Source organism: Ambystoma mexicanum, chromosome 3q (genome assembly GCF_040938575.1).
Source record: "Ambystoma mexicanum isolate Mex_15411 chromosome 3q, UKY_AmexF1_1, whole genome shotgun sequence".
NCBI classification, from domain to species: domain Eukaryota; kingdom Metazoa; phylum Chordata; class Amphibia; order Caudata; family Ambystomatidae; genus Ambystoma; species Ambystoma mexicanum.
In genome coordinates, this window is record NC_090926.1 from 953980396 (window position 1) to 954052484 (window position 72089).

The following is a 72089-nucleotide window of genomic DNA, read 5'->3' on the forward strand; positions in this document are numbered from 1 at the left end:
TTTTGGGCTCAAGTGAGGAGCTGGTGGTTCGAGTCTGTGACAAATCAAATTCCATGGTATCAGTGGTCCAGGGGTGAATCAAACAGCCCCACACCCCAATACACCACAATGGATCCAAAAAAATGGGATTAAACAAGCATATAATTAAAATAAATGATAACCTCGTCGTCCAATTTTGGTAACGTGGACAGAACGGCAGGCGTATCTCCTCTAAAGGTTGTGGATCATTTTATTTGCAACACAGTGACAATACAATTATCACCCAATGATAAAAGGAGTGTCCAGGCAAGGTTGTATACAAATATCTACTTTATTATTATCACAACAGACAATCTAATAACACTACTAAATACAACACACCCTGTAAAGGAATGCATAGATCAGACAGCTTCTACGAAGCAAAAAGGGATGCACTCTGGATACTGACAGAAGGATGGTTGGTATGTTTAATAACCACAATGGTTTGTTAAAGCTACTTGGCTTCAGAAGAACGCACAACAAGGGGTCTTCAAATGTCTCTAGGTGCCTTCAGGGAAGGACAAGTGGGACAGAACCACCATAGATGTTTTGTTGTAGTTTTTCTTGCTGCTCGACAAGGTCGAGTAGGCTCCAGTGTGCTTTACAGGCTTCTGTGAAAGAGTTTGAGATGGGAGTCAGCTGCAAATATCATGTGGGAAGACAGCTCAGCGAGCAAAGCTTGACGAACGGTTGCAGACTGGCCTACACAGCATCTCTGGTTCAGGAATCATTAAGCCTCATTACGAGTCCGGTGGTAACCCTTCCGGTGCTTCTGGCAGGTTGTCACCGGACTTGTAACATTTTACCGCACCTAGCTTCCCACTGCCACCGGGACATTTCAAGTCCCGGCAGACCGAGAAGGTAGGTGCCGGAAAATGTTAGTCCCCACGGGAATGGGTTCCCAGTGCGGGTGCTTCAGTGATGAGTCTGCCTACCGGGGCTGCTGCGCCGAGCAAGGTCAGACCTGTCGGGCACAGCAGCCCAGGCAGGCAGGCCAGCACCCTTGTTTCTAGACTGCCACACCCATAATGAGGCCCAATGTTTCAGTGCTGATCAGCAGCTTTAAGCACTGTACAAGATGTCTCATGTTTCTTTCAGTGACTACAGCTTGTCAGTGGCAGCTCGAGGCTTGACAGCGGTCAGCATTGCAGTTGATTGCGGATTGAGGAACTCGACTGACTTGTAAATGTCCTTTAAGGTGGACACAGTAGATGTTTGTCATTGCACTTCTCCCAGCTTCTTCCCTGGGCTTGCATCATCTTTAAAGAGGATGACCCAAAGCTCGGGAGTGTGTCGCAGGCAGCTGCCTTGTTCTTTCTTTCAGGTTCAGAGACCATCTGGCACTCCCTATCCAGGAAGCTTGCAGCAGAGCATAGATGATCTCCTAAAAGAGGGGCTCGAGCCCACTTTTAATGCCAAGCAGGCCCCAGTGATTGGGGTACGCCAAGCCTACCTTAATTAACCAATCCTGGGGTCCCAGCAACAATTGTTTATGTGTGTGCGGTTATAACTAGAGTCATTAGCAACAGTAAAGGTAAATGGCTAAAACAAGAGCCAGAGGGTGTCCTAGAACCAAGATGGCATGCACCTCCTCTCAACAGAAAGAGCTATATATACGTATGCTGTGTTCAAAGTCTCCCTGCTAAATGGTTCTCCTTGTGGTTCCTAATTGAAGTGTCAGGTTTCCCTTGAAGATGTTGAGAGACCAGACTCTTTTGCTTCAACAAACCACATTCTGGTATCTGATGAATGGGGTCACTCTAGCGTGGGTGGCCTACTGCAACAAAATAGACAGACATGTCCATTCACTTGTCGTAGATACTGAGTGAGGGAGCTTGCTTCAGGTCGACACCGTTACATATGAAATGTTGTTGGGTTTCCTGTCACCTTTGTTATCCTCTGCAGCCAGGCCACCTGGGGGCCTGTTTGTAGTAGTACCCTCTGTTGGTATATGTTTAACTGCAGGGCATAACAATAGAGCTGGGCATTTCCATGGAGACTTTGCCAGTTAATCAGGCTGTGAATGCTAGGGGAAAGTTTTGCCCCCCACCCCCTCGGGATGATTTTGTGCCCTCCTCTGCCATCACATTCCAAATAAATATGACAGGGCGGACTGTGCCTGTAGGTGGTGCCCTTGCCAGAGTACATGGATCTATGTTTTTATTTTGGTGTGAGGATAGGAAAATTTTCCAGAGGTCGGTCGACCATAATTCCATTTATTGAATAATGGTAAAAAAGCCCAGGCGAGTGCACACCCACCACCATGTGGATGGTCAAATTCCTCACAGAAACAAACAGGTGATGTGCTTGGCTTTTTATGATACAGCATCAAAAGTATTCAAAGGGTCAAACAGCAGCAGTTTGAAGGTTGGAAGAGTGACAAAAGCAACACGAGAGGGTCCTGTTGGGTTGAAAATGTCTCAAAACAGGGATCCTGGCTGATCTGGATCTCACGATTCTGAAAATGTCAATCCCATGGTCACAGGTTAGTATATAAGCGAAGCACAGAACAGGCTTCGAATGTCAACCCTGTGGTTGTAGGATGCTAAATTCAAAGCACAGCACAGGGGCTGAGAATTTGAGCCCATGGTCGCAGGTAATTAAATAGCGAAGCACAGCAAAGGCTTTGAATGTCAAACCAGTGCTTGAAGCTCAGTAAATGCAAAGCACAACACAACGGCTGAGAAATGACAAACCAGCGGTAACAGGTAGGTAAAAACAGCATGGGGCTCAGGCAGTGGAAGCCATGGCTGAACCCGGAAGCAGTGAAGTCAGTGAAGTCAGAAGAGAGGTAGGAAAAAGGGAGAGAGAAACCAGAGAGGGACGAGGGGCAATGAAGAAATAAGAGAGGTAGGGAAAAGGTAGAGAAAGCAGCAATGGGCGAGGGGGCACCCAGAGGCAATGAGGAAGAAGAGAGGAAGCGATAAACCAGAGAGGGGCAAAGAGGCACTCTGAGACAATACTGCAACAGGTTGAAGCAGCCAGTTGGTCAAGGGGCACGTCTGAAGGGCGAAAAAGAGGAGATAGAGGATACTGAATAAGGTGGACATGCAGGCATCATGCTAAGTGCAGCAGGGAGAGAGGAAGTAGGAACACAGGTTGGGGTAACGAAGGATGTGCAGACAGGAAAAGATGGATGGTCTAAACGTAGGGGACAGTAGCGACACAGGAGCATGTGAAGGAGACAAGGCAGTGGGTTTGTGGCACCGTCCGGACCCAGACAGGCCCAGATAGTGTTTGCATCGACCCTTAGAGGTGGCCCTTGGAGGCCATGGGAGTCAAACCAATCTGGAAACACAAAATAAACCTCTCCTTCTAAGAAGCAATCCGGGGTCAGCTTAGCGATTCAGCCCCCATGCCCTTACTATAAAAGTTGTTGGAAAATGCCAGTGAGTAGCAAGCCTGGGAGGAAGCAGATATGCTTTCATAAACTCCCTTGATACATGGGCAGGCTGCTTTTTGGAAGGGGGCATCTCACCTACTGTCTGTTGTGCAGCGGCTGCTCTGGCAAAGGTCTACGAAAGATACAAACTCCAGAGTTGGTGATGCATTGTGGAGAAAATCTTATGGCAGGCCATACAGCAAGCCAGATAGCAGAAAGAAGGATGAGCACTCCCTTGAAAAAACCTAGCAAGAATTACTCTGGGAAGGAGGGTGAACATATTGCCTGACTGCAAAGAAACCTGAATGAGTGGGAGAGAAATAGCCAGTGCTGCATTGGGAGGACAAAAGAAGTTTGAGAGAAACAACGATTGTGAATTGACCCTAACGAAATGTAAGAGAACCAAGCATTTTGGTGATACCAGAAAGCGTTTTGATAGAATCAAACCACATGGACTGACCTGAGAGAAACCTGAGAGAACCAAAACTCACGGGGAAACCTGAAGATGTCTGAGAGAACCAGAAGTTATGGTAACACAATGAGAAGCTTGAGAGATCAGAGTTTGTGGAGAGACTTCACAAGATTGATAAAACAAGAAGTCATGGAGAGGCCTAAAGAACCTGTGTGGATAAGAAGTCTATGAAGGGCGCTTTAAATCAGACATATGAAGAATCAAGGAGCACCTTAGGTGGTGGAGAGAGCAATGAGTAACTATAGTTAATGAACAGACTTAAAAGTCTGATGCTGAGAAAGAGAAACCATTGAGAAGACTTGATTGAGTACGATTAAGATCAGAATTTAGAGCTCAGTACCTTGTGGTGTGGAAGCAGTAGCGGAATATGTCTGCTTCATGAGCAGTGTGTTTTAAACAAAGGAAATAAGTTTACATGATGAGTCAGAGATCATAAAGAAGCGTGTGACATCTGTGGTCTGGGAGAGGCTCTGACATGCTATGGGGAGGGCGAATAGTAGTGAACAGAACACAGTAGTAAACAAATCTGAGATCAATACCTGAAATAACTGGACTTATGTGTTTTTATATAATAGGGCAGGATGTTGAAAGAATAGGTTCATTCATATTGTTGTTGGCCAATCACGGAGGGTGTTTGTGTGGTACCTAGGATTAGCCTGGAGGCTTAAGGATTCATAAATAAAAGGTTTGAATGTTCTATTGCCCAACACCTTTGGACTATGACTACAAGGGGAGGTTTGGGACACACTTTGAGTTAGCCAATCCTTGACACAAGTGTATTCATTGTTTTGTTATTTATGTTTTAATACTTCCCTGTTTACTCATAATCCTTTCCGCAGCACACACCATTATATTGTGCACCTTAGTAAAGACTTCTTAAAGTAGCTGCCAACTCTTATTTTTGTTAATGTCTCTGCACTGCTGCAAGAGTAATTACAGAAGCCCCCTGGTGGGCACTAATTGTGACAGCTGATGTAGTAGCTCGATTGCCCACTGCAGATTATCCAAAGTTGGTCCCACTTGTTCAGGCTATGGCACTTTGTATGTGCTGTGGAGAGTGTCCCGATGTAAATTATTCACGGGTTCGTGTGAATCCTTGTACTGAGATAGCTAAGAGTACAACACACTCATAGGGGGAAGCAGGAATAAGTAGAGGCATGTATCCAGAATCACCCCCCACAGATATGCCTGCTGAGTCTACGCTTCCCAGGTAGGCTTGAGAGTTCCTATATCAATTGGTGGATAGCACTGCCATAGTTATCTTAGTGTGCTCAAGAAGTATGCGACTCTGTAACCAGCAAACTCTGAGGGAAACTGTTCGGGGGTTTAGATCATCAACTCCCAGAGAGTTAACAAGACAGTCTGCAATGAAGGCTCAGAAACCCACAAAATGGGGGCTGTGGAGTCAGTGAATTGTAGCAGTTACATGAAGGATGCGCAGACGCAGCAGGCATGGATCTTCCTTTTGCAACGGACACATCTCCATTGCACTCACAAAGGAAAGTAAGGGTGGTGTCTCCTACTGGAATTGGTTTCTACCTTCAGGTTCTCAGTAAGGGGGCATGCTGCGCTGCTTGCCTCCCCTCATACCCAGTGCACCAGGCTTATGCTGCATCCAAAGCCAAGCACTGCACGATGTATGCCCCATGTGCGGGGGAGGGTGGGAGAGGGCACCCTGCTTTCCTGCAACGTCAGTCCTCTAGGGTTGTTCTCCTGAGTGCCACAGTCACTCAGTAAATCACAATATTACCATACACATTGATTCTATATGGCGCATAGCGATTTTCCATCCGGATGTTGTTTTAGGCAGCAAATGTAGGTTTTTCGTGCACAGCACTTTCCCCTAGCCTATGCCAACGCTGAAATTTAGAGAACCACACGGCGTAAGATGCATGTGAAGTAAAAAATAAGTTAGACTCAGGTCCAGTGCTCAACAAAAGGGGTCCATCTTGGCTCAGTACTTGTGCGCCTCCAGTGTGTTTGTTAAAACGTATTTCCTTGTGATGCCGACTGGACTCATGATCCTACAGGACTTCTAGACGAAGCGGAGCCCTGTATTAAGGAACACTTAATTACATTTTTGTTGTGAGAGGTCAGCTGACTTGTTCACCCTTTTTCTTCTGTGTGATGAAGTCAATTTATCAGTGCTATATGTGACACCAGCATGCAATGGTATTTGTGCGTGCTTTTGTACCGTGAGTTAAGGTTTGTTTTCAGACATGGACAATCTTGGACAAACTAAACAAAAACGCTCGGAAAAAGAATCACACGTCCATCCAGGTGAACCAATCAGACATACAAAGTCACGAAGAAAAGGCAATCACTATCACCTGAAAATCTAGTAGCTATGAAGACACACACATTAACACCTGTAGGAGAAATTAACATTACTGATTCACTGAAGATCTAAGCTCAAGTTGAGAATGACAAGAGCCACACCATATGTATGGAAAGAAATCAGATGCTTCTCCACATCCCGCTTGAAGTGATGGCTTTTTCTTATTACCAACTGCAGAATTCACTTTGCTTCCTTAATTTCGAGGACTGCCCTTAACACCTTGATGAATTCTCCCCAGCAACTCAAAAAACATCTATAATCTTCCAGTGTCCTGAAAAGCGTTGTCCATCAAGAGCTAACCTAACCTTCAAATCAACACATTTCGAGTAGCAATGCAATAATACATTGCACTTCATGTGATCACCCTTAACATTGGGCAACCCATAAAAATATTCTCCTATGCAGCACAGTATGCAACTTCTAATATATCTATGGGCCTAGGGTTACAGAAAAGTATAATACACATCTGCTTTCCCTTAAATCCCAGCAGGAACCCACACTTCTGATTTCATGTCCATATTCAAAATGACATGCTTGACCGGTCAGGACCTGAGCTCATCTGACATCATCATGCACATCAATTGTTTAACCCACAGAGGAAACTGGTACATCATAGGAAGGCACTTCAGAAGCGGGTGCCTGCAGGTGGCAGGACATATAAAAGAGTTAGCTTTATTCTTACATATGTACATACTCTTTAGTTAGTTGTAAGATAAGGGAGTCACGTACACATCCATCCTTAGGCACACCAGCTCATGTACAGCTGAGAGTCTGGAATCCATACTCATATTACTTTCACTTAACATTCTCTTTGCCACCATTCACTAGCATGTGGCGAAGTCCTACTGCCATTCAGGGGGGACTATCAGGAGAACACAATACCAAAATACCAAAGCTCATCCCTACAAATCATTCATAGACCTTATCCTGTGCAAACATTCGGATATGATAACCACTCCAACCAGCCAAACACTGAACATCTGCTGAAAAAGAAAACCACAATTAAGAATAAAGGCCAAATAAGTCAAGTAATGCACGAGAGGAAATGCCCTGAGCTTGATGGCTGCCAACCAAATGTCTAAAACCTACAATTCATTTGGGATTTGTATTATTTTTATGAACAGGGATGTCAATTTGGTCCAGAAATGATTTACAATAACACTATTACAGGCCATTCCAACAGAGGGGGCCTGTGCAATAGCATAACAATGAGAACAAGTGATAAGCAAGTTTATAAGGGTGTACAAAAGTCAGACAAATACCAGGGACAAAACAAAAAGAAAGAAAGCCATACAGTAAATCAGGGGACCTACTAGGTAACATTAACCAAATGGGGCAAGTACTTCAAACTAAAGAGTACTATATAAATATAGAAAATTACATTAAGTGTTACTGGAGGGAGTCATGGGGTCTAGCCTGGAGTATGGGTGAGAGGGCAGGAAGTGCTCCTTCTTTGGCAAGTAAGTGAATTTTAAGCCTGCCCCTTTGAAGTGATTGACAGTTTAGTTGGCATTGATTATGACTGGATAGTGGGTTTCAGTGGATCAGGGTGAATAGGGTGATGGAAGTGAGAGGGGTCACAGGGAGGGGATGGTGAGGTTGAGTGCAGAGGACGATCAAGGGGAATAAAATGTTGAGAGATACAATAAGACAGGCACTGTGGAGCAAGACCATTGATAGCTTTGTAGACTAGGAAAAGAGACTGCCATCTGACAAGCAGAACCACTTTGCAGCATAAACCAAGCATCGTCAAAAACAAGCTACACACACAAAAAAGGCACTTGCTCAAACACTTACAGCAGCATATGCACACTAAAAGAATATAGCACATTAACAATTCAAAAGCATCACCAACAACCACTGCACACCTAGCATCGGGAATCCAAAACATACTAGTCAGAACCGTCAAAAACCAAAATACTTATGCAGCACATGATATCACAGATAAATTGGGACCAGCACGGAACAAGGTTGTAATCATGGAAGATCAAAAGTACACCTGTAAATTAAAATATCTCAATACCAGAGCACCCAGCTATGTAGGTGTGTTCAGCTTAATGGATTTATAAATATCACAGAGATGCAAAAATGAATATGTGATTCTAAATAAGGCCAATGCAAGAATGGCAAAATGGGGAACCCATGGTTAAATGCCCCTTTCTGCCTACAGACCAGGCTGCAACATGAAACACAGTTTGCAGAATTAGCAAGACAGCCATTGGGACTCCCATCAGTATGGCATTATCCTCCCTTCAACCACCAATGTGGGCAATTACCGGTTCCAACACAACTGGCTGGAAATCCTCTAGCTGGGGAAATATGTGATCTTCTTCAACAAATGTAGCTGAAAATAAGAATCTTTTGCCTTTTTCTCCACAAGCCACTTAAAGCTCGGTAGAGTATCTATATAGAAACCCAAGGTTCTAGCCACATCTGATAGTTTGGGATCAAAATAGCTTGATGGGAGCACACCCAGTGCATACTGTATAAGCTCCTATTTGTTGCAAGATGAAATGTTGAGCATTTCAGTGTTCTGAGTGTTCCGTTTCAGAGATACAGAGGCTAGCCAGACCTTGATACAGGCTAAACAGTGGCTAGACAGTTCCCCGGGTGGTGGACATCAGCAAGTAATTACACTTTCCAAGAAATATGTGCCATACACATTTTGAATTTGAAAGACGCCCATGGTGCCAGTAGACCTCGCAACAGCTCTTTGTAAATGATGAAAATAAAAAGAGGCAGTATTGACTCATGCGGTGCTCCTTATGTCACAAGAAGGGAGGAGGATCTCAAGGACTCAAGCTGAATGAATTGTCTACGTTCAGACAGAAGAGATGTAAATCACTCAAGAGCCTTACCCCTAAAACCCATGATTGTTGTCCTATTCTAAGTTTCTCTCTGCTGTCTTTTAACACTTATGAATAGCAAGGAGCTAAAAGGCTAATTTTCTCTGAAAGAATTGAATATAATGGGTCACAAGGTCTTTACGTGCAGAATAATAGGATCTATCAAGAGCTTCTACGGGTAACAGAAAGGACAGGTCACTCACAACTGAAATCAGATTTCCCTGAAGAATAGCTACAAGGCAATCTTTAAAAGATCTAAAACATGTCTTCTCTTGTTTCTCTTGCTCTTTATTCATTGAGGAATCTGTTAATACATTTTAAAAAAAGGACTAGCACTGTGGTTGGACAAACCCATCAACGCTGGATGCAAACACTGTTGTGTTTGCTTATAGCAGCTGCATCCAACATCTAGTTTCACTAATTACAAATACTGCTCAAGATCAAACTTTGCAAGTGACATATCTAAATAGTGCTTCCCAAAATAACTGTATTTCCTGGGATAGTAAAATTGCCAAGGAATACATTGGAGGAGAGCTGCAGAATGGATTCAGGCAATAACTCAGAGCACTATTGACAGTATAACATATCATGTCTTGGAGGACGTCATAGAATATGGAAAACATTGTTTGTAAATGGGATATAGCTACAGAGCAAGTCAACAACACAGCCGATTTCACCTGATTTTAAAGGACCAACAGCTATTTCCAATCAACCATATGAATCACTGCCATCCCCATCCCTTGATTCAAATCCTATCTGTATGCAGAAAACTATAACTCTCTAGAACTAATTCATCAAAAAGGGCGGCTGCAGTAGAATCAACTCTATTATCAGAGATCCGAGATGAATAAGCATCAAGATTATTTTCCCGAATTAACTAATCTCAACAGTGTGTGCGGTTGATGACCTTATGTTTATCAAAGCAATTTCAGTACAGAGATGACTCATCATTTGTCAGCTCTTCAGAAGACTTACATTAGTCAAATTTCCATTATTAGCAGCCTTATGTGCAACTTCGTAGACAATTGTCATGGCACTTTGGATACAGAAGATTAGCTATCTATGTTAAAACTGCACCTGAAAATATAATCTCTGGCATGGAGTGACAGTATCACATACCTGGTAGTCACATATTCACCTCACTCACAAGGCCAAATTTGGCAAAAAGCCATCACATCTAATCTAGGTGTAACTATAATTGGCTAGCTAAAAACAATACACAAAAGGAGTTAACAATTAGCTCGATTTCAATAGTTTGCTAAACAACAATGAAGAAAAATGGCAATTCTAAAAAGGCTACCAGCAGTGACAGATGAAATTGTTGGACATGCTTCCTCTCAATCCACAAAGAGACACAGTAAGTACCCAGATTAATTCTCTCACTTTGTGATATCATCTTTATTCTCCTGGATATTAGTGTTAGCGGTGCACTGTGCCGGTGTGAGTTATGGTTGCTTAGCTTATCATAACTGGCTAATTTCTGTGGGTTTACAGTTTTACTTGTAACCATAGTGTCCCTTTAACACCATTTTTTAGCTGAATTTCATAGAATTTAATTAGTGCAACTTAACCATAACGTCCATTTAACAAAGATTTGTTTCACTGAATTTCATGGGCTTTTACCAGTGCTCCCTAATTTGCTGCAACTTCCCAATATCATACTTACCCCAAATATAGCAGCATTTTCATCCGGTCCAGAAAGTTTCAACTTAAAACTGTGCCATTCCCCACCTCCCACCAACATTTTAAACACTTTTATGTACTTTTTGCAACTCATTGCACCGTTTGTTGTTCGCCCACGTTTGCGAATGTCTGACATCATTGCAAACTTTCCGATCAGTGTCACGTGATCACATGTGTGCAGTCTGATGATGTATTCCCAAATGGGTCTGCGCTTCACAAATTGGTCCGGTGCAAAACTGCATATTAAGCTGATCTAGCAAGCTGAAAATGTACCCCTGCACAGCTCCTAGACATATTCTTACTGTTTTTCCTTCTGAAATCCAGGAGAGAGCACATGCTTGGAAGAATATTAGCACAACTGTTATTTAACTTCAAAAATGCCATCAGCCATAGCCATATCTCCTCCCCATGAGCCACAACCCCCAACAACGGAAAAAGGCAATGATGCAGAAAAAAATCAAGAAGACCGGGAAGATGAGATAGAGGAAATGCCTACCTCCAACACACACAGAGAATCATGGGTGTGGCGGTTCTTTACCACTTTAGGGTTGTACCGAAGGTTAAAGCTACAGAGGTGAAATGCACTGAGTGCAACATTGTACTGAGTCACAGACAACGTGGCCAGCACTCCAATGGGACCACCACCATTCACTGCTACACTAAATCCAACCACTGGGATGCTCTGAGAAATGCGGTTCCTTTCAAAAGGAAGTGGTCGGCTTCCTCTTCCTCATCTTCCTCAACCAATACTACCAGACAATACTACCAGACAGGTTATTCCTGTGGGGCACAAAAACTCACCAGCTACCTTTCAAGCCATAAAAAAGGCTGTTGATCCATATCTTTCCAAGACAACCATACGTTGTATATAGTACAACATAGCACTCTGCAGGGTGAGCAGTTTCAAAGTGCTTTTGAGGCTGTAATCAAGGAGCATGAGAAACACTGCCACATTTAACGCATTGTCCACCTGCCCCTCAATATCTAAGAAAACACCACAAAAAGGTTTCTTTAGGAACCACCTTTCACATTAAAAAAATATAACTAAACAAAAATAAGGTGATAGACTCCATTTACCTTACATTTTTCAGTAAAGTTATTAGACTCAATAATATTCTCCAACATTTCCATTAGCATGTTTTACTATGCTAGTGGATATATTTGCCAATTGTATATTAGAGAAAGAGAAAAAAAAATAGAAACTATTTTCTGTCCCAAATACTTTTATCTAGCATACACTAAGGACCATAATCCTTGGACCTTCATGACTATCTGGGGTCTCTGCAGTCCCCTTTCCAGGCCATGCATCATTAAAAAACACGGATTGCACGTGCACACCATGGCACAAGACAGCCCTTCTAACCTTTTTACTGTTATGTTTGTAACACTACCGCATTGCCTGCTTTCAAAGAGTCACACATCTATCCATCAATCACTTCCAAAAACTCTACATAAAACTCTATCAGCATATTAAACTTCCACACACCAACTGCAAATTAGCAATGTTCTAGAAATCCTTTTCTTCTGCATTTCCCTTGCTTATCCAAAAAACATACACACTGCTGCAATAAACGCAAACATGCATTGTACAGTAAGAGAAATGCGTGAATGGAAAGGGGATTATGGATTGCCAAGCGCTGAAAGGAGCCCAGAAGGAAAGCGCCAAGAGATGCCAAGGTGGGAGTTTAATGGCTAACTGCTGGGGCAAAGGAATTCCAAGGGTGGGGTACAAAGCCACCAGGTGGTAGACCAGCAAGGGCAGTGCTGAAGTGGGGGTGTACTTGTGTCAACTAGATATTAGGCCTGGAACCTGTGAGTTTCATGAGGGACCAGGCTACCAGTCTCAGTGGTAGTGGTATAAGTTAGCAGGGAAGGGAAGTGAAACAGGAAGAGACAGAGTTTTCAGAAGTTTCTCGAACTTATGGAAGTCCAGCTCATGTAAAAGAGCAGCAGGGAGGCTGTTACAAAGAAATGCACCGGCCGAAGAGAGAGACATGCCTCACGCTCTCTGTTTCAAAAAGTATTTGACAAGCAGATAATTGAAGTTTGAGAAGCAGTGGGCTCTAGCAGGGGATTCATTATATAAACATTTCTCATAAACCGATATCACCATTTTTTATTTTAACAGAAATGATAAACACACTTCAGTGGCTAGAAGAAAACTTTCCAAAAGAAGAAATGAGTGAAGATAACATCTCTAATAGTAAACAAAACATCTTTCATTTTTTTTAAAAATATTATAATTTATGGAGAGCTCATTGAAATAATAATTTCTTCTTTTCCTATAGTACATAGTTTACATACAAAATCTACACCACATATTAACTATACAGAATCCCAACAATCAGAAATACAATCCCAAACCCCAAATTTGCAGACTGAAATAATGATCTTGTCTTTAAAATGTAATAAACTTATCAATAAATATTAAATCATGTTACAAATCATGCTATTACAAAATGTTGGTTATCACTCTTCCTTGCCCCTAGCCCTCACCCCAATCAAATTCACAAAACATGACTCAAACACGGTTTGATGAAACTTCTCTCTCTTCCTCCCCAGATGATAACTTTATTGAAATTCCAAAATCTCCCATTTATGTTTCCCCTTCTGATACCCCTTCCCTTTCAGAAATACATTTTTTTTATACTATAAATATCTGGTATATATTTGCATAATAAATTATTATTTCTTTTTAAAACCCCAATCAATAGTCTGCAAACATCTCGACCATTCAGAGGGTCTGTTTGCTTAATGGGGCGTCTGTGGACATCGCGCCCTGTCTGTGCATGTACAGTCTTGCATGACTCATTTTAAATTAGTCAACAGACAACACACCAGTTTGAGAACCTCCCACACATGCACCCAGTGTTTCCTCCTGCCTCACGATGTCCAATGTAACGCTCACCTGGTATCCACGGGGACGTCACTCAGCCTGTTCTGACCTCTTATGACCTCAAACCCTTCCCTGGAGTCTACTCGACTGGAGACTGGGCCTGAAACACAGGATTGGTAGAGTTTAACTCCCTATTGTCTCTGTGAGCTTGAACCCCTTCTTCCCCGGGGTCCAACCCTTCCCTTTGATCCACAGCTACCTTGTTTTCTTGGAAAGTGTGCTCTCCATCCTGCTTTCAGCGCAGGGGCGCTTGATTGATGCGGGCTCGTTGCTGCCTAGTTACTTAACTGGCAATAGTCCGACAGGTAAGTATAATGAGTCTTTTGAAAAGTTCTCTAACTTCGTTCCTTTCCTTCCTTAGATGATGGCCGGCGTCCGGGGATGGCGACGTGCTGCTGAGATGAGTAGCGCTGAAGGTGAGTGAGAGCGTGATGCGCGTTGCGACCCTTTGTATTTGTATTGGACTGAGTTCTTTTTCTGTGTCTTTTAGGTACCGCGACGTTTTCAGCGTGGATGCCGGTTATGAAGAAGAAATGCGGTGAGTAAGCGCTGTATGCGGCACCTCTAGATGTTTCCACGCTAACCTGGAGTGTCTTTTCCCTCTTGCAGATGGATGAGAAGTTCCGGAGACAGAGTTCCCCCAGAGCGGCTGGGATTCAGGTAAGCGTTTGAAGCTCGTACAGTCTTTAAAAATAAGCAAAGATTTGCTGAATGCTTACTAATGCCTTTTTTCTGTTCTTTTTCCTTTTACTTGGGAAGCGGCGTGCCAGGATGGGAATGACACTGCCCTAGATGCCTGCAGAACAGAAGGAGCGATGAATGATGGGCAGAAGCGCAGCAAGGTAAGGCTGTTCCTAACGGTGTTCTTGTTCGTGCAGGAGCAGAGCGCAGAAGAAAGATGCAGGCTTACTGGAGACCGATCCGAACACGGTGAGTGTCACGCTGCAGGTGCAGAAACACAAAGCATGTTTCTCAGCCTGGGCGTGGCTTAAATAGTCTCTTGGTATCCCAGGTGTCTCTGGGCTGAACCACACCCAAAAGACTAGACGGCACATGTAGTTCTGGGAACCGAAATATGTGGGGGCATCCATCTTGTCCCCATCAATGCACTACAAGTCCAATCCCCAATGTTATCCTAAGGGAGTGAGTGAGTCTGGTGCCACAAGTGCCAAGTCTGATTCCAAGTGGGTCTTTGGAGGGATGGAGAGGACCTTGAGGGCCATGTAGGTGATTGTGGCCTGGCTCCAGCCTGACATCTTGGAGGGCTGGGGACATGAGGGTCAGGAATCATGACATCCAAGTTTAATGTTTACCATACCATGCTCCCAGACCTATTCTTATTTGATCTGTCAACTTTTTTCAAGCTCTGTTTTCAACTCGGTAGTCCACGTACAGGACTGAGGTCCCCAACATTTCCTCTGTGTCCCACCCATTACTTTTAGTCATTCTCAATCTGGCAGACCAAGAGAGAGCATATTTTGAGAACTACTTCAAGGAGACTTCCAGGAGTTCTAGAATGGCACATGTCATGGCCATCCCACCTTCCCAGGGGCTACCCCCACCACCACCATCACCACATGGAGGAACTGGACATGGGAACAAGAATGACGATGCAGAGGAGGATGACAAGAAACAGAAATATTAGGTAGAGGAAGTTCCTAACTCCAGCACCCAGAGAGAATGGATCTATACGATTACTGAGATCCCCATCAATGCAACCCCAAGATTGCTGACTTTGTTTTTTATTTTGAGCCCCTTTACACCACATATAAATGTGGGGTGAGACATGCTGCAGCCCCCCCTACTTGCATTACATACTATTACCCCCCCCCCCACAAATATATGTGGTGTAAAGGGGTTTGAAATAAAAAAGTAAACATTTTCAGAGTTGCAGTGATGGGGGCACAGTAATGATTTAATTCTGGAAGAATCATGTGGCAGTTTCTTTAAAACCATTGGGGGTGAACCAAAAGTTTGGGCTGACACGGTTCAATGCATTGAGTGCACGGTCATAATCAGTCGCAGACAACCTGGCCAGCACTCTTTTGTGACAACCTCCATGCTACACCACAGTTGCTCTTAGAAAGGCTGTTCCTTTCTCAGGGGGAAGTAGGTTATCTTTCTCTACCCCTTCTTCCTTAACCGTTCCTACCACCACACAGGCTACTTCTGTGGCGCAGAGGATACCACCGGCTGCATCACATGCCATACAGAACACTGTTGACCCTTACCTTTCAAAAGTCACAATACTCTGTACTATGACACACCACTCAGCAGGGAGTAGCAGTTTCAAAGTGATCTCAAGGCCGTGCTCAGGGAGCACGAGAAACACTGCCTCCTACCTTAAATTTAAGACACACCTAACATTTTCCCCTGTACACCTGCCGTTCCGTATCTGTGGCTGGTGCCCCTTCCCTTCATTCCCCCCAACGTACCTCCTCACCGCTCCTACAAAAAGACAAAATTCAAAAAAAACCTACAGGCCAGAAAAACAAAAAATAAAGGTTACTTTATGACCCACTTTTCACAGTTAAAAAATCTAACTAAAAAAAATAAAATCACAGGACCTTTTCCAGTCTGCATAGTCCGTGGAGAGTATGGAAGTCTATGGACATCTTGAAATTTCCAGCCATGGAGTGTGGAAATTACAACCAAGTATCTTGTTTTTCATTGAGAAATGGTGGCTCTTAAAATAACTTTTTACATTTTATTTTATTTATTTGAGAGTTTTATGTACTATGCAAACACATGTTCGACTGAACTTAATATTTTTTTCTAATTTTCTGTCTTCTTATCTACAAATCCTAAAGATATCATTCACAACATATTTCAAGAGTTCACAAAAAGATTTTCTCTGCATTTTAGATAGTCAAAGAAAAATCTTATTTCCGACATCTGTGAAATGCACTCCATCACCTTGAAAAATATTTAGACCATCCAACTTGATATTTGTGTTGTCAAAAGTTGCCATCGCTAAACAAAATAAAAAAGCACATACACCTTTATTGACATGCTGTCTAGCTTCTTCCATTTCAGAACAAAACAAGTTTGGATGTCTCCATATTTGACTTTCATGGATTTCAACAAAAAATAATCTTCACAGCTGGAAACAGTTCCATTAGACCTTTCAACATGTACTTCATGGCAAACTGAAAACAACCTGCAGTCATATAGCCCCAACTGCTACCTCCACAATGGACAATGATAACATCTGAACGTTTAAAGCAAGACATACTCTCACAGAATGGTAATAATTGCCAACTTGAATCCACAATCTGCATACCACAACACTTCCACTTCGTCCAATCCAATAGTAGCAGAGATGCCATGAGATTCCGTATAAACCTTCAATGAATGAATCCACCATCCACACACTGCTTCTTCATAGCCATAGCCACACCCAACTTCACCAAACACAACTAATAAAAGACTTGCTATTCTGTACTCCTGTGCAGTTCAATTCCTTCTCCACAACCACAAACCCTGATTAGCTAGTCACCCAATGTCCTCTTTCCGTGCCAGGCATCCTTAAAAGAGCAGATGGTACCTGCGGGTTTGTGCACTACATCGGTGTCCGCGGACACCATCGCACAGGACAGCACATCTGCCTACACTGGTCACAACCACCACAATAGAATTAAACCATATGACAAGTACGTACAATGCACCTTCAAATAGCAAGACTCACACTGACCCTCCCCAAAGACATCCGTGGGCACCAAAATTGACTGCATACTCAGCCGCACCTAAACACTTTTATTCACCTATAAAAACAGCTCCATGTCAACTTTATTCCGCCCCCACCCTTTTCAGGCCCTCTTTCGGCCACCAAATAACCCAAATATGTTTTCCAGACCCTTTTTCTCACCGCGTTGTCTACTGAACGGATTTACACCAAAATCTACAAAAGCATGTTTTCGGAACCAAGCCACCGCTCATACCACAAATTTGTAGGTGCAAGCACATTTTTGTTTCCATTGCGTCTAAGTGGGTTACCCCACATTTTGGGACTCCCCTTTTACTTTATCCCCCCTCAATGAAACTGCACCAAACTTCTCAAAATCATTCTGAGGGGGCCATATACTTCTTTTTCAAAGTTTGGTGAGGATTCGTCTGGGGGGGATTAGAAGCCGCCCAAAATGTGCTATTTCTTTGAGTTGAGCAATTTACCATAACTACAGGGCCGCTATTGCAGGCTCTGTAACACAGATACACACATTAGGGTTAGGATGCTGGCACTAAAAGAAATCTGGACTTTTATATTGAAATCAAGAAAATCTACAATGGTCTTAAAACAACAACGTGGTGGCTGAAAAAGGGAAGTTTGAACAAACTTTACTCTTTATAGCTTCTCAACTCTGCATTTCTTCAACCAAACCTCAGGTTTTGCATCTACTACAACCTCTACCCCCCTAACGCACCACCTCTCCTATTTTCTATAGGACCATGCTCAAAAGGTCTGCCAAAATGGCCGATGTGTGCTTAACAGGAGTACTTGAATCTAATCACGTGGCATTACCCTTGGAATGTCCCTTCCAAAACATGTTCACATAACTCACCACTCCTTTCATCATTGTGTTCCTTTCTCATAATTTCAACTCTTCTTAGTCTTCAAAACCCTTACAAATCAACTGTGCATCCTCAATTTCTTTCCTAACCCTCCACTCAGCTTCACTTCTACCTGGAACACTCTTAACTCCACCCTATCTCCTCATTCATTTAATATCGGCATGCCTCAAAATCTCTCTTATATATGATCTCCCATGATCCTCTCTTATTTTCTTCTCTCCCACGTAACTATTTTCAATTTGCAACCGGCAAAGACAGAGTGACCTATCACAATCTGCTTTTCCCGCGATTGTGCTTTAACCACCCACTCTGCCTCCATTGATATAGAAAAGGGACAATGTCCCTTTTCGGATGACAGAGGCTATTTTGGAACATGTTTTTCATGGCTGCCGTCATCCGAAAAAGGTCCTAGTACAAAAGGTCCTCGGTCAAAAAAACAAATGTACACACCCCTGTAAATCCCAGAGTGGGAATAGTTTTCACGCCCCTGCGGGGGGACGGACATGGACTTTAACGGCCTGGAGCACAAGTTGAAGTCCTTGCTTTGCTCGGGCCTACCAAAGCTCAGGCTGGCGGGCTGTTAAAGCCCATGGCTGCCACGCCACCGGGGCATGAAAGGTATTAACTTATACTCTGCTTTCTCATGTAAACCCGATTTGCCTGGACCACATACCCAAAATTCCACATACCCATCTGCCATTTCTCAAGCAACAACACGTACACTGTATTTTTTCTTTCCAATATCAACACGTTTCTCCCTTGTTTTGACAACAAACAACCCTTTCCCTAATCCTAGTTGCTTCCTGCAGTCGCTTTGTCCTCAGGGACCTTGTGTCTACGCGGCGCGGAGCAAGACCCCGCAGAAGAGAATCGAGCCAGCTTCTCTATACATAGACAGTAAGCAGCTGTATGGCTTTGAGAATGAATGAAAGGAAAAGGGTTTTCTCCATTTATGATTAATTGCTCCCGTCATTCAGATCATTTTTCTTATTCTCCCCCCTCAGGTTATTACCAGCACTTTGTTTATCCAGAGCCAATTATTCAGGGAACAGGAACGATAGCCCAGGATCTACATATTCATAAATAAATGGTATTGACGCCCGCGCAGAAAGATGTTATGTCAGCCTGTTATATTCAGAGTCCCTTGCGGAGAAAGACAAGTGATATGGTCTTAATGTCAGGGACGAAGGTATACTTCTGCCACAGGGCAAACAGAGAGGAGTCGTTCATTTTTTAACACATTCTCCCTGAGGCCTTTCACAGATCCTTACTTTTTTTTGCAAGTGTTGGAAAGGGGCAAGCAAATGTTGTGAGAGGGAAGGAAAATATTTCTTAACAATCATCTGCGGTAGGCCAAGTGAAACTTGTTAGCGTCAATGAACATTGAAATGGATGGACTGCATATGGAAACATACAGGATTTCCTCTGTATGCAACTGAATGTACATTATGTAGTCGCCCAATTCTATAACTGAGTTAATAGCCACGTTTTAACATGCTCAGTTGTATAGAATAATGTCAGTGTATACGTGTTCTTAATTAGATTTGCCACATAGGAACATTGACACACAGGGGTTAAATGTTGTGATTTACATTAGAAGATTCTATGGAAATTGACCAAAAATGACAATACAATACAACTCTTCTTTCTTGGAGAAGATGCTTCTTTTGTTTAGTTCTAAATAATCTCTTCCTCTGGATATTTGGCTTGCAGACTGTACTTTTTGCTTGATAGTCCTTGAATGGCAGTAGTCTTCATGTGTAAGAGATGAGTCAGATTCTCTGATGTTTGCACCAGTGCTAAACAATGAACAAATGCACATGTTTTGCCTCTTGTGTAATATGGAAAGGATCAAAGAGGTGTTAACCTTATTCATGTTATTACAGAAACTTTGAACCGCTGAAAGTGACCCTTTTGGATGACAAAAGTTCTATAAGACATGCTATTGGCCCAAGGAAAGGTTTTGCCCTTTTGCAAACATGTGTTTGATGAATATAGTTATGAACTAGGGCAATGTTTTTCCTATTTTAAATATTTTGCACAGTCGTCTTTGTGCAATTTTGATGTGTGATCTATACTTGTTCTGTTCTGTAATATTAAAAAAGAAACAGGTTTTGCCTCAAAGTCCCAACTAAATCGTAAGAACATTTCCATTGCTCTACTACCTATTATGTTTTTAAAAACAATTGACAAAACACTTTTAATTGTAGTGTTGGCTGTTGAATTTTTTAATTGGAGGGGCGTAAATGTTTGCCATGAATGTCAGGGTGCGACCGAGAGTAGCAAGGGAGCCTGCACTAACCAAAGCCAAGATGGGGTTCTTCCTCAAGAAACATTTTTAAACAATGGGCCAAAATAGTACCTTTAACAAGACAATTTTGTAAGAAATTGGTAGAGTTTAACTCCCTATTGTCTCTGTGAGCTTGAACCCATTCTTCCCCAGGGTCCAACCCTTCTCTTTGTTCCACAGCTCACCTTGTTTTCTTGGAAAGTGTGCTCTCCAAAAGCTGCATAGTTTGCGATCTGATTCTGTATTCACGCACAATAAAAAAAAATCCAGTAGATTCAAGTCATATTTCCCAATGCATGTTCATGATGCTTTTGACAACAAACTTTGTCATATAGAGCATTGTCAAGCTGGTTGTACCCATACGTGTGAATGCCGGCTGTACAAAAAATGCCAGCATTACTATATAAGAACCTACTTCTTTTGGAATTGCCATTCAGTAATGGATGTCATGCCACAGCATCAACATCTTTCCAGAATAACTTTACCGATATACATCAGTCCAGTCATGTAATAACACCTATCATTTTGCTTTACCCTTGATGCTCAGTAAAAAATGCAATGACAAAATAGGAAAGTATATGCAGGCTAGTGCCTCCAATGTAGGCCAGTCAAGCCAGTACAACATGTAAGAAAGTATATTCAGACTGGCATCAAAAATGTAGGGCATTCAAGCCAAAAAAAAAAAACACTTATCTTGTTTGCTTTACCCTTGATGCAAGTAGATAATATCATATCACATTATGAAGGTATATGCAAACTGACACACTAAAGGAGTCATGCTGCAAGTAGCTCCCTCCCTAATTTAAAGGCTCACACCCCTTAACACATGCAGACACACATGTTCTCATTCACAAGCACACATACAATGTACGCTCTCTCATTCACCTCTGCATTAATGCTGCATTTAGACAACTTCTTGCATGCATCCATACATAAAAACAAATAAACATATATGCACACATAAAAAGAAAAAACATGACATACATCTAAATTGTACTTCACTTACTTGTTAGCACCGTCAGCACACCGCTGCAACACAGGACCACATGGCCCATCCCTCTTCTCTGCAGCGCATGTACGCTTACTGACAGGAGAGGACTCCTTTCCTATCAGAGAGAGAGAGAGAGAGAGAGAGAGAGAGAGAGAGAGAGAGAGAGAGAGAGAGAGAGAGAGAGAGAGAGAGAGAGAGAGAGAGAGAGATTTTTATTTATTTATATATTTATTTTTCAGGTTTTCGTTTTCGACCAAATTGCGTCGACCATTTGTCCTGTCGACCCTTTATTTTCGACCAAATGACCTGTAACCAGAGAGAGAGAGTTGTTAGAGAAATAATGTGAGGCTGCAGGCCTCTCATTAGTGTGACCTATATATTTTGTGGAGTTAAACATAACAGGGGGATGCACCCCTGCTCAGCGCCAGGCAGCACAGTCACCCAAATAATGCACCTAGGTGGAATGTGCTGCCTGCCACTCAAGCAAGGGGTGGCGCCACCCACTTATACCGAGGAGCCACCACTGCTTCTTTGCAAAAAAAACATTATGCAAAATTAATTAGGTCAACTCCGAATTACTTTTTTTTCTCCATTAATACTGTTGACAGAGCTGCCGGTGGTGTTGATATGAGTGACTGCAAAGCTGCACTATGACAATTTATCTTTTGCCGGTCTTGGAAAAGTTGTACAATAGCAAATTGTGGTGTCTCCTTGAGGAGTGTCAAAAGCCTGCTTCATGAACACACTTCCTGCATTTGACGATTGCATCTACTTGCCACTGCCTGCACCCTCGTATTCTGTGTTCTGTCTCTGCACATGTATCCTCAAAGAAATGGCTCTGAGCCTCACCCTTGTATTTCTCCTAATGATGTTAGCAATTCACACCAGAAGTGGCCACACAAGCGAGACGGGTCTGAAAAACGAAGGAGTGACCTCCTCCTACTCCAATAGGGTGATCCAAGTCAGGGGTATCACTCTTCTAGACCTAATATAGGGCCGGTGTTTTCCATGAAGGAAGATAAGGTTCAGCGGTCAAATCCTGGAAGTGGAGTATTTCGAGTATTCCTAACATCATTAGGAGAAAGGAAATAGATGTCCTATCTGGAGTTCGAGCAGCTCACATGTTGAAGACCCAGCGTTAAGGAGTCGTGTTAAGGTTAAGAATAGCATTTACATCTCAGGGTACTCTGAGTGAATCGTCCTATCTGCTAGACAAGTGAAGAGCAAGAATTGGTTTTGCTATCAAGGTTGGAGACATGTATTTCTTCTGACCACTGGTTCAGATATAGGATTCTGGTGTGTGAATGAGAGAGATCTACCTGAGGCACAGGACTACTTCTGCCCCTGAAGAATGTCCAGTTACCTGTAACGCATAGGACAGAAACTTACATAAGTTGGGCTTGTTGAACACAATGGGGAATAAGAAGAATTAAGTTGCCCTTGTTGTATTGTAATCAAGTATTTGGTGACTTTTTTTAATGTTTGTATCACTTGTGCTTGAAAGAGAACTATATATTAAAAATGAAATTTTTTGGTAACACTGTTTGTTATTGACTACATAGAACACATAATGCAGCCCATATTTGCTCAGTGGCTGTGTTGAGATCCCGCTATCCGAGGGTACAGCAATTGTTTGACATAGAAAGTTGTGTATATCTGTCTGGTTGGACTTCATCAGTAAGCTAGAGCTGTGCCTCTCTAAAAATAGTGAGCAAGGGGACCACGTCTGGATTCCACTAATAACTTAGGGTGAGACCCATAGTTACTTAAATCATCCAAAAAATAAGGGGGATCATGGGAGTCCCTCTGGCGGACATTAGTGCTGGATACGAGAGCCTTACCCAGATTCTTTAGCAACAAAATGCGAGTCTAGCCACATAATAACACAAATCATGTTTGCTTTATTACAGATGCCTAATATAAAATGTCATGACGCAGGAAGAAATGACTGCAAGTCTATCCATGTAATAACACGTATCATGCTTGTTTTTTCATGGATGTCCAGTATACAACATCTCTCCCGCTCCCTGCCCAAATCAATGGGCCTCATTCCGAGTACGGCGCTAACCAATGGCGCTATTAACGCCTTGGTTGACGCCGTACCCGGACCGGCAGCGCCTTGGTGGATGGCGGAATCACCGCCCCATTCCAAGGTTGGCGGGGCGGTAATTCCCCATTCACCAAGGCTCTTCCCCATTCCCAAATGAGCCCCCATAGGGCTCAATGGGAATGGGGAAGATGCAAATAACGGTGACCGTTCATTATGGTCACCGTTATTGGCTTGGAGGCCCCTTTGCGCCCTCGACTTTAACACCTGCTCAAAGCAGGCGTTAAGGGCGAGGGCGCAGAGGGAACTCGGAGTATGGCGGTAAGGGATTACCGCCACCGGTCTCGTTACCGGTGGCCGCTATCCCTTACCGCCATACTCGGAATGAGGCCCAATGTCTTGAACTGTCACAAACCCAACACAAGTATATTCACTCGCTTGATCAAATACACTTTCACACAGCATTCACTTGCTCATTCACACATCATTCAAAGAGAATTCACACAGCATTCAGTCACTCATTCACCACTGCACCACCATACAATACACTCACTCATTCACATGCACATCCAACCACCCATTAATCCTATACTTGCTCTTTCACACATGCCTCCATAAAAACATAACATACACATCATACCTTCTACATATACCTGCTGCCCTTCACTTCAATGCTGCCTACAGTGACTAGGGTCCTCCATTTCTGGCAGACAAGAACCGGAAGAATAAGCAAAAAAGGGCTTTCGGGATCCTGCACGTGTGAACAGGAGTTAGAGTGTCACATTGTGCACTCGCACATTCTGATGTGCAGTTTCCCGGCCTGATTTCCTAATGGGCCATGCAAGTCTGGAGAAGCAAAACACCCTAAGCCTTACATGTCCCACTGGACATGTGAGCTGGTGAGCTGGGGTACTTACACTTTAAAAGGGAAACATTTCCCTTTGACAGTTTAACACACCACTCCTCCATAATGGGCAAGGGCACTCGATGGTTGATGCCCCCACAACTAGTATGGGCAAGTCACCCCAGGTTAGCATAATAATATTCTATCTGGCTATATTGAGGAAGACAGGAGCAGCTGTGCCCTGCACTCTAAGAATCCCTTTCAGAAATGACCTTTGGTGGTCCAAGCTAGTTGGTATCACACAAGTCTAACCGGGTTGCGACTAATGCATTTAACACCACCGCCCTGTGAAGGGAAAGAAAGCTAAGGACTTGTCTCAATCATTTGAATGGGAAAAAGCTGAATTGTATTATCATTCGCCGCCAGGGGCCTCATGGAGGGACCCACATCCGACTGAACATCTAGATTCCCTGTATTGAGGATTGAAGGCCAACAAGCCAAACATTTTCTATCCAAAGATCTGTGCACATTGTCCAACGCCCAAAGAGGTTAACTCCACTTTGTTTAATCCCCTCGAATAAAACTTTGGAGAACACTAAATATTCCAGGGTCATCTTCCACAGGCAAAATCCTGTAGTCCGGTTGGAGACCACCAGGGCTGCATGAGCAGCCCAGTTCTCAGCGCTCACTTTCAGTAAGTTGTTCGACATCAGAATATTCTGCATCAGTGCCTTTCATAAACAGAATCCCACAAGTTCAGCGTCTTGACTCACGAGCCATCAAAGAAGTGCAGGATGGCTGGCAGCGTTTCCATATCAATAAGCGCGTATTGATACACTTGGGAAGCCACATAAAGAGCTCTTGGTGTAGCAGTCAAATGATGTTGTTTTAACTGAAGCAAATGGGATTGGGCGGGGCTACACATCCAGAAGAGTTATGGTGGAAAAAGGCATTTTTTTCACATTATTTCTAAGAACTGCAGCAACCCTTAGCAGAAATGTAATTAGCTCACACCTATCCTACTCCGGGAAGTGGCAACCCCTTGGTACAGCCAGTCCACGCTATGGTATGTTTGCTCTGTGCTCTGACACTTAATACAGACATTATTTTTCATGGCAGATGATTCACAGCATCAGTCTCTGGTGGAAAATGGTAATTGCCTCATCAGATAGTTTGGAAAAAAAATGCATCTACTTGTGTACCCATCCTGCACGTTAAATATGGTAATAGCATCAATGTGTATTCCCTCCCATTCGTTTGTATGCACTTTCATGAACATTAACATCTTATGTTATATTATGTGAAACGTTCTTATACCAAACACTCTTGCCACCTGTGTGGTCTCTTGGCTCTCTGGCAGATTTATAAATCAAGAAGGGAGGTTGGTAAGTTAGCAGGACTGAGTGGGAAAAAAGAGCAAGAGAGCTGTGATGTGCTCAGTGACACCGTTCCCTGAGTGTAGGTGTGTTATTCGGTTGGTAGCCATCATGTGGTGCTGTGCGAGAATATGTGTGGTTTGTTTCATTGTTGTGGTTTTGGTAAGTGTATGCGGTTTGTTGTGCTGTAGAGGTATGTTTGTGTTTGGTTCCGAGTTTTAGAAGGTGTATGTAGAAGGGTGAGTTTTTAGTAGGGTTTGTTAGTGGTAGTACCTTTCCTACCCCTGATGTTCTGACTAAATGCGGCCCATATCCCTTCCCCTGTTGTGCATTCTGGTGTGCAGCAATTACCATCCCCATGGGTTCCTCCGGGTGTGCTGCCTTCCCTGTGCCCCGCGGTCCGTCCGTGCGAGATTTGGCTCACTAACACATATGGGCTAAATGCAAGATATGCGTCACTAACACAGATGGGTTAAATGCCAGATATGGCTCACTATCACAGAGAGGCTAACTGTGAGATACAGCTCACTAACACAGATGGGGTAAATGCAAGATACGGCTCACTAACAAAGATGGGCTAAATGTGAGCTATGGCTCACTAACGCAGAGGGGCTAAATGTGAGATACGCTCACCAACACAGATGGGATAAATGTGAATTACAACTCACTAACAAAGATGGGCAAAAGCGAGATGTGGCTCACTAACTCAGATGGGTTAAATGCGAGATATGGCTCACAAACACAGATGGGATGAATGCCAGATACGGCTCACTGACAAAGATGGGCTAAATGTGAGATTTGGCTCACTACCACATATGGGGTAACTGCAAGATATGGCTCGTTAAAACAGAGGGGATGAATGCAAGATATGGCTCACTAACAGAGATGGGCAAAATACATGCCAATTCTGCTAGGATGGCTGGTCCTAGGCCAGAGCTCGACCTAGAGAACTGCTAAGTTAGTATACAGGTTGAAGTGGAAAGAATCCTAACCAGAAACAATCCAATAGATTTATTACATCTCCACGTTTTCATTGCATCCCTTAATACCTTTTTATGGTTATTCCTCTTTTCAACACTATATTGTTTGGCACTTATTGTCTTGTGAGCGGAGTAAGTGAAGGTTTTGGAGGACTCAGTTAAGTTAGCAGGAGCTGTCTCTGGGCATTCAGATGTTCATTGTCAGTGTTTGTACAGTGTTGGTTTTAGAAGGTTAATCCTATGTTTTTGTTTAAAATGTATAAAATGTACAACTGTACAAGCTAACCCCCACAGAGAGAATCAAATACAGTGTTAGTACAGTTCCATGAATCTCCCCCAAATCTCCTCAAATAAGGTTCTTTTCTTAAATCGTTGGAATATTATTCTCTCCATAGCAGCACGTGTTAACATTTCCTCCAACCAATCCTCTTCTTTCTGAGACACCTAAATTTCCAAACTCTCAAATTTTCTTATTCTTTTTTTTTTTTTGCGGCAAGGAAGCACCTGAACAGTTATTTATTTTGGGCAGAACAAAGGTTCTCTAGCGACTCATCATCCCCTAGGATAAGGGTGGCAAAATCAAAGTCCAGAGAGCTTCCCAAAATCTTGTAAAAAATAATGCAGACATTCGTCACTTTTGCACACTCCCAGAGCATATGTTCAAGGGTGCCTAAAATATGGACGCAAAACCAACAATGATCAGAATCAGACATACCGCGTTTGTGCAATCTCTCAGGCATCTAGTAAATTCTGTTCAGTATCTTAATTTGACGTGATCTCTCTCCCAAACTCACAGACGAAAGACAGACATTCCCACAAATCCTCCACCAACTCTCCTCTGGAACCTCACACCTCAATCTCTCCCTCCATTCTTCCAGCAAGACCTCATTTTTCCTTGCCCTTGACACAATCAGCTTGTAATATTTACTCGCAAGATGCCTCTCCACATCCGCTTGCATGTTTAAACCTGAAGATATAATTCATTGGTCGTCATTACAACACTGGCGGTAACCCATGGCGCTATTAGCACCATGGTTGCTGCCGGTGTTGTAACGAGTCTGCCTGCCAATGTTCAATGGGGAATCACCACCCTATTCCAAGGTTGGCGGGCCGTAATTCCCCATTGAACATTGGCCCTCCCCATTCCCATTTTTGCCCCATAGGGCTCAATGGGACTGGGGAAGGCAGTAATTACGGTACTGCAAATTGCGGTACCGTAATTACCTCGAAGTTCCCTTTGCGGGTCCCTACTTTAACGGCTGGTCCAGACCAGCCGTTCAGGTCGGGTCCCGCAAAGGGACCTCGTAATTAGGCGTTAATGGGTTAACGACGCCGCAGCCTTTTACGGCGCTGTTAACCCCTTAGCGCCAGGGTCGTAATGACCCCCATTCTCCTATGAAAACTATGTTTTGAGACTCGCTTTACCAGCATGTTACATGGTTTGACAAAAAAGCAGTTGCTCTCACATTCCGAGTGTGCACATTATTTGAAATTGTACTGTTCTTAGTCTTTCTTTATCAACATGCAGTTTTTTGGTTGTTTTTTTTTTATGAGAAAGGGCAATTCTTACACTTTCAAAATCTTTTTCCCGATGTGCACTATTTTTTGACATCCAAGTACAGAACTGTGACAACTCCCGGCTTTTAGAGCTGTCTTCACCAGCTGATAGTGGTCTAGCAAAATAACAGTTCCAAATTGTATTTCTTCTAAGACTGCTTTACCCATCATGGAGCCTTCTTACAAAAAACGGTACAATTCTTGCTATTTCTCACGACTTACATCCCTGGCTGGCAATGTTCCACCCATATAGATTGACAACTCCCCACTGGTGTCCCTTTGAGTCAATCTGATTCAGATTCCACAATCCAGTAGCTCAGCTTTCTCCTTTGACACCCGGGGCCTGATTCTGAGCTTGTCATAAAAAGTGTGTGGACAACCGACATTCTCCCCTCCAGGGTGGTAGAAATATTGGAGGGAAGATGTTGTGCTTTCCAGCAGTATTTGTACTCCTTTTTTTGTCAGTGCTGCTGGGGGGAGAATCCCCTCCATGTGGATGCCCTCCATTCCTGATGGTTGCTAGGGCTGTTGTCAAGCCATGAATTAGGCACATGCAAAAGCTGGAACGTTCGTGTCCCTGCACCACATTCTTTCTGGTCAGAATACAGTGTTCGTATGTAAAGTGTTCCTGCCTCATGGAGGAACACTTTCTTACATGTCCACACACCTCAGAATCAGAGTCTTATCTCTCTGTCTCTTGCTTTTCTGCTCTCTCTCGCCCCCTACATTTCTGTCTTTCTCTGCATCCCTCTTTCATTTTCTTTCTTTTTCTCACTTTCTCTCTCTCTGTCTCTCTCTCTCTCTCTCTCCTTTTCCCTATTCATATATTTCTCCCCCTTAACTTTCTCTCTCGCTCTCTTGCTTTTTCATTTCCGTTTTAGAACTCACTTCCTGTGAAGCCATAGTTCAGTGCACACAGTTTGCCAGTTCGACAATGCTGTAGACAAAGCAGTGCCGGCTTTGCCGTCCTCCATCCTGTTAGGCAGCTCTTATTCCTTGACATTGGGCCTCATTACGAGGTGGGTGGAATGGGTGTAACGGCGACGGTAATGGTGCCGGTGCCACAAAACCCATTCCACCCTATTACAAGGTTCCCTTGCGGGACCCGCTCTGAACGTCTGGTCAGACCAGACGTCCTTTGCGGGTCCCGCAAGGGGACCAGGGAGCTAATAACAGGCCCATTATTAACGGGTCCATTATTAGATACCTCCCCATCCCATCAAGCCCTATGGGGGCTCAAATGGGAATGGGGATGGGTTTTTTGAATGAGGAATTACCGGGTCTTCCAAGGTTGGAATGGCCCGGTAATTCCTCATTCAAGGAAGCCTGACCGGACCCGAGTTTGGAGGCAGCCATGCCCTTATTTAAGGGCATGGCTACCTCCGAACTCATAATGAGGCCCATTGAGTGTATTTGCCCACATCTCTCCTTTTTGCCATTTTTTGGGCATCACTTTTTCAACATGCACTGTTATGTGTGAACACAGCATGTCAACTGCAGCGTTGCTGTGTCAACATAATTTGGGTTTTGACTCCTGTTCCTCACTTGTATTTCTTGACTCTCTCACTTTAGCTTTGCTTCAGGCTTTTCAGCTTGCTTTCATTGTGTGTGTTTGTGGTATTTTGAGTCTAGTTTGGGATCCTTTACTCATTCGCTGCACAGTCTGGTTCGGTGGACTTGACCATCCGGTTTTCGTTCTCTCCTCCTCTTCCTTAAGCAAGGCAGCTCCTCTATTTCCTAGTGTTCATGTCCTGTGGGATGTGGTGCCCATACCCTATTCATAAGCTGGTCAGAGTCTTAACCATTATATATCAACTATTTGCATTGCCAGCTCACCGACTACATTTTCACATAGGCTCTCCTCTATCACTGTTGTGGTTGCTGGACCACTGCTTATCAGTCAGCCTTTACGTAACAGCTACCATTCCGCAACTTCATTCAAATCTGTTCTGAGTTCAGGTGATCATGGCAAGGGAAGAAATACTCAGGTGACGTTTCCTCAACCCTGGAATTGAATTGATTTATTACAGAGGCATAGACCTCTCAATTCTTGTTGAAGATTGTTTTGCCGTTTTGTGCCAGAGGGGGAAAGGGCAGTGCATGGGTATTTCCTTGGTGATGGAGAGACGAATGAGCTGCCATAAGCACTGGCATCACATACACCCAAAGGAAAGACGCACATACCACGTTCAGAACAATGCACTTTACAAGGTAACTTTAGCAATATAAAACTGTTAAGCGTTCAGTTTTTGGAAAACATACCTACCAATATCAAGGTAGGAACATTCTGCTGATTTTGCATCCACTTAATTTGCATTCATTGATAACGGAAAGGTAAAGATGGAGTATGTGTGTTTGGCACCACGCCATCACAGAGATATGGAGACTTCTGACTATTCTCAGAGCGACCCACATGTATATCTCAGAGAACAACTGACATTCTCTTTCTGGAAGATTCATCCTGCGTTCCAGCTCACTGGCAAATGAAGGCATTTGTCTGTAGTATTGCAATTGGCATTATCTGTCCCTTCATTTGACTCTGGCATCCAGATCTACCGTTGGCTCGGTCTCAGTTGAGGGAAAAATGTATGTTGGATGCAGGAATCCAAATGAACATTGCATTGAACTATAAGGTGATAGCTGAGATTCACTGTGCGAGGTCACCTTTTCCAACTCCGAGTTCCCCTTTCTGAATGTAGGCAGCTCCTTGTGAAGGTGTTTGTCCTCTTTGGACTGTGGTTATCTTATAAAAGCAAGGGATCCCTGTCTAGCTGTACCAATGGGCGACAGGCTACCTATTGCACTATTTAAGGAGAGCAATGCAGAAGGAGGTTTAATTTAACTACATGTTTCTTCAGCTGTGCAGATTCCTATAAAAGCAACACAAATTGCCATAACTCATGCCTAGGAATGAGGGTTGATGCTGGTTTGTACAGGGCTTGGTGATTTTCTTGTGCAGTAACCCGAGTAAAGATTATCCAGTGATAGCTAATTTAGTCATGGGAGTGGCCAACATGGCAACGTTTGTAGGTTTAGGATTGCTGAGAAGTCTCTGCAAAAGTTTTCCTGATACCTGCCACCTGCAATAAATTAGTGGAATGAACTTACTGTGCAGAGTTTATGTTTTTAAACCAGGTATTTTGCTACCTTCAGCGAGGGTCAAGCTTGTCTGTGTCGATAACGCTGGTTAGTGATGTTTGTCTTCCGCGCAGGTGCTTTCTCTTCCAAACCGCTGACCAAGACCTCTGTATTACACAACTCCAGAAGCAGATATTACTACTTCAGAAGGGTGATCTGTTGTTTCACCGTCACTTATCCTGCAATCCATTCTCAAAACATCAATGGAGCTTGACACATTTCTCAGAAAATATGTCAGATGACAGACACTCCAGTATTATGGGTTCCTCTTCCATACATGTCTTTCAATGACTCATGAATCCCTTTCTGGCAGGAAGATTTATAGTTTTGGTCAACAGTCTTTAGGGAATGTATGATAACTGTCATCCTATTAAAATTTTGCAACCAATGTCCTTTGAGTTCCTATATCTCTTGTTTCATCTAGGAGCAGATCTTTTGTTTATTATTCCCTGTAGTCACTGCTATTTAGTATTTGGAGGTAGTCAACTTAAACTCAGATGTTTTATTTTTAAGATGCTATTTTTACTAGACTTTACCTATTGGACTATTGAGAGAATGGAGGCATTGCTTTTGTAGTGTAAACTGTGATGAACTGCCATATTAAAAGGTTGTGAAAGTCCTGACTTTGTTGATTGTTATTAAATAATAAAATGATGCAGGCATGGTATTGTGGTATTATAGTATTTATTAGTAATTCCATCTCTGAATGAGACATTTGATGAACAGGTTCCCTTTTCATAAGTTCCATGCCAAAAACAATAGTGTTACTTGTACCTTGCTGCATCAGTGTGCTGATTCACAACATCAGCTCTAACAGTGGCATAACCCTGGCTGAGAGGTCATTGGTGCCCTTTTGACAGCTGCAGTGACACCAAGGTTTCTGCATCACAGGGTCTGCAATTAAAATATGCACCAAAATATGCACCCCTGCTCCAAAAACTACAAAATGCTGAAGATATTGTCCTGATGGTACATACAATTGTAAATATGAGCCATGCCTGAGTTAGGGTATGGTGGCCAGCATATCTCAGAGTTATCCCAGCCATATTAAATTGATATTGCACATTTGTCAGCCAGATTGGGCCCATTTCAGCAGTAAAAGGGTTATGTGTATTCCCCAGATATGCTGGACACTGCCATACTGGCAAGAAAGTAGCCTGGCAGGGAACCTCTCTTTATTCCTTTCTAAGTGCAGGTAACACACTTCTCCCAGAGACATCCACTCCACAGGATGCTGGACTTGGAACAGAAACCAAGAGGCATACCTATTCACAGAGAGCCAGGCCTCACACCAGGGGGTGAATTTCTTAAGGCCTTTGGTCCTATTGATAAGGAAGGGGGCAGGATTAATAGCCAGAGAGCGAGAGCTGTAACATTTTGTGTGTGTTCTTCTATTTTGATTCTGCCTCTCTTTCTCCTTCCTGACTCCTCCACATTCACCTCTTATGGACCAAAGCACTGTGGGTGTGACATCAGAATGGTAATGTCAACACATTTCAAAAGCAGTGAATGAGCCCCTAAAGCAGGCTAACTTTAATCCAATCAACTGGGGAATTTTGCCGATAAACAAAGGGGTCTCCTGCCACTTCTTTGAATCATTGTGGGAATAATTTAAAAGCATTTTTAATGTAGTCCCTTCTAAAGTCCTCTAGTTATGAGGCCAAGCCACTTGTTCCAAAGGTAGAGGCACACTCTGTCCCCTAACCATTTTGTTCATGCTCTGAACATCAAACCCACCTATTCGCTTGTCATGGAGGTCCCTTTCCATTCCACATCCACAACACCCTTCTCCAACATCACTCTATCATTCACGGCTGAAGAACTCTTAACAAAACACCCCTTAGACCACACTTCACCACCTTCCACAATTGCCACACTGTCATGCACAGCTGCAATCCTTTTTAGACCTAACAAACTGCTCTCTACACACTTTGATCCCACTCTGGGGTTCTTTATCAGAACAAAATCCACCAAAGCCCACTCTTGGGTCTTGACATTGGCTTCCACATCAAACTTGCGCTTATACTCATTTTGAGTCTTTGGGCCCCATTACACGGACGGCGGTAAGGGTTAACGGTCACCGTTAATGGCAACGGTGACCGTTAACCCTTACCGCCGTACTACGAGGTCCCTTTGCGGGTTGGAGGATTTAACGCCTGCTTCTTGCAGGCGTTAAAATCCAACCCGCTAAGGGACCTCGGAGCTAATTACGGCACCGCAAAATTGCGGTGCCGTAATTAGCGCCTTCCCCAGTCCCATAGAGCCCTATGGGGCAGAAATGGGAATGGGGAAGGGCAATGGCGGAAAGGGGATTTACCGCCCCTCCAACCTTGGAATGGGGCGGTAAATCCCCTTTCCGCCAAGGCGGTGCCGGTATTTTACCGGCATGAGCCATGGCGCTAATAGCGCCATGGCTCACCGCCTACCGTGTAATGAGGCCCTTTGTTATCAGTTTCATGACTTCATGCCAGTTCACCTGCACACAACCTGACAACCCCAACCAACCAGGGCCCAACCTGGTTGCTGGTTGATGCCCCTTTAGGGAAACAAATGGAGAAATCTTGATGATGGAATGAGGTGTGATACAGTAGCTCCATACCATCTCTTTTAAAACCTCCTTCCGCGACAAGCCTGATCTGAGCGCCAACTGTATCCCCCTTTAAGAAACCTGTTGATCTGTTCGACCAATCCATTAGCTCTGGGATGACACAGAGCTGTGCACAAATGATTGATTCCCATGTGTGGCAGAAACTCCTTCATTCTTTCCAAACAAACTGGACATCATTGTCCCTGATAATTTCAGTAGGAAAACCTTCTCTGAAAAATACATCTTCAAAAAACCCTAACAGTTCCGTAGTGGTGGCTTACCTCAGGGCTCTCCACTCCACCCATTTGGAATGATAGTCGACCATAACCACAATTATACTACAGCCATCACCCAAACCTTGAATGGGACCCATAAGATCCACTGCAATCTTTCTTCAAGTTTCACATGGAACCTGGACCGGAGAAAGTGGACACTCTCTCACAACCTTATCTTTATCACCCAGCTCACACTCCTTGCCACTACGGACTTTACGGTCCACCTCACTGTCCATTCTTGGCCACCAAAATGATTGCCTTAATTACCTTTTTGTTCCTCCCAAATCTAGGTGCCCCTGATGTGCCAAATCAACCAACCTGCTCCTGACACCTACGGGTGGAACAACCTTCGAACCCTTCCTAAGCTTGTTACCATCCTCAGACAAACTTAACTCATGTTTGACCTAAAAAAAAATGGATCAAACCCCCCTCTCCACCTTTTCCTTGGTCCGCCAGCCGCCTACAGTCCACTCCTTTAATTTAGAGAGGATGACATGCTCACCATCCGCTATTAACCACTCCTCCTCATTTACTGCACTCCCTGCCACATCTGCAATAATCATGTCTTCCTCTCTGATAATTCCTGGAGGCTCCCCTACCTTTTCTACAGGAAGGCGAGAGAGGCAATCAGTTACTACATTTTCTCTTCCTGGAAAATAGCATAACTGGAAATTGTACCCTTGTAAGCCAATCATCCATCTGGAAATCCTGGGCAAACCGTTCGCCCAACTACCACTGTTCATCAGCTGTACTAGAGGTTTGTGATCCGTCTTGACTAGAAACTCTCTAGCCCACAAAAAGAACATGAAATGTAGAATGGCCCAGAACACAGCCAGGGCTCCCCTCTCAATCACTGAGTAATTTTCTTCTGCATCCCTTAATGGCCTAAACGCAAAAGCGAGAACATGCTCTTCCTTCTCAGCATCAACTTGAGCTAATGAAGCCCCCAGCCCCACCAAACTTGCATCAAAAGACAGGACCGTCCTTCTGCCACACACAAAACTTCCTAAGGAGGTGCACTACCAATGCTCTCTTTGATTTCCTCAAAAGCCTTTTTGCACTCCTTCACCACTTAAAATTGACCCCTTTTTTCAACAATTCTCTCAAGGGACTAGATATGGAGGAAAAGTTATTAACAAACTTATGGTAGAATTTGGCCATACCCGTGAATGATCTTAACTGCTCTTTATCCAATGATGCCGGAGCTTTACATATGCCTTCTACCAAGCTGAACTTGGGAGAAATGCCTTGCCCTGAAATTCTGTGCCCTAAATACTCCACTTCCTTGACACCAATCCTACATTTGCTTCTCTGTACAGTGAGCCCGCCTTCTTCAGTCTCTCTAGCACACCCCTCAACACCACATCATGCTGCTGTTCACTCCCACCAAACAACAGTATGTCATCCTGGAAAACAGCAACATTCTACATCTCTTTCAACATTTCATCCATCACCCTCTGGAACACTGAGGCAGCCAAAGCCAACCCAAATGGCATGCGTAAGTACTTAAATGTTCCTTCTGGAATGATAAAGGCTGTGACATCCTGGCTTTTTTTGACACCGGCACGTGATGGTAGGCTTAAGAAAGATCAATGACAGAGAACCAACTGCATTCTCCAAGAGTAGCCAGAGTCTCTGAAATAATTGGCAACAGATGTCTCTCTATCAAAATGTTTCTATTAAGTTCTCTGAGATCCACACTTAACCTTACTTTTCCATTGTTCTTGGCTACCAGTACAACAGGGGATACCTATTCTGTTCCATGAATGTGTTTAATGACCTCTTTGTGGAGAAGACTGACCAATTCTTCATGTAGTTGCTGTCTCATTTTCAATGGCACCTGCCTCACTCTGTGGACCACTGGTTGTGCTGAAAGTTTCAACTTAATCTTATGCTCAAAATTCCTTAACTTCCCCAAAGTCTCGGTGAACACCTCCGGGAATTCTATAGACCAATTGTCATCGACCTCTACTATGGTGATAGGAGTCAGACCACTTGGATTCTCATGCCCAATTTTCTTTGCTCTTCCCACCCTAAGAGCGAGGCTTCTTTCTTGGCAACCAGAATATCCGCTGTGCACTCCCTTCCCTTATAGCAGACTTGGCCCTTGAATACCCCATATTAAATCAATGGCGGACTCGCCATAGCCGCATAGCTGAACATTGGCTGGAGAGAGATCCTGCATATCCTCGAACATCGTGCATTTGAGTGTCTCTTCTGAAACAATGGTCCATGGTGATGCAGAGTCCACTTTTATTTTTAAAATGCATCCATCCACTATAAAGTTGTCTATCGGGCCACTGGTTTCACTCGACATAGCAGATATCTCAAAAACATGGGGTGAAGAACTTTTTTGGCTGGGCGTAGCCAATAGCGACTACCCTCACAGATGAAGGATTTGGTAGATCACTGCTGTGATCCCTCTGATCTATCAAGTTTATGGATACCTCCTTACACACATTTGCAAAATGACCCCTACATTTGAAACATTCCACAAATTTGGCCAGACACAATACATTGTTTGCAGAGTGTCTTGGACTTCCACATTTAGTGCACTTCTGGCCCCACCACTGTTTTCTTGATCTAGTGCCTGGTGACTTTTCTTTGGAACTACTTCACAAACCTCCTGTGCTGCTTGCTTCCCCACCTTCATCTCCTTCATATATTGAGACGTCTGTTCAATGGTTCCAGTGAACTCTACAGCATGTTCTAATGATATGTCCTTGGCCAGATGTTTCTCTTGCACTTTTGGTCTATTAGTGCATCTAACCAGCTGGTCTCTGATTAGTGAGTCAGTCAAGTCCCCAAACTCACATGTGTGGCTCAGAGACCTTAAGGAGGCAAAATAAGATTCTACTGACTCTGCACTGTCTTGACTATGTTGAAAGAACTTATGCCTCTCAAATGTGACATTCTTCTTGGGTTCGAAGTGTTCCTCAATCTGCTTGACCGCCATGGCATACTCATCGATATCACCTGCATCTTCTTCGGTCTGACCCACAAGCCTATCATACACATATTACCCTTTGTGTCCTAGATTGTGGAGTAGCAATGCTTTCTTCCTAGCTGCACTAAATCTGTCCCCACCTATGGCTACTAGGTAATTTTCAAACATGCGTCTCCACCTTTCCCATCTGATTGGAGGATTGCCAGGTTCCGGAAGAAAAGGTGATGGTGGTAGAATAGCAGCAGCCATTTCCCAGACTTTTGATCAACCCAAGTGCGGTTCACACTAATGCCTTGGACAATGACTGACTGGGATGACCGTACTTTGAGTGCAAGGTGTCACCTAGGACACTACCAAACTGTCCAATTCAGCAGGGGCTAGAATGCATTAATAGGTGACTGCCATGATTGACCTCTCACCCAGCTGGCTGGACTTGCCTTGGACAATGCTCACTGTGTGTGTGCCGGTCCACTTCATTCACTCCTTTCCAGTACTGTTTCTTTTTTATTTTATTTTTTTATTTGTTGTCCTTATCCAGTGAATGCAAGGCACTCCAGGCCCTCTGATTGCTTGATAAGCTGAGATTCACACATCTCTGGGCGCCTCCCACCGCTTGAAGTGCACCCGTGGATTACAGGAATTACTGTCTCTGAGACTGCTGGGCAACGCGTGTCACAATAGCAGGCACTTGATGTGCATGCATGCACATACGCTGCTCCCTTTTTCCATTCCTGGCCGGCTCTCTTATGCGCTCGAGCGAGTCCTAAATCCAGCAGCGTCCCCTGCTAGTCCTTCCCACCTTGCAGCGGTTCCTGACTGACCTGCGTGGCGGGGAGAAACCATGCCTGTTGCCCTTCTTCTGCTGCCTTCCTGAAATGGCGCTCTCAGCCCAGCACAGACACAGTGAGCAGACCTTCTATGGCTCGCTTCCCGCAAGTTGCTTCCTGCCGTCTCCGCCTGCCTCTTCCTGGTAGTCCTCATCGCCAGTGTTGAGATGACATGGGCAACACCAAGAAGGAGAAAAGGAATTTATTTAAGTATACAGGGAGCGGGTAACAGGTGCTGCACCAGGTTGGCCACCAAACAGTCAAGTGGTTCCAGAACTACAGGTAGTTCTGGAACACACAGTAAAAGTAAACCACACAACACACAATACAGAGAACACAACATATATCTCTTGACTGTGCCTGTTTTACCTTTATGATTATGTAGGCTCTTGAGTTGTAGAAGTGTGAGGGCTGGGTGGGTGTTTTTCTCATCCATGTACTGCTGCAGGGCAGAAGTCAGCTCATCACTTAAACTTGCATGTTTTTACCAGTAAAAATGATTCAACTAAGAATGTGTTCCTTTTTAAATGTAACATTGAAACTCTGTGAACTCAGAATCAAGCAGATTGTCCTGCAAATACAAAAAAGAATGTGCCTCCTGTGCAAGGCCAGATGTCCAAGTCTTATTAACATAAAAAGTACAACAGTAGAACTATGTAAACAGAGCTGCTGTGTGTAGGTAAGACAAAGATCTTGTTCCCAACTTCAGACATATAATTACATGCTAGATGTGTATTGCAAAGTCCGGCTAGAGCATGGTTTTATTTCATGTAATCTATAAGACAACACTGGAAGGCAATAGATATCTAGATGTCTTGTCAAATACTGAGCGTAATTTCAAAGAAGCAGATGTTTTACAAGGCCCTTCACCTTTAAACCTGGAGAGCAACAGGTTTCACAAGGAATCTACATCTTAGGCCTTAACCATAAATAATAGATTGCCAAAAAATGTGTGATTTCATTAACATAAATGCCAGCATATGCAATTCAGCTGAGGCATAGTAACCTATTTTGGCTAAGGATACATTCAAAGTAAACATGTGAAATACATTATCAATTGTAGTCTCAGAACCATTTATCACAATGTAAAACTGAATATAGAACTGAATTCAGCAGATAGAAACAATTGAATATATATTTTAACAATGATATACATTATATTAGAATGTATGAGTTATGCATACTTTGCATTTTTAACTATGCAATCATGCAAGAAGTGGCAGAAATGTAATATCTAGAATCTAGATCTACAGTAAGAATGTTCTTACAAATCTGAATATGTTATTTTTACCAATAAAAATGCCCACGATGAAAACTCTTTGATAAATGAATATTTCAGTTCAATATTTATTTTACTAAAAAGGAGGTGCTATGTTGCAGCAGACCCTTCTCAAACACATTTACGTTTGAAGGGCTTGTAGTTGCATGGAGCCAGGCCATGGTGGATTTGAGAAGGATAAGTCCAATTCAAAACACTGTCAAATGAGTGTGTAGGATGTAGATTGCTGGGAATTCAAACTCAAACACATAAGAAGATGACAGAACATTTTGGGAAAACAGAAATGCAAGAGAACGGTTTAAAACACGAGAAGCAGATTAGATAACAGCTGGATGTAACTGATGGGGAAATATCCTTTAAAGGACCTTTCCCCCCTTTGAATGAAGAGGGCTTTCCCAAGGCAGGGCCATATTACCTGAGAGTGATTTTGTGAGCAGATGAACAGACTGTGAGCAAGAACTGACATAGCAGTGTATCTGAGGCCAGTCAGTGTCCCAACCTTTCCTAGGCCTTTCAATTGCAAACAAAAAGTGATTACACTGAAGTCAGATTATTAAGACAATTTTCCCAATAATGTATTAAATCCCAAAATGCATTGGACAGTTTTGGGCAACCTTGCATAAAAGCTATATCACTGAAAAGGAAATGTAATTGAGACTCAGACACAAGGGATTTGTGGTTTTGAACACAGGCGTCTTTTTTTTTTAAAGAGGGTTTGAAACATATCTCTCTGTCCTTGCTCTAAGAGCTGTTTCCATACCTAAAACCAAAACTAAAGGTCTGCCAATGTCATACTGTACAAAGCAAAACCGTCCTGTGTCCAAAGTACTATTCTGGCGCTCACATTCTAAAAATCAACACTAAGGTGAAACAGCTAAATGTTTTTGGCTTTAGTGGTGTGCAAATGTTCAAAAAGGAAATGTGTAACTCCAACACAAAATGTTTGAGGATAGAGTTCCTTGTTCCATAGGGTTGTTCCCTTCCCATAGATTTCTCTTCATTTTGTTTTCTATTCAAGAATATCAGTTCCTTAGGTTTCTCTTTATAACAACCCCACTGGTATGCAGAAAAATCTGGCTCTTAGTCTGTATCTTGTTTGGGTACCTGGCATACTCTCCTGTAAGGTTTTCTCTCATTTATAATATGTTTCCACAGCCTTTTGCTAATCGTGCTGTATCCTTATCAGGACCTCTTTGGGTAAGGTATATTTCATACTGTTCAATAGGACAATGCTTGGAATACTCCCCTGTCAGGGCTTTTCTTATATGAACACACTTGTAACTCGTATGCACCTGATATACTCTCCTGCCAGGGCTTTTCTTATACATATTCTTGCACCTTAAATCTGCCTGCTATACTCTCCTGCCATGACTTTTCTCATGTGTGCTATGCGCACACTCACAAACCTGTTAGTTTCTTATATGTGTTCTGTCTACATTTATAAGGCTCACAAAGGAGCCCTCGGGCATTGTGGTGCTGTTACAAGCAGTGATTACTTAGTTACAGGAGAACTGAAGGAAAGACAGCCTTGAAAGAAAGCCTGTCTGTAGTTCATGGATTCAGTAAACCTAGTACCAGACAGGCAGTAATTGTACGTCCAAAGTATCAAGTGGTGGGGTTTTACTATGGTTCAAAAGTCACAGGTGAACCGGATACAACTAATACCTTGTGGACAAAATACTTAGGAGTACCTAGGGGTGTACTGTGGACTAGTTGAAGAGCCTTGTTTTGAAGGCTTTGTGGAAGGACATGTGAGAGGTCTAATTCCTTACGGTGTTTATGAGGGTATTCCATTGTTTTTGTGCTATGAAAGGGAAGATGGCGCTCCCTGCTTTGGCCCATTTGATGGTGGGGATGTTCAGCTTGTTGGAGTAGTGTGATCGGATGGGTCTGGAAGATCTGGCTCTGGCTACCTTTTCTGCGAGATAAGAAGGGGCTGTGAGAGAGAGGCACTTGTGAGTTATGGCTAGGGTCTTGAATATGATGCGTTCTTTGACGGGTAGCCAATGAGCAGCACGCCTAGCATGGGAGATATGCTCTCTGTTGGGAATGTTGAGGGCAGCTCTGAGTGCATTATTTTGAATGATTTGCAGTCTGATGAGAATTTTTGCTGAAGTGCCATCAAAAAGGATGTTGCAGTAGTCATGTTTTGCCCCAATAGCGACTCTGGCTATTGGGAGGCAGTTCTGTTCAGACAGGTAGGGTTAAACTGCATTAATCAATTGTGTTGTGAATGAGGCCGAGGAGGCAATGGCGCTTACCTGGCATGTCATCATGGAGAGTTTGTAATTGAGGTACACACCCAGAGTCTTTACTGAGGGTGAAACAGTGATTAGTGTGTTGTCTATAGTGAAGGCGTTGTATTGTTTACTGAGTTTATTGAGTGTTTCCTTGGGGCCGTCTAGGAGGATTTCTGTTTTGTCCCTGTTGAGGCATAGACCATTCGCTGCCATCCATGCTTGAATGGTGCATATATCTTGTGCAATGTCTTGGCATCATCATCATCGTAGGACCTGCGTGTAGTCGGCATAGTTTTCGTAAGATATGCATTGAGCGTCCAACTTGTTGAAGAGCAGTTTGGTAAATATATTATACAGGGTGGGTGAAGTGTAGGAGCCCTGTGGGACTCCGCAGTGAATGGTAGTGGGTGCAGCGCAGGCCTGGTCTCTCTCAGAAAACCATCATGGCTCTTCCTTCAAGAAAGGAGGTGATCCAGGTAGTGGCTTTGGGCGAGAATGGGGCTGAATGCGTGACATGTGTGCAGCGGGTATTATGGACCACAAGGTCAAGAGCTGCAGATAAATCAAGAAGGAGGAGAAGAGTTGGTTTGCCTTTGTCCATTTTTTTCCTCTAGTTGGTTTTTTAAGTCCAGTAGAGCAGATTCAGTTCTGTGGCCCAGGCAGAAACCTGATTGCCTTTTTCCTTAGATGCCGTTGGTTTCAAGGAAATGCTAAAGTGTATGCAGCTTTGCTGAGAATTTTTAGCAGAAAAGGTACTGTGGTGATGGGCCAGTAGTTGTTGGAGGAGGAAGGTTCTAGTGATGTTTTTTATTCAAGTGAGGGCGTACCCAAACCTCTTTAAGGCATGAGGGCCAATGCCAGACGAGAATGAGGCATTTATGAACACTGACAGGAATGGTGCTAGGGTGTCTGCGCAGTTTAATGATATTGGCAGGACAGATATCACCCTTGCAGTTGGATGGTTTTGTGTTTGAGGAGGGCTAGGACTTCAGATTCAGTGACATCTCTGAAAGAGAAAAGTGTCTTCTCCTGGGAGTGGGATTTTTTTGTGGGTGAGAGGGGTGGGTCAGATCTGGTCAAAGCATCATGGTGAGAGTGCATTCTGTTCTGCAGGAGGTCTATTTTATTGAGCATAGCTGCTTGAATGCTTGAACACCAGGATTCATCCTTCACAATGCCTTGGGTGCTAGTGGTAGGGGTAGTTAGTTCCCTGAATATGGCGAACATTTCTTTGGCGTCAGATTTGACATTTGTTATTCTGGAGTTGTAGGAGTTGGCTTTGGCTAGAGTAATGGCCTTTTTGTATTCGGTAGACAGGGCGAGTCTAGGGGCTTGGTTTGCCACTTAGTCAGTACAATACGTTTGAAGGTGCATAGGTCTTGGAGTTCTGAGGAGTATCAAGAGTTGGCGTGCCTCAATGCATTGGCTTTCGTTATTTCTAAAGGCGCAATGGAATCAACTGCTTTTTGGAGCGTGAGGTTATACAATACTACTAGCACCAAAGGGTCTTTGGAGAAGGGAGGCTTAAGGGCTGCAACCTCCAGTAGAGGCAGGAGGTTATCTTTGGCTAGTTTACGTGCACTCCTAGTTAGTGCTTGTGGTGAGGGAGTGATGGGTTTAGTGGGGATGGAGAAGTGAATGAGGTGGTGGTCAGTCCAAGGGTATGGAGTGTTAGAGCTGATGGCGGCAGAACAGTTTTGATCCACAGCCTAGTCTAGGGAGCGTCCTTTCAAGTGAGTGGGGTTAGTGACTTGTTGCAGAAAACCCATGTCCTGAAGTACCTTTGCAAGTGATTTGACTTGCTTGTCTTTGGGGTCATTAACACCCAAGTTAATGTCACCAAGTAAGATAGTTTTGGTAGTGTTTTTTTTTTAGTTCTCAACTAGTAAATGGAGTCTATTTTCCTGAAAGTCTGTGTACGGGCACAGGGGTTGGTAGACAATGTGAATGGTAATAGTGCAGTTGGGGGAGAGGGAGAGTTAACAGCCATGGAGTCTGAGTTGCTTTCCAGAGGGGAGTTTATTTGTCTGAGGGACACCGATTCTTTGACTATGAGCGCAACGCCACTCCCTTTTGTGTGCAGTCTGTCCTGCCGAAGAATGGTGTAGCCTGGTGGAAGAGCAAGGTAAATAGAAGGTCATTCTGCTTGGTGAAGCCATGATTATGTAATTGCAAGGAGGTCCAGGTCAAGGTTAGTGAGGAGGTCACGGATCTCTGTAGAGTGGGCAGGGAGCGAGCGTGCGTTTATGAGGTCACATTGGAGTGGGTTGGGGGTGCGCTAGGATTGGTTTTGAGTGTGCCTGCGGTGGCTTGGAGCAGGCAATGATGGTTGCTGAATGGATTAAGGAGATAGTGTTGTTATTGGGGTGGGGAGAGTGTGACATGGGTTTGGCGTGATTCCTAACAATAGTGGGCCTGGAGAGCTACATTTGTGTAGACATGTTGGGGGAGGTAGGGAGAATGAGGTTAGAGCTAGGAGCATATTTAGGGGGTAAACCTGTTATCTTGGGGGCTGAGGTAAATGATGAGCGCCAGCCCAGAATTTGGTTTCTATACTTTGTTGGTCTAGGGCGCATTCGGTATTGGTGGGGTTCAGTGCGGCACCTCTGCATAGTTAGTCTGTGGGCTAGGTAATCTGCAGGGCCAGACCTTGCATAAAATCTATGAGTGTTTGCATTTTTGAGGGGGCCAAAGAAGCAGGGTAGGAAGGAGGTTGGGGGATGTCCTCTGATTTGGGTTGTTTGGGGGCCATGTCTCGAGTGTTGATTTGGGGATTGAGGGGGCTGAGTGGCTAATTGTTGTGCACCCTAGGCAATGTTACACTCATAGGCTAGGGCACAGCAATGGCAGTCTGCACACATGGGGACAGGGCAGTAGTACAAGCACAGGTTATGGCAGGCAGTGTTACAATCACAGTGTAGGGCTAAACAATGTTCCAAACATGGGCTAGAGCACAGTGGCAGCAGTCTGCACACCTGGGGACAGGGCAGTAGGAAAAGCACATGCTATGGCAGGCCGTGTTATGATCACAGTGTAACACTAGGCAATGTTCCAAACATAGGCTAGAGCACGGCGGTAGCAGTCTGCACACCTGGGGACAGGGCAGTAGGAAAAGCACATGCTATAGCAGGCAGTGTTATGTTCACAGTGTAACGCTACGCAAAGTTCCAAACATAGGCAAGAGCACAGCAGCGACAGTCTGGTTAGGCATGCACGGGTTTATTACCAGCATTGGCAGGTGACTCTAGATATTGCAAAACGTTTGGGCAAGGTTGTGTTGCTCGTATACAAAATGGTATTGTAGGCAATTGCAAACCGTAGTACTGAGTAATGCCTTAGTCAGGGTAAGAGTACAGTAATCTCAGTCAGGGTCAGATGCTAATGGCAAGAGGAGCGAGTGAAAGGTGCGTGGAGTTTGCACAAGCTGATAGTGGACTTATAAAAGTTTAGATGAATACCCAACCGGATACTGCGTTTGTCGCGTTTCTCCCGGCTAGGTACAGGTGCGTTGATCCTAGGGCTTTGGTGGGGGCCGGTGATTGCCTGGCGGCTCCTGGATTGGCCCATTTGATTGGGCAGCCAACCAATCAGAGCTGCTTCATGCTGCAAAGAGGAAGAAAAACAGCTTTGTATGGGGAGCGGCAAACTTTAAAGAAAGATCATGTAATGGAGAATAGGGCTACTCGGGCTGCACATACAAACGTGTATGCATTAATTTCATCCACTGCAGCTTTTCAAACACTGCTTTCGGATGCGGCACAAAAGTGGTTTCTGCAAATGATATACTATCCTGCCAGGACTTCTCTTACAAGTGTACTGCATACACTCACAAAATTGACAGTCTTTGATACTTATTCTGTTTTGCCTCTTTAAGAAATGTACACTTGTTAATTTGATTTGATTTGATTTGATTTATGTCTTATATAGTGCAGCATGCCTGTAGGCCTCAGTGTGGTTACAGAAAAAACAGAGACAACACAAACATAACTTAAATCTACAAGAACATAATCAGGCAGATGATAACAGCATCAAGAAGGAAGGAAGCTACAAGAACATGCATAAACAGAGAGAAAGTACAATAACAATAATCCTTAACTTGGTAAAAGAAGACATATTCTGTAAATTAAAGGTTTTGATCAAAAACAAAGTTAAGCTACTAAGTCCACATCTGACAACAATATCTTTGTTATCAAGAGAACACCATCCATCAATCTGTATCCTCCAAAGGACTTTCAGGTCTTGAGTCCGACTCTTTGGCTGACCTAGGCTAGGATTTTATTTTTAATTGCTTCCGTGGATTCCTAATCCCTACCCTTATCAACGTTTGTAATAATGACATTTCTGGAATCATGGCAAAGCACCTTAGAGTAGGATCGCCTATTTGTGCCATACAGGACTTGCTTAAGAGAATATGCTTTATGGATAGAGGGTCAGGTGAGGTATATGATTTCATTGATGAGACAGTTCCACCAGACGAATGAGCATTAGCTACACCAGGAACAGTTTTTGGTAGTGAGACTTGAGTATTCAATTTTTATAAGGAAGTTCTTCTGGACAGGCCTTGGTGCACCCTAATCTGAGTATCCGAGGTTTGAAAGAACTCGTCCATGCCTATAGGCACAAACATTGGCAACATTTGCCGATACTCCTGGAATGTAACATAGGAGATTTTTGGGCCAGGGAGACAACCCAAGCATAGAGATCTTCAACATTAGAGCATACATCAAGGTCCCGCATGTATCACTCCTCAAGAAACAACCAATTTCGAAGGATGTTTTGATTGCCAAGCCCTTTTGAGGGGCCTTCAGGGTCAATTTCCCCTGTCCTTAACCAAGACTTATCCAGTAGGGGTGGAGTTGAGAGGATCCATACAGGCTCATCACCCTCAGGTTTGTCGAGTTCACCCCCCTCTATAAGGTTCTTATTTGCCCTCATATGGACAACATAAGTGGGGAACTCCATATTCTGCAGCTGCACATGCGTGTGGGAGGAAGACCCCACTAACACATCAACACCTTTAAAATAATCACTCTTCTTGGCTTTATTAATAGAAAAGGGTTTTTTTGCAGTCTTGGCTTCCTTTTTACGCTTAATGCCACAACTTTGGAAAAACGACTACCACTCCCTTGAGGGATGGAAGATGTAGACTGGAAGAGGGGTTCCATACTGCCTAAGAAGACAGAAGAGTTGGTATGGGCCAGTGTACCAGGAACATCTGTAATTAATAGGTCCCTATTGTTCACCAAATTACCCGTAAGATTTGCCCTTGCAGCTGGCATTTTCTGAACAATAATCAGTTAAGGGCCAATAGAGGGAACACCGTGTCTGAGCAAAAATGAGAACAGCAGAGTTTAATAAAAGGCAGAGAGCATAGCTTATCAAAAAGGCAGAAAGAATTTAACAGACTGCCGAGCAGTCCAACAGCTCGGCAGGCCGTACAGAGGCTCTCGGGCATGGAAGGCAGCAGGGAAGTATCCAGAGATTACCCCAGCATTCTCTGGGAGCTCTCGGAACACCTTCCCTCCCTTTACAAAACCAAGTGACGTCCTGAAACTTCCTAAAAGCCGAAGCTGAGGCTACAAGTCACTCGGTAGCAATGAGCAGAGACGCCATGGTCCTTCGGAGAGAAATCTCCATGTTCTCTGTATACTCTGCGTTCACCACACAATCAGCTAGAGGAAAGGACCTAAAGTATGGACACGTCAAGCGGCACCGCTTCACATGGCCACCTCCAATGATTTCTAGAGGAGTCTTGGCAGGTAATTCCCTCGTATTTGCTTAATTCACATACATTCGGTTTTGGCAGGGTTGCTAATATGCCCCGGTGTCCTGTCTTCCCTCAGACAGACTCCCTAGCTCTCGCTGGGGTAGGTTGGTTCTCCTGCTGCAAGCCTGCAGTGGTCTTTTGGAGTTCTGCTCCCTTTTGCTGCCTCTGCTTCTCTGCCTCTTGCAGCTTCCGATCAGCTGTTCAGCGTTTTTCTGGGCTTCAGTGGCATGGAGGTGGATTTCCTTTACCTGCAGATGCCCAGAAGCCTTATGTTCACTTCTAGTGTTCTCACAGCGTAGTCCTGCTTACAGTCCTCTCCCTTCTTCCTTCTTGGTGAGCCGGTTGACTCCATGGAAACTGCTCAAGCCGCACAGATCCTCGGTCAGCAACGAGTGAAACAGCGGACTCCAGCCAGCGTCTACCTGACAGCTGGTCTGCTAGTTTAATTTTGCCAGCATCAGACTTGCTCTGTAACAACTAGAGTGCAGGGTGTACTCCCGGCTCCCAGTGATCTTCATTACTTAGCTTATCTTTTTAGTAACAGGATTTTTGTTTTCAGGGCAATGGTAGTCTGTTTCTTCAAAGTCTGAAAAACGGGTTTTCAGTGATTTTAAAAGGCAAGTCAGATTATAAAGACTTGTATGCAGAGTATAGAAAGGTGTTTTCAGGATTCTTGAAAGGCAAGTAGGATTTTTTGACATCTCAAATTTAAAGGTGGAATGACCGACCGTTGATTGGTGTCTGCCATAGTCAATAACTCTATTGACATCTATTCCTTTAAAAGCCACATGAACCTTTTTGGTCACAATGGTGAACATGGTTCCTTGAAAATAGCGAGAGAGTTAGGCTCCACTATCCTAGCATTCCAAATACAACAGAATTCCTGAGATACCCACACCTTTACAATGGATTTAACATAATAGCAAAGGAAATGTAATAGTGCCCATGCCCAAGTTACAAAGTTTGTCATAGGTATTGTCAATGTTTTAGATTTAAATCAGACCTGAATTAGAGAACCATATGTGGAAATAAATTTAAAAAAAAATATATATATATATATTTTGCAGGGACTGCGATAGATGCCCTTTAGTTATGGTTAACTTGCTCAACTCATAGAAAGTGCACTTTTTGGGTGGCTTACTACTTTGCCCTCTCCCCGCACGAATCCTCACCAAACTTTTCAAAAACAGCATATCTCCCCTTCCCACCGCCCAGAATGATTTTGCAAAGTTTGGTACTGTTTTGGGGTTGGGGGGGCAAAGTAAAGTTATAGGGCGGTCCCAAAATGTGTTATAATCCTCATAGGCGCAATGGAAAAGACATGTTGCTCCTGTTTTAAGAAACCCAAGTTGGCATCCGTAAAGACAGACACAAGTGATCACAGTTCAAGGGTGTTTGTTAAAATGTATGCAGAGGTGAGAAAAACGCCTCAACTAAACCTAATACTAAGATGGGAGCAAGCTAAAACCATCGAATAATAAAGGCTGTCCTAGTAGCGTTTTGTCAAAAAATGGAACCTATATTAAAAAACAACGATTGCCAATTTTTATCACTAATTTAAAAGAGTGTGGGAAAATGTTCACCAAAAAAGAAAGAAGTGTTCACAAAATGATAAGTTAGGATGGTATGGTGGGGTCTCCCTTTTGCATGTTTTTAGTATGGGACCAGGCAGGACTCCTGAGCACAGCACACTTCTGGGCCTCTCCAGCACGAGGTTCACAAGTCTATTTCACATTACCAGAACCTTCAAAGGTCAAGAGTCTTTCCTCAAAGTCTCTTTCCTTAGAAGATTTGCTGGATCCAAACAACAAACAAACAAACAAATGTTCCTTTGGTGGTCTTGCACCTTGGGTGATTGCTCTTTGCTCCTTGGACGTCCCCCTGCCAGGCTCAGATCCTCTTTACAAAATGGGCCTCCCTCCGTCGGGTTCACTAGTGCCTTCTTTAACACAGTTCATGAATTTCTAACACAGTTCATGATTTGCTCATTTTCATCAGAAAGAGTTGGGGCCCCTAGCTTTTTTATGGCATCCCTCTGTCGGGTTCACACTTGCCTTATTCCACAGTTTATAACCTTATCAGAAAGCGTGGTTCCCTTCCCCTGGCATTCTGTCAGCAATGAGTCCAAAACTTTCGATTGTAGGGATTTGACGTGAACCTTGTAGGACCACTCTGACATCTGCTGTTTGGTACTTGCAGTTACAACACAAAACAAAAGGGGCCAGAGACAATCCTTCGAATGAGCACTCCTGCAGTGCCTGAACACTCTGCAGCTGGCCCTTGTCTGGGCTTTTCCCAAAAGTTCAAGCACATACACAATTTCTTTCTTCTCAAGTTCCTTGCGTTCATATAATGTGATCACTGGCAACTGTGGCTCAACACAGTTCGGTTTGCTATCTGCTTCCTCCGACTTACCAGCTGTGTTGAACACGTTAGCTTGTCTTGCTTCTGGAGTTAAAGATGGTACCACAGTAGCCACTGTGCCTACCCACCTGTGTTATTAAAGCGGGAGTCCCCATGCATCGTTGACATCTGTTCTTCCGCACACCAGCTGTGACTCCCGGTCTTCTGATTTCCCTTTCGGAGGCTTTGCGGATCTGATTTTAAAAGGCCAAGGGCAGTTCCCTCTTCGTCATCCCACCAGGTCTTGCTGCCTTTCTCCTCTGTTTCAACTGCTAGTCCGGTATAGTTGTGTCCTTGTGCGTTCATCCTTGCTCATAGTGTGCTCTCGTGCTCTGTCTTTTATTGCTGTAGGGAAGGTAAATGGGCATCAGGTATGCATGGTTATTGTCAATTGCCTGACAATGCCTGACCTGTGTGTTGGGACATGTCAGGTAATTGACTCTGGTGTTAGTATATTGTCTTTAATGGTGTAAGGAAGTGTTTGTACCAGAAAATGGGGCCGGGGCAGAGCTTCTAAATGTCCTACAGGGTAGGATTGGGAAAAGATGTTACAAGAAAGGGGGTACTGTGTCTCACCTGTCGGTGTCCCACTTCCTCTCCCTGAAGACCCCTCAGCCAGGTGATCCTCCCCCACCGGTCCACCCCCAGGAACTGTATCCAATAGCGATCGCCATGTCCTGGACACCTGATCTCTGGGGACTAGCGAGTGCAACACCTTCAGGTTTCTCACATCAACTACAGCCCAAACCGCTTCATGGATTTTCACCAAATCTGCCCCAGGAGTGGCGGCTTGGTCCTGAAAGTGTGCTTTTGTAAAATGGGTCGAAATCCATCCAGTAATTATTTTTCAAAATGGCCAAAAAGTTGTTAAAAACAATTAGTGATATCTGGGACTGGTCCTCAGACTCACTTCCCTATTCGGTCTGTGGACACCCCCTGGACCAATCTGGGAGGAGGGGGGTTTGATTCCCGCGGACATCGGACACGCCCGCTGCCTGGATAGTGAAAAGTGTGAGGCGTGTCATATTTTTCAGAACATCTGCCATGTTGGATCCGTGGACAGCCACCAGTGTCTGCAGACTGCGTGGTGGGGCAAAAGTCTGGAAAACACAAAATGAAGTTATTTGGTGGTTGACAGAGGGGTTGGAAAGGTTGGAGGTGGAATAAAGATAATATGGGGCTGTTTTTATAGGTGAAAAAAGGGCATGCAGGTACCACACAGGCTGCAGAGAATACTGTGAATGAACAGTTTGGAAAACACATTTGGGGTTATTTGATGGCTGAAATAGGGCATTTTGGAGCTTGTAAAGAAAGCTTGACTTCATTACAGTCATTGCACTGTTCCTTACCTTCCCCCAAAAGCTCATTTTGTGTAGAATCCTGGTAACATTTAGGCTGGACTACTGCAACAGCCTCTTCCTTAACCTCCCCATCTCTTGTCTACACCCCCTTTGGCTAATCTAGAATAGGGCTGCAAGACTTATCCTGAGCCTTACACCCAGGGATGGTATTGCTGCAGCCCAAACATTTTACTTTGTCTCCTGCTAATTTCAAGGACTATTGTCAGTCTAGAAATCTAATTCGAGACCGCAAACGTATTTTGGTGGCCGTGGACGAACCGTCTCATGCACGATACGACAGAATATAGGTTTTCGAGTGTTCTAATGAACAGCCATTTTGATGTAACAAGAATCGCCATTTTGTTTTCTAACCATTGCTCATTGCTTTCTGTTCCTATTGCTTCGCAGTATATTTTTCACTTACACTGCTCGACTGAGGAACAATGCATTCTGTATATGAAAAGGACAAGGCCACAGGGACGGGAGGATAACAAGAGTTTCACTGAAACACAAACGTAGGCAGCGCCAGGAAGAATCCCCGGCTCCCTCCTTAATGTAGCCTTGAAGCAGAGCCGCAGGGCATTTAATCATTTCACAGCTGCCAACCAGTCTCGTTATATGGTAGAATATGTTAGAATAATACCACTAAAGGCTTGAATTATGCTTTTCCAACGGCCCCCCTTTGCTGAGCCCGCTAAGAGCATGTCGGCTCCCAGGACGCGAATAGCACCTGATAGATAGCAAGGTCCGGAATGTAACCCCCTCTGCATGTAGCTCGTTTCCAAGAACAGAAGCGCCATGTTCTATTCAATAACCGAAAGATGCTGTAGGGGAGGACGGATCCAAGAGACCCTTCTCGCCTGCGTTTCTTCCCCAGGTGAGGGCTATGGCCCATTGGGCGTTCCCTCATGCCACCCGGGCCCAGGTGGTGGAGGGCTCACCCACTGGAGACAGTGCCCACACGTATCAAATGTCCACATGTATTGATTACAACACAAATTTAGCTAGGCCCAAAACCATTCTTTGCCTGGTAAAGATGGGGTGAGCTCAGCGCACTGTAGCGCGGCCCCCACCCTTGGAGAACATCCCTGTTGCCGCAGCACCCTGGCAGATCCGCTGCGAGCACGTTCCCACGAACAAGACGGACATGAGCTAGCGCAATACGCTAACATTGTAACAGTTCACCTCCCGCAGTGTACCATCACTATCAGCATGACCCGGCCAGCAGGCCTGAACAATGGGAAGAACAGTAAAATGGTCCTCTAATGGCAGACAGTCTTTATATATATGTATATATATTAGTGTCAAGACCTCTTGCCTTATTTCTTTCTTCCACAAAATACAAATGCCTGTAGAATGTATTAGAATGAGAGAGTATGCTCCCATGATATAAGCTACGGCGAGCTCGCACCATTACAGGTGGATGCCAATGATAAAGGAACGCTCCAGGGATCTGTTTGTTGCGTGTATCACTGGGCAGCCTACCTCACATGGTTTTGCGCCATAACTAAAGCTAATGCTGCTAGAGTACACGAGAAAACGAATGCAACTATACTATGAACTCATGGAAAGAATGCGCGAGAGGGCACTTATCATGTGTGAATGTCTAAGCCCCTTATGTGCCACCACCGTCACGTACAGTGGCGGGTCGTTTTCTATGTACTCCACTGATCTAACCACTACCTCATTTACTACGAATGTATATGCATGTAATTAAAACACTGTAGCTGCTAGAATATGATGTACAAAAATGGTGCTCGGACTGGGTATAATCGAGACACATCCAGCAAAGTTTAAATGCATGTTTTGAAGTGATTTGAATAAGTATTATAGAAAGTGTTCAAATGTTTGTGATGTCTTTACCTAAAATCAGCAACACACGAGGGAGATACCTTTGTGAATGCGTACAAGGTCTCGATGTATCCCCCTCCCTCCCTGAGAAGGCTGCCAAGACATGAGAACAGAGCCCCGCTCTGCGTTATCACGCCTCCCCCGACCCGACTGGAGCCGCTTCAAAGACTTGTAGCCCCACTGCAGCACCCAAGGCCGCGGCCAGCCACCTGCATTATTTACAGCACAGCAGTAAACCTCTGTCTAAACTCAAGCGCCCCCTCGTAAACCCCACAACCCACCGGACTGTCTCAGATTTATGGCCCTGTGCAATCAGGACACCCAACGCTTTGACAACACACAGCGAAACATCCATAACCACTTCTAACAAGACAGAAAGACCTGTACCACCCGCCCCAGTCCCCGAAGCTTAGCCCCTCGACCTATGGTCCCGGTCAACAGATCACGAGTATCCAGGCCTCGATATATTACCTCCAGACCCCTCACAAGGTGCATTCCTCCTGTGTTGCATTAACCTATTGAAAGAGTTACTAAAGAGAATAGAACTGTAAATGACTGAATGACTGCGGTGTGCATGGCCGAGGGCAAGTAAGTCAGAAAAGGCATTCATCTCTGCCACAGGCCGCCTTGGCACACCAACACCCCCCAGATGAACTCAAGCCAACCTGCCAGGCCCAGCCCAACCCACGAGGGTGACCAGTGACGTCCTCCAGCCAAGACCAACCACGCCGCGGCAGCACCTATAGTTAGTCGTCGCCACCCAATCCCAATGAACTTGTGCCCCCTATAGTATGTAGGTTTTGATGACTTTGTCTTTGCTATTGTCAGACAGAGCGCTCTCGGAGTTTGCAGAGTTCTTTGCATGCCCAATTCTGATTGATAAACTCCCATTTACGCTCACCCGCACTCTGTCTTGGCCTTATTCCCATTTCGGGAGAGTCCTTCATTGTCTCTCATTGCGGGGAGGATCGTGCTGTTTGGGGACGCTTGCTTTCAGTGGTGACCCCGATAGCGTGATTTTTATTTCTTCCTAAAGTCCTTATAACCGTCCCCGTTTGGCACGAGAATCTCCGGTGGAAAAGGGATACGCACGGTGAGCCGGCTCCGGGAGGCTGCCCGCCAATGGCGACCGGTACACTAAGAAGTGCGCACTCAATAAAGAGGGGGTACGGGATCCCGGTTGAAAAATCCCCTTTGAGTACCGCTCGCCGGAGCCGGGGCTGACTGTTGAGCTGACGGCGACACTGCCTGGACGGACCCAGTTTCGGAGAGTATCGGTTCAAGACGGGCACGTGAGTACTGAGTGCGAGCGATCTTAAGGGGAGCGGGGAGTGAAGTGTAGGACAGGGAACGAAGAGGGGGGTACGCAGGTCTACTAAAGATCGTCTTAAATTTTCCTTGCTTTTTCTTTGCATATGGCCATTAGGATTAAGAGGTGAATAAGAGATAAAAGTGACGGGAACCTAGCTCCGAAAGGGGGTGGAAGGCGGCGCCGCATAGTGCTATCTTGACTAGTACTGGGAATATATGAAGAAGTGGAGTATAAAATAAAAGTGTTCAGCAAAAGGGGACACTGAGAGTACATTAGTGACCGCTATTACTTTTTTCATTTTCTTAAGGTTAGGGGGGGAGAATAAAGAACTGTGATTAGCACAGACTTGGGGAGACCGTAAGAGAAACAGAGTCCTATTAGAAGGAGGGGAAAACAGGTTAATATCTATATATATATAGGCATCTAGATATTCAAATAAGGTGATTAGGGACAGCCGGCTAGGGAGGAAAGGGAGGGCATCTTGAATGGTGAATGGTGCCAAGAGGTGTGTGCACCTCGTATGTGCTAGAAAAGATTTTGCCGTTGTGAATGTGTGAGCGATTATAAGTGCATAATAGTTAAATGGTCATGATAAGTGTGGTCGGATAAAAGATTTTTCTCTCTTCAGATAACGCCAATATAGTGGAGTGAGTGAGTACCTTATTGATTTCCAGTCTGATATTGTCAAACCAAAGAATGGGTGGCTCTTGTATGTGCCCCTCAAAAAGAACATAATAGAAATTGTGTACGGCCAGTTTTGTATTGTGCAGTAAGGGAGGGGGAGAGCCCAAAGGGACTCAACATTGAATGTGAAGTAAAATATAGAGAATAATATTGATACTACATTCACATTGTAGTTGCAAACACACTAGGCACATCAGCACTAGGAGGGCACAGAGATGGGGGCTGAAACACCCTTATCACATATTTGTAAGAATCTCCCGGGATACGTGGAGCGGATTAAAAAATATCACGACCAATGGGTAACCGAGCTAAAGGGGGAGGGGTTACCTCAGATTTGGCCCGAGGGAGGGTCGTTTGATAAAAGTGTCCTGGATACAGTGGCCACATGCATTTATCTAAAATACAAAGGAAAGCAGCTGCAAAATAGGAGGGAAATATTAGATCTCTGGAGGTTATTTGAAGAGATACCACCGCCTAAAACACCAGCACTAAATCCTGATCTCCCGTCCACCACAGACAATCCACTGCTAATACAGAAAGATGTCAAAGAAGGCTCAAGTGTAGCGCCACCAGTAGAAGTAATAAGTTTGTACCCGATAATAAAGAAGCCTGTGCCCGCAGAGGGGTACAGTGATCCCACTTACATACCTCCCCCGAGAGATACCACACCCCTCCGGCCCACGGCACCTCCGCCATACGAAAGCACGAGGGAGCGAGCCCAGGCAGGCGCACAAAGGGTAGATATAGAGAAACTCACAGATGATTTAGAATCAAGACTGACGATAGCAAAGGATGAGCTCTCGAGGATAAAAGACATATGCGAACGAACGGCACTAGATGCAACTAGATCAGGACTTACGTCCAGAGCGCTAGGTGAAAATAGAAAGCCCGAAGAGGGGTGGAAAAAGGGTGAGATTTTGTTCAGAATTGAGGAAGAACCAACGCGAATAATAGAAGTAGGGCCCGGAGAGGGAGATGCTGCAAGCGAAGAGAGGCGGGGGGGAATTAGAGAAGAGTTGCTGTGTGATATAAGAGACGAGGTAGAAGAAAGCGACAGGTTGAGTATGGCGATAGGAGGGGGAAGCGAGGGGGAGGAAGGTACGTGTTCACTGAGAACTCTGGATGATGAATGGACGGGGCGACTAAGGAACAGAGTGGGAAAAATGGCATCACTGGGGACATCAACGGCTCAAACGGGTCCGGACAAAACGACGAAAGGAAGCCTACAGCTCCCGTTGATACACAGGGGAGGAGGGAGGCCTAACTATATCCCATGGGTACAGATGGATAAAGCCAATTTATTAAAGCTATTGCCCCCGTTATCAGGAGGGGCAAGTAAGTGGATATATGCCTTTGAGAAACATACTGCCGGGGTACCCCTAGCCATAGGAGATGTAAAAAGTCTACTAGTATCAGCAGTAGGTGACCAGGCTGAAAGGGTATGGGTTAAGGCCGGGTTCCCGGGAGTAACGTTAGACTGTGACCGCCATGATGGGGCATCCTTTAACATGGTGCGTGCCAGGGTGTGGGATGCCTTACGCGAAACATTCCCAGACACACCGGACTTGCAGTCAGTGATGCAGTGTACAATGAATGACGGGGAAGAGGCTATGGATTATATTTTTCGGGTCCAAGAGATGTGGAGAGCAGAAACGGGCACGCCCTGGCATCAATCGACGTCTTTATTTTATTTTATTATAAAGAGAGGGCTCCCAAAGGAAGTGCAGAAGGCGCTTGACAAGATAGCAGGTATTGAAGCAAAGGGATGGCCAGAAAATCAGGACATAATAGTACACCATTGCAAAAGAATCAAAGAGAGGGAGAAGGAGGTGGCGCAGAAAAGATTGGCAGACGAGGCGAAGTTAGTACAGTCAAAGTTAGTGAAGGTTGCAGCAGCAGTAGACGCGCTCCCACACAGCAGAGAGGGAGATGAGGAGGAGGAGGGGCTGATAGCGCTCCAAGGAAGGGTGGCAACTAATTGGGCAGGACCAGCACAGCTGCAGTGGACTGAGCAGGAGCAAGGTGGAAGCCCGCAGTGGCAAGAGTGGACCCCTCGAGGGGGACGAGGTGGGTACAGGGGCCGGAGAGGAGGCGGACAGGGGTATGGGGGAATGGGAGGAAATGGATGGCAGGGTCCCAGGGGCCCCCAAGGGAGTTGCTGGAACTGTGGACGATGGGGTCATTACTCCAGGGAGTGCAGAAGTAGACAAAACACTGGGTTCCAGGAGGGGGAGAATTATGGTCATCCGCACCCGGGAAGCCCATATGGTCTCCCAATGGGACAGCAACAACTAAGAAACCCCGGCCAGGGTACCACGGGCCAGCAACAAGGACACCAGTATAGGACACAGAACCACCCCCAAAACAATGACAGTATGCAATACACGCCAGGTAACCCTTTCGCGACAACAGCAAACGGGGCCCCCGCGCCAGCACCTTACAGCGGCATGTCGGTAGTTTCCGGAAATGTCTTTAATGAGGGAGGGGCGACGAGATACCCCGCATAGGACAGCCCACAGAGAACACTTGCGTGTCCAGTTCTATCCACCACCTACAATGCAGCAGAGGAACCATTGGTAGGGGCGCAGATAGGAGACAAGCAGTTTATATTCATGGTTGATTCGGGAGCGGAGAAATCATGTATCAGAGAGGGCCGATTCCCGTTATCTAACAGGAAGTTAGAGACGCAGGGGTTCTCTGGGGCTGTAGTTGAAGTTCCTTACACAGAAGCTTTAGATGTAACAGTGGGGGGTAAGACTGTGAAGGCACCCTTACTGTATTACGAACATTCCCCAATTAACTTGCTAGGGAGGGATCTCCTGAGTAAACTCAACATGACCATATCATTTACCGAGAGAGGGATAGTGTGTTCCACACCCGGGATATGCCCCTTACGTGCAATGTTGGTAGTACAAGCCTACACAACCACGCAGGAAATACGAGGACTGCCGCAAAATGAGGAAATGTTTATCAAAGGGCTGAAGACTCTTGCCCTCATAATTCCCGAGCTGAGAAGCATGGACTGGAGGATCCCGGCGGAGTTCCTCTTCCGCCCCATAGTATACCCCAACACAGCACCAGGATCAGTGGTATCGTTAGACTTGCACGCTGTGCAAGTGTCAGCAAAAAGAATAGCTGTGATCGGAGTGGACGAGGAAGGGTGTGAGTGGCGCACAGCGCTATGCACAAACGCCAACATCGCCCTGCGAGAGGTAACAGATGAGGATCTTTTTTCAGACTCAGAAGGGGATGGTGAAATAGTGATGGAAATAGCGATGCCCTGCGATATTTTAATACAAGCAAGGGAGACTCCCGTCCAATTGATGACAGTGGTAGGAGCACCGCCGTCGTTTTTTGAGGACGACATGTGGCTCGTACCAAACAACTTATGGACAACAGGCCCCCATGATGTGGGACTGTTGCATGGAGTACAGCCTGTGGTAATAAAGTTAAAGCAAGGAGCAATTTTACCACGAGTTAAACAGTATCCTCTGTCTCGTGAAGCTGAAGAAGGGATAAAAGAGACAATAAATGCCCTACTAGCACAAGGGATAATAGTGCCTTCAACCTCCCCATGTAACACGTGTATTTATCCGATCAAAAAAGCAAAAGGGGGGTCTTGGAGGATGATACAGGACTTACGCCCCCTCAATGATGTAATTCAGAAGGAGTTCCCTCTAGTCCCGAAACCCGCATCAATACTATGCAGCATCCCGAAAGAGGCATCACACTTCACAGTAGTGGATTTGAAAAACGCATTTTTCTCTATACCCCTGGCTGAAGAGAGTAGATACCTCACCGCCTTCACACTGGGGGGTAAAAGGTATGAGCATTGCAGATTACCACAGGGTTACTGCGAGAGTCCGAGCATCTTCAATCGCGTATTACATGAAGACTTAGGAAACCTATCAGTTGAGAGCACCATTATTCAGTACGTAGATGATTTACTAATCTGCGCACGAAACAAAGAGACATGCAGAACAGATTCAATAACATTATTGACTTTGCTGGCCAACAAATGGTACAAAGTGGACAAGGGAAAGCTACAATACTGTCTGACAGAGGTCCTGTACCTAGGACAGCTGATTTCAAGAGATGGGAAAAGAATAATACCAGACAGGGTAGAAGCCATAAGATCAGTACAAGAACCCACAACAGTAAAAGACATGCAGAAATTTCTGGGAATGTGCAATTACTGCCGAGCATGGATATTAGATTATGCAGCATACACCAGGCCCTTATTACAAGCACTAAAGGTGGCCCAACGGGAGAACAGGAAGGTGGAATGGACGGAAGAGATGAGTTCCTCCTTCCAAACACTAAAGGAATTGATTTCAAGCGCCCCAGTACTCGCAAACCCTGATTATGGATGCAAGTTTTACCTATTCTCACACTGCAAGGAAACACTAATGACAGCAGTCCTGACACAAAAAACATCCTTAGGACACAAGCCATTGGCTTACTATAGTGGCACTTTAGATGCCGTGATGCAGGGCCATTTCGCGTGCGAGCAATCACTCGCTGCAGCCGCGTTCGCGATTGAGAAAAGTGCCACCATAGTAATGGGCTGCCCTGTGACATTGTTTGTGGAACATTCATTATTTGCAATACTCGAGAGATCAAAAAGCACACTGACCACACAGCGGGCGACCGCCTACGAGATTATACTGTCCAGTGCCAACATCCATATAGTGAGATGCAAGACAGTGAACCCCGCCACATTCATTACAGAAGCGTGCACGCTCGAAGACATGCAGAACCACGATTGCGCAACCTACACAGGAGGAAGCGGGGAGAAGACAGTGGTGTGTGAGAACGCTCTAAGCGAAGGGGAAGTGTACTTTGTGGATGGGTCCGCATCAATTGACGCGGACACGGGAGAAAAACACGTTGGCATGGCAGTGGTGAGGTTAGAAGACGGTGAGTATGAAACACTGGTACAATACCGCCTCCCATCACATTACTCCGCGCAGGCAGCAGAACTGATTGCGCTAATAGAAGCACTACATGCGGCAAAGGGTTGTGCAGTGACGATATACACAGACTCAGCTTACATGACAACGACAGTACATGGAGGCCTAGCGAGATGGGGGCGGAGGGGCTTTAGGAGGTCAGATGGAACACCTGTACAGCATACAGAATTGTTAAAAGAGCTAATTGAGGCCCTGCAAAACCCCACTGCAGTAGCAATAGTAAAGTGCCAAGCACATACGTCCAACACAGATGTTGTGTCTTTAGGGAACGCGGCAGCGGACGCTGCCGCCAAGGAGGCTTCCTATTTTCAGAAAAATGACACAGGTGAATACATGCTCAAGGACAGAACAAACGAAGAGCCCCCAGAGGGATATAATGTCATGCCCATACCACAAATAATAGAATTGCAGGAAGGAGCCAGTGCAGAGGAAAAACTATTGTGGACAAAGCGAGGGTGCAGCAAGTCAGGAACAGACCTGCTGTGGAGGCAAAATAACTCGGGGAAGGTGGTAATGCCAATTCAGCTACTAGAGATTGCATTTCAACAGCTACACTTCCCTGCACATAACACCAAACAACACATCGCAGCAGAAATACAGGAAGAATGGTTCGTGCCCTGTCTCCAGGAGCATGTGTCTCGATTGGCAATGGAATGTACAACATGCCAAATATACAATTCAGGGATGACATTACGCACTCTCCGGGGAACAATCCCTAAACCCCTTGGCCCATTCAAGGAACTACACATAGATTACGCAGACATGGGGGAAAGGTGTAATGGTGCACGGTACATGATTGTGGTCGTGTGCCCATTTTCAAGGTGGGTGGAAGCAGGACCCTGCGCGCGCCCCGATGCCAAGAGCGCCGCCAAGTTCCTAGTAAGGGAAGTATTCCCGCGCTGGGGAATTTGTGACGTGATCCGCTCAGACAATGGCACTCATTTTGTGAATGAGCTTTTTAAGGAAGTGACTACATTGTTGGGAATAAAACACAAATTATGCTCAATTTATCATCCTCAAAGTAACGGCGTAGTGGAAAAGATGAACGGACTGTTGAAGGGCAGTTTATCAAAACTATGCTTTTCATTAAAAAAGAATTGGATTTACTGCCTACCGCTTGCGCTATTTGAGTTACGAAACCAGCCAAGCAAGGACCACCATTTGTCCCCGCACGAGATCGTGACTGGGAGACGGATGAACACAGCACATTCACCACTGCGCGAACACTCAGACGCTCACAGAAGCGCCGCGATATTGGGAGATGAGTTCACAGACTATTTAAAGAAACTGACAAGGGCAGCGCGCGTGATAGCAAAGCAATTGTCCCCACCCTTCACTAGAGAAGAGGGAAACGCACCAGGCGCTGACACGGAGCCAGGGCAACAACTACAGCTAATGCCAGGCGACTGGATATATGTCAGAAGTTTTGTGCGTCGGTGGAATGCACCACGATTCCATGGCCCATATGAAGTAATATTTTGCACGCCTACAGCGGTAAAGGTCAAAGGGTTGAGGTACTGGGTGCACTTGACCGATGTACGGAAGGCATATAGCAACGTACAAGAGGAGGTAGATGGGGAGGCACAAACAACAGCAAACGCTGCAACTGAGCAGAATGACTGAATATGAACTTGCGTGTATGTGCTGGTACTGAATTTTAAGAAATGCACACCTGATAAAGATGGAAAAAAAAAAAAAAAAAAGGGGGGGGAAATTTTGTTTTAACTTTCATTTTGTTGAGTGTGAATTTATATATATATATTTTGAATGGAATGCCAAACTATGTGCTTGTATACACCCTTGTCTGTGAATACCCCTCCCCGTATCCCCACCCGCTTCCATTCCCCGTCATATGTATATTGGCACTGATGATGCCAACAAAATGTTTACATGTATGCACTCAATGCACTTTTATATCTTAAAACAGGAGCTTCCATGGCATCTAACGGGCGGCCTGCAACGGATAGATTTACTAGAATGAGAGAATGGTTAACTGTGAAATGTATATATTCGTATGAATGTGGACTGTCTGCGTGCATTGTATTGTTTTTTACATTATTATTTGGTCTGGTTACATACTGGTTGATAGCGTTCATCTCTATCGAGATGAACGAGGGGGGAGGGAGCAACACAACTACTGGGACCAATACAACTGCAAGTGTCAATGCAACTACAAGGGAAGGTGATTTTCTGATATGGGACGGAACTAAACTTGTGTGGGGCTACTATACTATGTCATCCAGTGTTGTCATCTCACGCGATGGAGGGCCAAAGGGTGCAAAACAAAACAACACACTGTCCCCACCTGAGATGTCTAATTACAATGCTCACAGCTTAAACGACCGAAATCCCTCTGCCATATCCTGGTTGTATAATACCCCCACCAACCAACCTGTCCCCATGGCCATAGAGAATCAAAGAATGAGAGAAACACATGAAATATTATATGATGACTGGGTGAAGGGGGGCGGGAATGAGAAAGGGGGTTCTAGTTTGTCCCTTGCCCAGGGAATCGGGAAGAATATGAGAAATAAGAACAATAGACGGAAGAGGGAAGCAGGGAGGAGGAAGTATGATGAGTACTATGGGTTAGGTCTAGATAAGATGGAAGACCCACGACACCCCCACCAAACAAATAAGTGGTATGCAGACATGAGTGCCACAGCTAAACAAACAACAAACGAGAGCTGTTATGTTTGCTCCCTCATCCCTCACGCATCAGGTACACCCAAAGTACTGTTACCCAAAGAGTTGCCGATTATAGATGCCCAATGTCTCCTTCATCTCACGTTGTGCAGAATTAAGAACACCTTCCAGGCACGCGAAGTGACTTTTCAAATGCTGCAGAACGAGAAAACGTGCTACCCAAAACCGTCAGGGGTTGTATGTCTGAAAGAACCATTTTTTGCAATCGAAGGGACACTCTTTTCTGATAACAAGTGGAAGAACGAAGAAGTAATGTGTAAAGCTGAAGCACTGAGGGGTGTGGCACCGGAGAAATTGCAATGGATAGAAGAAATATGCACACCCGTATGGAGAGAACACATTTCAAAACTAACCTGGGTTACGCCCATCGAAAAGCCTTTCAAGTTGCAGAGTGAAATAGACTATGAACTATGTTTCAAAGGAGAGGGGAGAACGCCCATGGGGACGAACAAAAAGTGCAACAAAACCCTCACTATCCCAGACCTAAGAAAAGGGACTGCGGCCCTTATGGACACGTATTGGGTATGTGGCAACCAGGCATACCTACACCTCCTCCCGTCGTGGAGTGGCAGCTGCTCAATGGCCACTCTGCACTCAGCTCTAATGGTGATACCAGAAAGCCACATCGATGGAAGCAAAAGAACACAGGAACGCACACAACAGAGTGTGGCCCAACCAACTGCAGAACCACAAATGTATGTCCTGTCTTCTGGAAGCAAGGAAGAGGTGCTGACCCGCAACAGACGAGCATCAAACTATATATCGAAGGCATCATCAGAACTATTGGCCCAGATCCCAGACAAATATCGGTTATTCAGCTCAGCAGAAACATTTTTTGCCTCGCTCGTATCAAGTGTCCAAGCAAGGGCTAACGCAAAATGGCTCCAGATAACCCGCTGGGAATTAATTCAGCTGGCGAACGACACTGAAGAAGGTTTTAACATAATAAAGGTCGAACTAAGAGCTCTGCGACTGATGACCATGCAAAACAGTTATGTCCTGGACCTGTTGACGGCGATGGACGGCGGTGTTTGCCGAAAAATAGGAAGTGCCTGCTGCACTTTCATACCTTCTGAAGATGCAGAGAACGGCTCCCTGTCCAATGTGATCGAAGCAGTCCACAACCTAGGAGAAAAAATGAAGATGGAAGGCGGAGCAGAAGATAGTACATGGTTCGATACCCTCTTCTCCTGGGTCCCCTCATGGCTTGGAACAACGATGAAATTTTTGATGCCAGCTGTGGTGTTCCTCCTTTTGATTTTCTGCCTATGCCAAGTGGGTCTTCGAGTCTGTGCCAACGCAGTACCAAATGGTGCAATGATGATGGTGACAATGGGCAACTCACACGGTACAATAAAAACGATGCAAGAAGCACAAGTGCAAACAGGGGTAGACAACACACCCAGGTACCAACTGGTGCCCATGTACCACGACAAGGATATTGTAGATAAGCTTTGGCACACCACCATCAAAGAGCCCCGCATACTAGAATGGTACGAGGAAGTGTGGGTAGATTTGGAGGGAGATGGTGGGTGCATATATCTTACGTGTACTCCAGATGAATACGCCAGGAGAGGTGAGAGTTTAAGGGGGGTGTGCAGAGCATGGATGCCTATCAAAGGAACTCCTGCATGGGATGAGGCGGTGATGGACGAAGCAGAATGTAGGAGAATAGAGGAGTTAAAGAATTCGTTACTTAAGTAACGAAAGGGGGGAAATGTAGGGGAGGACGGATCCAAGAGACCCTTCTCGCCTGCGTTTCTTCCCCAGGTGAGGGCTATGGCCCATTGGGCGTTCCCTCATGCCACCCGGGCCCAGGTGGTGGAGGGCTCACCCACTGGAGACAGTGCCCACACGTATCAAATGTCCACATGTATTGATTACAACACAAATTTAGCTAGGCCCAAAACCATTCTTTGCCTGGTAAAGATGGGGTGAGCTCAGCGCACTGTAGCGCGGCCCCCACCCTTGGAGAACATCCCTGTTGCCGCAGCACCCTGGCAGATCCGCTGCGAGCACGTTCCCACGAACAAGACGGACATGAGCTAGCGCAATACGCTAACATTGTAACAGTTCACCTCCCGCAGTGTACCATCACTATCAGCATGACCCGGCCAGCAGGCCTGAACAATGGGAAGAACAGTAAAATGGTCCTCTAATGGCAGACAGTCTTTATATATATGTATATATATTAGTGTCAAGACCTCTTGCCTTATTTCTTTCTTCCACAAAATACAAATGCCTGTAGAATGTATTAGAATGAGAGAGTATGCTCCCATGATATAAGTTACGGCGAGCTCGCACCATTACAGGTGGATGCCAATGATAAAGGAACGCTCCAGGGATCTGTTTGTTGCGTGTATCACTGGGCAGCCTACCTCACATGGTTTTGCGCCATAACTAAAGCTAATGCTGCTAGAGTACACGAGAAAACGAATGCAACTATACTATGAACTCATGTAAAGAATGCGCGAGAGGGCACTTATCATGTGTGAATGTCTAAGCCCCTTATGTGCCACCACCGTTACGTACAGTGGCGGGTCGTTTTCTATGTACTCCACTGATCTAACCACTACCTCATTTACTACGAATGTATATGCATGTAACTAAAACACTGTAGCTGCTAGAATATGATGTACAAAAATGGTGCTCGGACTGGGTATAATCGAGACACATCCAGCAAAGTTTAAATGCATGTTTTGAAGTGATTTGAATAAGTATTATAGAAAGTGTTCAAATGTTTGTAATGTCTTTACCTAAAATCGGCCACACACGAGGGAGATACCTTTGTGAATGCGTACAAGGTCTCGATGTATCCCCCTCCCTCCCTGAGAAGGCTGCCAAGACATGAGAACAGAGCCCCGCTCTGCGTTATCACGCCTCCCCCGACCCGACTGGAGCCGCTTCAAAGACTTGTAGCCCCACTGCAGCACCCAAGGCCGCGGCCAGCCACCTGCATTATTTACAGCACAGCAGTAAACCTCTGTCTAAACTCAAGCGCCCCCTCGTAAACCCCACAACCCACCGGACTGTCTCAGATTTATGGCCCTGTGCAATCAGGACACCCAACGCTTTGACAACACACAGCGAAACATCCATAACCACTTCTAACAAGACAGAAAGACCTGTACCACCCGCCCCAGTCCCCGAAGCTTAGCCCCTCGACCTATGGTCCCGGTCAACAGATCACGAGTATCCAGGCCTCGATACATTACCTCCAGACCCCTCACAAGGTGCATTAATCCTGTGTTGCATTAACCTATTGAAAGAGTTACTAAAGAGAATAGAACTGTAAATGACTGAATGACTGCGGTGTGCATGGCCGAGGGCAAGTAAGTCAGAAAAGGCATTCATCTCTGCCACAGGCCGCCTTGGCACACCAACACCGCCCAGATGAACTCAAGCCAACCTGCCAGGCCCAGCCCAACCCACGAGGGTGACCAGTGACGTCCTCCAGCCAAGACCAACCACGCCGCGGCAGCACCTATAGTTAGTCGTCGCCACCCAATCCCAATGAACTTGTGCCCCCTATAGTATGTAGGTTTTGATGACGTTTTTTGTAAATATATACGCCTGTCTTTGCTATTGTCAGACAGAGCGCTCTCGGAGTTTGCAGAGTTCTTTGCATGCCCAATTCTGATTGATAAACTCCCATTTACGCTCACCCGCACTCTGTCTTGGCCTTATTCCCATTTCGGGAGAGACCTTCATTGTCTCTCATTGCGGGGAGGATCGTGCTGTTTGGGGACGCTTGCTTTCAATGCCTACGCACCCACAAATTGCAAATTGTTACTAGAATAGATGTTTGAAGGTGTCATAGTGGCCGGAGATGTCCATCGTCACCCCAAGTTCAAAGAAACCCAATGAAGAGGGGTGTTAACCATGACATAGCTGATTGTTTGATATGCATTTTGCATATATGTAACTGATGTACGTAATTCGCTCTCTTGCGCCCCACGAGGTCTAGAAATACATGTCGCGGGGCGTTGAGACCGAGTTGGCCAACTGAGACTTTTGCTTTGCAATAAAACCCTAGCTTTGGGAATACAACCTCGTGTCTGGCGTCTCTATCGTGTGTGGTGACTCGCCTTATTTCCATAGATGTCAGAGTCCCCTAGGGGCCCATTTCAAGATGGCGCCCGAATAGGGACCCTCCCCACTTGTTCCTTCGCGTAACGTTGTAATTGAGAAAGGCAGAGAACGGCGAGGACAGGACGATCGAGCCGGGGTCAAGAGGTGTTCGGGGCGCCCTGTAAAAGTGATGAGAGACTCCTTTGCAGATCTGCACACATCTGATCCCTGATCGATATGCCTGGCTAGAGAACAAGGAGGTGAGGGTCCCGAAATGAGGCGGAAGCCAAGAAACGCAGACACAACGTCCTTTGGTGCGTCAGTATACAGACAACTTGATTTATCAGGTGAGTCATTCCCCGATTCATAGCATCCTGATATTGGTTGAGAGTTGACTTTGCAAAATCAAACGCCCTAGGTAAGGTTGATTAACCAAGGGGAAGGTTGAAACATGCCTGGGGTATTGTCCACCTTAGCGGGGTTTTTCCGCTGTGGTAGACAATCTTTGGAAGATGGCCAAATTGTACCACCTGGGGGAACGCCGGCATATGAGATGTGTGTGAAGTATGAAGTGGGTGCGATAATATTCTGTGAGACTTGGCATAGGCAAACCAGAAAGCAACAAGACCACCAGTGGCCGATTAATGGTAGTTTTGAGAGGGCGAGGATAGCTAACTTGGAAAGGGTGTTGATAAGAAAGAAAGCGCGCACTGCGGCATTTGAATCTATTAAAGACTGGAGAAAGGAAGCAATGCTCAGATTTAAAAGCAGGGAAAAGCATGCGCGCAGGCATAAATCAAAAGGTGAGGTAGCGGAAGAAAAAGAAGAGGAGGAGTGGACTGAGAGTCTAAGAAGGGCAGGCAGGCGTGACCAGTTGAATATAGAAAAGATATACACACAACGAGAATTACACATGACAGATGAATTGATAGAAAATATATTGACCCATACAAAACAAGGCCCAAGATCAGAAGAAAGACCAGATACGTTAGTAACTATTGCCCAGACCCCGCCCGTAGCTCAAGCTCCCCCTCCGGTAGCTCAAGCCCTCCCACAGCCACAGACCGCGCACGTAACACTTCCTACTAGCCAACCAGGCCCACAACAGACACTCGCTGTTCCCATTGTCCCATCCGCACCTCCCGCCTTAGACACAGACTCGGTACCATCCGTTCCTCCCGGGGTTGAAGTTGAAACCGCGGGGGCAAGAGGTGGGACTGACCAACGGCAGTGCACAAGGGTAACCCGCAGCGCAATCAGCAAGAAGAGGAAGGTGGAATTGCAGCAACAGGCAGAGATGTATATAGACGGGAATGATGGGACGGCAACATTGGCTTCGATATATGACTTTCGTAGAAGCAACAAAAGACATGTAGTGGTGGAATGCATGGGTGAATATTTGGTGGAGAGAGGGAAACAGCTAATTGGGAAATTACCACCGCAGCGATTGTTAGATCTGAATGCATTAGCACAATGTAGGGAGAGGGATGAAGAAGTAAGAGAACATGTGTATAGACTTTTTGAGTTAAAGGATGAATTAGATAATGACTATGCCGAAATGTTTACTGCACCCGGATATAGGAGTAAAGAGATTGGGAGAAATAGAAAGGAAACTGTAGAGCCATATATACAGCGACGACATTCGATGTCATCAGTACAAATGGGCGACAAGTTAAAAGTATGTATGCGAGAAGCGTCTAGATGGATGTCAGATCCTAGTATTCCCACAATGGAGATACACGAGATATTTCATGAATATTCCATGCCTATGAAAAGAAAAGCGCTACAATCGATGGTTGAACACTTATTCGATAAAGATATAAAAACGATAAGGCCAACCCGCCTGAAATAATGGCAGTATATAGGAGAGCATTAGAACGAGGAACAGGAGAAACAGCCCTATCATTGGATCTGGGAATATTGTTGCATCTAAGAGAAGGGGGAGGGACGGTAAGTGGGGCATTCCCTATGAGAGAGGTCCCACCTACCTTTGTGCCCAAAGTGGAGGTTCCCGCAGCGGGCAATGTAGCGGCGCAGGTAACACCAGCCCATTACACCGCCCAATACGTGCATGTCCCCTTTTCCAGACAAGAGGTGAACAACATAAAGCAGACGATTCCGGATATAAGAAAGAATCCTGCAGGGTTTTTCAAGGAAGTAGAGTCCTGCCTACAGTCATCCATGCTTACCATGGGTGATATAGACCTAATATTCCCGGTGATCCTGCCAGCAGATATATGGAAACAAATAAGGAAGGTAGATGACACAACTGCCTTTGGTGCCACATGGGCGGATTTGATGATAGAGGATAGGAATAAAGCGGTTGGAGGAACACCAGGACCGAACCTGGTGGCATTATCAGCACGTATAGTACAGAAGTTAAAAACAATTGTTCCAGAGAAAAGAATTCAATGGGACAAACTAACTGCATGTGTACAAGATTATTTTAATAGATTTGAAGAAATATTCACAGACTTCAGCGGGCAGGATGTGGGTCAGAAGCAGGGAAGAGGTTATTTGTTGACAAATAATTGAGGGGGTTAAGACTTCCAATTCAGGATCTAATAATGACATCAGAGAGTGCATGGCAAGCAAAAACGTTGGGCAAAGTACTGCATATGGCCCAATATTATGAGTGCAGTGACTGCAGGAAAAGAAAAAGTAGAGAGGGATAGGGTAAATCTAAAGACCTGTGTTAATGCAGCAAGTAGTAGGACGTAATAGAGGGCGAGGGAACGCACAAGTGAGGAGTAGTTCGAATATGTATGGGGGAACAGTGGGGCAGAATCAGTGTGCATATTGCATATTGTAAAGAGGAAGGACATTGGCGAGCGCAATGCCCGCATTTACAGAACAGAAATGGGTCTGGTCAAAGGAGACAGCATATAGGACACCCAGGAGCGAATGGACCAAATAGGAATAGTATGCAGCAGCATCATAATAATGGAGGTAATCAAAACCAAGGCCAAAACCAAAATGCCCTAAACCACAGTCAGGGACAGCAAAATCAACAATATGGAAATCAGAATGGGGGAAATAGAGGGAAGAGTGGAAATGTTTCCGATACACAGCCAAACACGTATTACAGTAATAGTAATGATTACACATCGGACGATGTGTCATTTCCCCAATAGGACAGCCCAGGACAGGGGTCGGAACCAGTGTCTATTCCCGTGAATCAGAGAGTCGGGAATGAGGAACATCGCTTTCTTGTAGATACAGGAGCACAGAAGTGTTCAATAGACCATCAATTGGTTCCGAATATACCACTGTCAGGGCAAAAGAATATTTCTGTAGGGTTCGCAGGTACACCAGTCATAAACCCAGTGTCCAAACCAGTCCCAGTTACCATAGGACCATTCACTGAACATTGTCCTTTCCTTCTAACAGAAAATTGTGGAGAAAATTTGTTGGGATTGAATTTGTTGAAAAAACTAGGTTCTGTTATACATTGCACGGCAGACGGAGTGTTTCTAACGATATGGCCCCACGATGCCCCTGTGTCAGAATTCATGTCCGAAGCGGTATCAGGGGAACTAAGTAAAGTACCAACCTGTACATGGGCAATGCATGACAACGATGTGGGATGTTTAAAGATAGAGCCAGTAAAGATTATTTTAAAAGAAGGTGTTACCCTACCGCGAATACCCCAATACAAAATTTCGGTTGAAGGTGAGAAAGGATTGAAGAGTATTGTTATCGATTTGATGAAATTAGGGGTAATAGAGGAAATCACAGGCAGTACATGTAACAGCCCTATCCTTCCGGTTTATAAAAAAGGAGGTAATGAGGTACCATACCGTTTCATAATTGATCTACGGGCATTAAACAAGGTAGTACATCTGCAATTTCCTTTAGTGCCAGACGTCACTACAATATTGACAATGATACCTGTTTCAGCAGAATATTTTAGTGTAATAGATTTGAAGAACGCATTCTTTAGTATTCCAGATGACAAGGACAGTAGATACTTGTTCGCGTTCACATTAGGAGGGCGATCATTTACATTTACACGGATTCCACAAGGTTACACGGAAAGTCCAAGTATTTACAGTAGAGCATTAAAAGAGCAGCTAGAATTACCCGTGGGTTGTGTACTTTTGCAATACATAGACGATTTATTACTAGCTGCAGACACAGAGGAGATTTGTAAAGAAAGCACTGTATTACAACTGTCACACCTAGCGGCACATGGCCATAAAGCTAGTTTGAAGAAATGCCAGTATAATCGAAAGGAGGAAGTTTATTTGGGCTACCTACTTTCGAAAGGAGGGAGAAGACTAACGCCAGAACGGATAGAAAGTATTTCTTGTATGCCTATTCCAAAGACACAAAAAGAAGTAAGAGCCATAATAGGCATGGCTTCATATTGCCGACAATGGATTGGTAATTTTGCATTGATTGTGAAACCATTAGTGAATTTGACTAGAAAGGATGCGGTTATGCCTTTGCAGTGGGATGAGGAATGTCAGAGAGCATTTGATGGAGTGAAAACTGCATTATGCTCGGCTCCAGTTTTGGGTACGCCGAACTATAAGAACATTTTCAGACTATTTGTGTGTGAAAGTGAAGGATGTGCATTGGCGGTTTTGACACAGGAACAATGTGGAAGAAATAGGCCGCGTGGCTATTTTTCATCTGCGCTGGACCCTGTAGCGCGCGCACTACCACGATGTTTGCGATCTGTCGTGGCGGCTGCTGCGTCAGTGAAACAAACGGAAGGGATGGTATTGGGGCATACTTTAATTCTCATGGTGCCACATGCCATAGACGTTCTATTAAATAGGACACAGACGCAACACCTCGCCTCTGCTAGACTGACAAGATATGAGATTATCTTGTTTGCGCCCCATATCCAAATTATGAGGTGTAGCGCTTTGAATCCTGCAGAATTAATGCCATTAACCATAACAGAAATTGGGAAGAATGATTCACCCCCCCACGATTGCTTAATGGTCACTGAGGAAGAAACCAAGGGGAGAGTTGATTTAAGTGATATTCCGCAGAAAGAGCTGGATGGAGAGTTATTTTGTGACGGCTCATGTTTTAAATTACCAGATGGCACGACAACTGCCGCATACGCTATCACTACCCTAGAGAGTGTTGTAGAAAGTAAAAGAATCCCCTATAATTCAGCACAAGCTGCAGTAATAATAGCAGTAACCAGAGCCTGCGAGATTTCTGAAAATTTGAACGTGAATATATATACTGACAGTCAGTACACGTGGTTCATAACTTTGGACGACTCTGGGCTGAGAGAGGGTTTCTGACATCACATGGTGCCAGAATTCAACATGGCCCTTTGATTGTACGATTGCTGTCTGCACTCACGTTTCCAAAGCGCCTAGCAATAGTGAAATGCGAGGCACATAAAAAAGTAACATGCAAAATAGGAGAGGG